This window comes from Takifugu rubripes, unplaced genomic scaffold, assembly GCF_901000725.2.
Source record: "Takifugu rubripes unplaced genomic scaffold, fTakRub1.2, whole genome shotgun sequence".
In the NCBI taxonomy this organism is placed as follows: Eukaryota; Metazoa; Chordata; class Actinopteri; order Tetraodontiformes; family Tetraodontidae; genus Takifugu; species Takifugu rubripes.
In genome coordinates, this window is record NW_021821581.1 from 1 (window position 1) to 55,156 (window position 55,156).

General features: G+C 44.2%; 1 protein-coding gene and 1 pseudogene across 1 annotated transcript; one reads left to right on the top strand and one right to left on the bottom strand.

Moving 5' to 3' along the window:
* Positions 1–10,070: 10,070 nt before the first annotated feature.
* LOC115248133 (poly(A) RNA polymerase, mitochondrial-like) lies at positions 10,071–16,688 on the bottom strand. Its single transcript, XM_029831758.1, is given in 9 exon segments — positions 10,071–10,768; positions 12,305–12,378; positions 12,473–12,565; positions 13,402–13,628; positions 15,707–15,755; positions 15,758–15,917; positions 16,364–16,452; positions 16,455–16,584; positions 16,654–16,688. Coding segments are annotated over 8 exon segments (1,155 nt in total). The 5' UTR covers positions 16,654–16,688; the 3' UTR covers positions 10,071–10,435.
* A 2,767-nt stretch (positions 16,689–19,455) lies between these two features.
* On the top strand, positions 19,456–28,217 carry LOC115248135 (mitogen-activated protein kinase kinase kinase 8-like; annotated as a pseudogene).
* Positions 28,218–55,156: the final 26,939 nt, after the last annotated feature.

Consider the following 55,156-nt stretch of genomic DNA (forward strand, 5'->3'; position numbering starts at 1 on the left):
AAGAGAAAAAGGCAGTTTGCCTGTTCTGCAGGTGTTTTCTCAATCCTTAGTGTGAGAGAATCTGTGAGACCTGTCTAGGACTGACTCTGACTTATGCTGATTAGGACAGAGTGGTGGGTAATATTATGGGCATTTTAAAGAGTGTATTTAAAAAAAAAAGGAATACTTACTGCAGATTCAGACAAAACTGTGAAGGACAGCAAGGTTTTTCATGGAAAATGTATTTCTGGACAGATAGAGGGAGACCCAAAACTCCTCCTAGCTCAACAAACTGACCATGAACTTTTCCAAGCAGCTGATTCAGCTTGCATCTGTCCACTTAGTTTGGAATTCACCACAATCTACAAAAAACACACAAAGGCCCAGAGACGACACACACTGTTTGGAAGCACTGAAGAGATTACAATGACATTTAAACCAAAAAATCAGTTTGCTAACTATCACATGTCACAATTAAGATTTATTCATTCATTCATCTTCTGTTATTACAAATAATTGGGTGCACTTGGAGCCTATTCCAGTAGTCACCAAGCAACAGGCAGGGATTCATGAGTGCATATATATTTATCTGTAGACAGCTATAATAGTTCCCTTAAATATTTAAAGATAGGTTTTCCCAACAGATACATGCAGTCAGATCAAAATGGTTTAGTCTTACTTGTCTCAAAACTTGGCTCATCATCCAACTGGATTATTTTGTATGAAGCTTAAGTCTGGATCACTTTGTCAACTAACTGGCTTCGTCAGTCGGAGGTCACCAAAATTAACTTGGAGTCGGTGTGTAACTACGCAAAAACGATGTCGGACTCCGTAGCATTCTCTGGTCCCCTCCCCAATCTGGCCAGCGATTCGTCGCTGGCTGTCACGGTGGTGCCCCGAAAACGAGGTAGCCTTTATAGACAATTGGAGCACCTTTTGGGGAAAACCTGGTCTGATTAGGAGAGACGGTGTCCATCCCACAAGAGATGGTGCTTCTCTCATTTCTAGTAATCTGGCTAATTTTATTAGACCCAAAGTGACCTGACAATCCTGGGTCCAGACCAGGATGCAGAGTTGTAGTTACACACCTCTCTGCTGCTTCCTTAGAACCCTCATCCACCAACAATAACATATTTAACACTATAGAGATAGTCTCTGTTCCACGGTTAAAAGTTCACCAAGCACAGAGCAGGGGAGCGGTCAATCACCAAAATCTTATTAAAATTAATACTGAAGCACAAGTTGGAGAAACTAATATCACAATTAAGTGTGGACTGTTAAATATTAGATCTCTTTTGTGTAAATCCCTGTTAGTACACGACCTGATAGCAGATCATCACATTGATTTATTTTGTCTTACTGAGACCTGGCTTCAGGAGGAGGAGTATGTGAGCTTAAATGAATCTACTCCTCCTACCCATCTTAATTATCATATTCCACGGGTTACTGGTCGAGGAGGGGAGTGGCAGCAATCTATCACTCCAAGTTATTAATTAATCCCAGACCAAAACATGGCTTCAGTTCATTTGAAAGCCTGACTCTTGGCATCACTCATCTGAACTGGAGGACAGAAAAGCCACTTCTGTTTGTAGTTGTATATCGGCCCCCTGCTGGCCACATTCAGAGTTCCTGTCTGAGTTCTCTGATTTCTTATCTGACTTGGTCCTTAGAACGGACAAAGTCATTATCATTGGAGACTTTAATATCCATATGGACGTTATAAATGACAGCTTTAGAAATGGCTTCATTTCATTACTTGAGTCAGTTGGTTTCCTCCAGCAGATAAACCAACCAACTCATAGCTTTAACCACACCCTAGATCTAGTCTGACTTATGGTGTTGAGGTAGAACATGTGTCAGTGTTCCCTCAGAACCCAGTCCTGTCAGACCATTCTTTGATCACTTTTACATTTATGATTAAGGATTCTTCTATGCTCAGAACAAAGTCTTACTATAGCAGATGTCTTTCAGATAATGCTGTAGCTAAGTTTAAGGAAGTGATCCCTGTGCTGATCCCAGGACCACTGTGCGTTTCCCCAGGGATCAATCATATAATCTTAGCCCTGCTGAGGTTGACTCTATTGCTGAAGGTGCAGCAACCTCACTGAGAATCACTTGATTCTGTTGCCCCCCTGAAAAAGAAAATAGTAAATCAGAGGAGGTGTGCCCCCTGGTATAATTCACATATCAGGACCCTCAAGCAGAAAGTGCGAAGACTGGAAAGGAAGTGGCATTCTTGTAAAATAGACAGCTATCATGTAGCCTGGAAAGACTGTCTATTAGTTTACAAAAAGGCCCTTCGCAAGGCTAGAACAGCTTATTTTTCTTCTTTGATTGAGGAAAATAAGAGCAACCCCAGGTTTCTTTTCAGCACTGTGGCCAAATTAACTAAGATCACAGTGTTTGTTTTAGATCCATGAGCTTCTTCACTGATAAAGTTCTAGCTATCAGAGAGAAAGCTAACCAGGCCATCCCAACAACTGGACCATCACCAGATGTGCCGACTGTGGGAACATACAGGTCTCCAACGAGCCCTTAACTCCTTCAGCCCTATATATTTTTCTGAGGCGTCATCGCTAATTCAGAAATCCAAGACCACCACGTGTCTTTTAGATCCCATCCCAACACACCTGTTGAAGGATGTTCTACCACTGATAGGCAGTTCTATCCTGGACCAGATCAATGGTTCTTTAGTGTCAGGTTATGTACCCCGGTCCTACAAGGTGGCAGTGATTAAGCCGTTGCTTAAAAAACCATCACTGGATCCTGATGTCTTAGCAAATTATAGGCCAATATCCAACCTTCCTTTTATCTCTAAAGTTCTAGAGAAGGTGGTGGTGACTCAGTTACTGGAGCACCTGCAGAGGAACAGCCTGTTTGAGATGTTTCAGTCAGGCTTTAGAGCTCACCACAGCACAGAAACAGCACTTCTTAAAGTCACTAATGATCTTCTCATAGCTTCCGATCATGGACTGGTCTCTATGCTGGTTCTGCTGGACCTCAGTGCTGCTTTTGATACAGTTGATCACAGCATCCTGTTACAGAGACTGGAACATGTGATTGGGATTAAAGGGACAGCACTAGACTGGTTTAGATCATACTTATCTGATAGATACCAGTTTGCATGTCCATGGTGTTCTCCTCATACAGTAGGGTTAGCCATGGAGTTCCTCAAGGTTCTGTACTCGGACCAATCCTCTTCACATTGTACATGCTTCCCTTAGGGAACATTATTCGGCAGCATGGGATACATTTTCATTGTTATGCTGATGACACTCAGCTCTATTTATCCATGAAACCCGAGGAGACAGAGAAGTTAGTGAAGCTCCAGACCTGTCTTAAAGACATAAAGTCCTGGATGTCTTCAAATTTCCTCCTCCTTAACCCAGGAAAAACTGAGGTCATGGTGTTTGGTCCTGAACCTCTGGGATAGATTAGATCACATGATCACTCTAGATGGTATCTCATTAACATCTAGTCTCTCTGTGAGGAATCTAGGAGTAACTTTTGATCAAAATCTCTCCTTCAACTCACACATTAAATTAGTCTCTAGAAGTGCCTTTTTTCACTTGAGGAACATCACAAAGATCGGAAGCTGCTGACGCGGCATGATGCTGAAAAGTTAGTCCATGCATTTGTTACTTCCAGGCTGGACTACTGTAACTCTTTATTATCAGGGTGTCCAAACAACTCTTTAAGAAGCCTCCAGTTGATCCAAAATGCTGCAGCCAGAGTTCTGACAGGTATTGACAAAAGAGATCACATAACTCCTGTACTGGCGTCGCTTCATTGGCTGCCCGTTAAATTTAGAATAATTTTTAAAACCCTTCTTTTGACCTAAAGAGAGGCCTAGCTCCATCCTACCTGGAGGAGCTAGTGATACCTTATCAGCCCAATAGACCGCTCCGCTCTCAGAATGCTGGTCTACTTGTGGTTCCCAGAGTTTCTAGGAGTAAATGGGGGGCCGAGCATTTAGCTACCAGGCCCCCTGCTATGGAACCAGCTCCCTGTCCAGGTACAGGCTGACTCCATCGCTACTTTTAAGATCAGACTCAAAACCTACCTCTTTGAAAAAGCTTATTGTTACTAATTCAGTAGTTCCAGTTACTATCATAGACAGACAAATTATCATACTTAGGGGGTCGTCTAATCGTTAGGTCACAGTTAGCAAGGCTGCCGGGGTCCGGAAACATGATCACCTGACAGGCCTCTGTCACTCCACTGGGTCATGGTTTCCTCTTCTCCTCTCCTTTCCTCTCCTCATCAAGCAGACTAGTTCTTGTGTAGTTTTTCTGCTTCTACCCCCCCCTCTATTTATTTACAGGTATCGCCCTCGGAGCTGCATAATGACCTCCGGCCCCGCTGAAGATTGTTATCATATTTTTTGTGTGTGTTTCTGTGTTCTGTGCCTCTCCCTCCTTCTCCTCTCCTTTCCTCTCTCTCCCTTCTCTCTCTTTCCCCTCTCCTCTTTCCTCTCTCCCTCCCCTTCACTCTACTTTCCTCTCCTCTACCCCTCCCCCCTCTCCTCTCCTACCTATCCTATCTTCTACCTGTCCTCCCCCTTCTCCTCTCCCTCTACTCAGCCGGCCATCAGCAGGAGGGTCCCCCTACATGAGCTTGGTCCTGCTCAAGGTTTCTTCCTGTTAAAGGGAAGTTTTTCCTTGCCACTGTTGCTTGTCTGGGGTCAGGCCCTGGGATTCTGGAAAGCGCCTTGAAACAATTTTGATTGTAAAAGACGCTATGGAAATAAAGATTGATTTGATTTGATTTTGATTTAAATAAGATTTACATAATGCAGTTGTCTGTCATCTGTTCAGGTATCTTTTGTTAGAAGCCTAACTCTAAATATAATGTCTGTGTAAATTCTCAGTCATCCAGGTCATTGTATCCAAGGTAGTTTTCTCTGTCAACTGGACTGGGTTTCTTCTCTGAAGACGTTTCACCTTCTATCCAGAAGGCTTCTTCAGTTCTGAAATCGCTGGGGAGAGAGCTTGAAAATATAAGCCCCTGTGGACCATTTGCATGCTAATGATCTGGGTGGTCACCTGAGAGTCGTTAGCAAGGTCGATGACACCTGGGTCAAATTCAAATACAAGAATTGGAAGCGTTCTCCGATCACCTCAAAAAACAGACGAGCATGTAAAATTCACCCGGGAAGAGGTAAAGGAAACAGTCTGGCCTTTCTGGACTGCGCAGTCAAGATCACTGAGGACAGAAATCTCACCATCGAAGTCTACAGAAAACCTACACACACCGACCAGTACCTCCAGTTTGACTCTCACCACCCACTGGAACACAAGTTGGGAGTGATCAGAACTCTCCAACACCGGGCCAGAGAAATACCCACCACATCCCAAGGCAGAAAGAAGGAACAGGACCACATTAAGACAGCTCTCAAAACATGTGGCTACCCAGACTGGGCCTTCACCAAAACCTCAAGAAAGCAAGACCTCAGCAAAGGAGAGGAGGAGAGAAACAAACGCCGCAGCGTTTCCATCCCCTACCTGTCTGGAGTCTCGGAGAAGTTTAGGAGGATCCTCCAGAAACACGACATACCGGTTCATTTCAAACCCAGCAACACTCTCAGACAGAGGTTAGTACACCCAAAGGACAAGACACCAAGACCCAAACAAAGTAATGTTGTTTATGCTGTACAGTGCCAGGAAGAATGCAAGGAACTGTACATTGGGGAAACCAAACAACCTCTACACAGAAGAATGGCACAACACAGACGTGCCACCTCTTCGGGTCAGGATTCAGCAGTCCACTTACACTTAAAGGAGAGTGGGCACTCCTTCGAGGACAGCCAAGTACGGATACTGGCCAGAGAAGACCGCTGGTTCGAAAGGGGGGTCAAGGAAGCTATCCATGTTAAATTGGAGAAAACCATCCTTAAACAGAGGTGGTGGCCTGAGGCACTTCCTATCACCCACATACAATGCAGTCCTCCACTCCTTCCAACAGCAAACAAACATTCACACCATTCCAAGAGACCCAGTGACTCATCACCATGTGACCCAGCAGACAAAGGGGAGACATCTCAACAGAAACTAGGTGAACGACCCGACCACCGACCCTGCTAACGCTCTCAGGTGACCACCCAGATCATTAGCATGCAAATGGTCCACAGGGGCTATATATTTTCAAGCTCTCTCCCCAGCGATTTCAGAACTGAAGAAGCCTTCTGGATAGAAGGCGAAACGTCTTCAAGAGAAGAAACCCAGTCCAGTTGACAGAGAAAACTACCTTGTCTAAATATAATGAACACACAATAAGCACTTATTTTATCATGAAACTAATTCAGTGAAGTAAATTTCCTTAACATTCCTCATACCTTTCCTGTCAACCCCAGGAGGAGGGTCAAATTAAATATAAAGTTATGCAAGATAACAATTATCATTTTCTACTTACAGACTTCAGTTTTGTTGTCCACATCAACACATTATTGTACATTTATCTTGATGAGGACACTCATAGACATAATACATTTGCAGATACCTTTAATCCTCTTAATCCTCATACACATCTTTGATGTCATGATGACTCAACAAAATGAAGTGAAATGAAATGCAAATTTTTATCCTCAATGCATGCATAGGCACATCCCAATCAAGATTAACTAATTCAAGCACCTTCTTCAAAACCCTGCTATTAGTAATAAAGGTTATGGGGATGAGGTTATTCCAGCAGACATAATACCTGATAGGAATAAAGAGGGGATTTTTTTTCTAGGATTTCTAGGATTCAAAATCATGCTCTGGCCAATCAGCCACATTTATGCCTCATCGACAACAGATCAAGCTGGTCAGTGAAAAGAGAAAAACATTTTTTAATCATGAAAAATCTCATATATATCAAGAGCAGCAACGGGATCATCTTGAGGAACTATTGCTAACATTACTGTAGCGTCATGTGCAATAATTAGAGCTGATGTTTCTGCTGCTGAAGCCATCAAACTTTTTGCTGAGTGGACTAACTGAAACACTGTTGCTGTGTGAATGTGAACTAGCCTCGTAGGGTGAATGAGAAGAGAATCGAGGACGAGCTGACATGCAGGCTCTCATAGCTGATAAGGCCTCTCTGGCTGTGGTGCAGACTGTAGATTAAGCTAAGGGAGGTAAAATCTGGCTCATGAGGATGAGAGAAGAAGCAAGGATGTTGGTGATCAAATACCTCAATTCTGTAAGAACAGTCAGCCAGAATATTTAGGATGCCATTTTATTATTGATCGGATGCATTATGTATTTAGTTAGCTAATTATCACCAACATGTACTCTCATGTACTGTATATGTGGCATCCTATGCTCATTAACCCCCCCCCCCCCCCCCCCCCCCCTAAAAACACCAAATTAGCATCAATGGCTGTCTGTGCGCCATTATGGAAGATGTCTGTGTAAATTCTCAGTCATCCAGGTCATTGTATCCAAGGTAGTTTTCTCTGTCAACTGGACTGGGTTTCTTCTCTTGAAGACGTTTCGCCTTCTATCCAGAAGGCTTCTTCAGTTCTGAAATCGCTGGGGAGAGAGCTTGAAAATATATAGCCCCTGTGGACCATTTGCATGCTAATGATCTGTGGTGGTCACCTGAGAGTCGTTAGCAGGGTCGTTGGCCGGGTCGTTCACCTAGTTTCTGTTGAGGTGTCTCCCCTTTGTCTGCTGGGTCACATGGTGATGAGTCACTGGGTCTCCTGGAATGGTGTGAATGTTTGTTTTGCTGTTGGAAGGAGTGGAGGACTGCATTGTATGTGGGTGATAGGAAGTGCCTCAGGCCACCACCTCTGTTTAAGGATGGTTTCTCCAATTTAACATGGATAGCTTCCTTGACCCCCCTTTCAAACCAGCGGTCTTCTCTGGCCAGTACCCTTACTTGGCTGTCCTCGAAGGAGTGCCCACTCTCCTTTAAGTGTAAGTGGACTGCTGAATCCTGACCCGAAGAGGTGGCACGTCTGTGTTGTGCCATTCTTCTGTGGAGAGGTTGTTTGGTTTCCCCAATGTACAGTTCCTTGCATTTCTCCTGGCACTGTACAGCATAGACAACATTACTTTGTTTGGGTCTTGGTGTCTTGTCCTTTGGGTGTACTAACCTCTGTCTGAGAGTGTTGCTGGGTTTGAAATGAACCGGTATGTCGTGTGACATTATGGAAGATGTATTATTACTATCAGAAAAATGTGCAGCCTTCCACGATGGCCGACACGCTGATGATTTGGTTGCTGGCAAGTCTGTGGCAGACTAATTGAACATACAGTCACGTAGTCTCCATAGAAACAATGCTGCTGGGGGGAACAATGAGTCCCAGCCATTCCCATGTACACACAGCTTTCATCAACAGAGCAGTTGTAAACCGTTGACCTCGTGTTTTCACCATATATCAAGTCAGAGACTTGAAGTGCTCGCAGCCAAGTTTGACATTTTCCAGCCATGGACACACAATGAGATAATATCAGTACCCTTGCATGGTGACACGCATTCCAGCCTCCCATGTTCTTTCTCAACGCAGCTCTGAAGGGCTGCTGTAGTGTCAAAGAGAGGAAAACAGAAGGGATGTAAGGCCCTGTTGATGTCTGTTCCTTAACCATAGAAAACACTGTAATGGCTTTTCACATGTTGTCGGGACATAGGTGGAACTGCAGGGGGAAGTATTTTAAGATTATGTTACTTCACACTGCTTTCACATCTTTGTAGTTAAAGAAGGTAAGTGCAAGGGGTTACGTGATGTTAAGACTGCTTGAAAAAGGTTAATTCTGAAAGTGCTCCAATTGATGTGACTTCCACATCACGTTTTTCAGGAGCTAAAACCTCTTTTCAATCCCCTAACAAGACTTCTCCTGACCATTTATGGAGGAAATGAACCTGGAATTCACAGAAAGATCTTTTTAATTATGTATTTTTTTTCCCCTTTTACTTTTGCAATGTATTTTCTCAAATTCCCCAAACTTGGGTTTTGCATTCTTCCCTCCAAAGGCCGATTAGGAGCCAGGAAAAGGCAGCAGCATAAACTCTGACCAGAGTCTCACTTTATTTATAGGGAAAATCAATCGTGGGGCTTTCATTAGTTTTCCAAATAAATCAGTGTTTTCAGTGGGTAGCTTTTAAATGCCCTGGACGGTCAAAGTGGAACTGGTTAAACAAACACTATCCTGATTCCTTTGGAGATTTTATTTTTGTTCAGGGAGAGAGATTGAGTGAAACTATTCTGACATTGTAATTTCAAGATGAGGTATAGTGACATTGTCCAGAACTTCCCAAACTATCAATCAGGTTCCTTGAATCATTCACCTAAATATTGATAAACCCTGCAAATACCACCAAACATATTTCATCTAACTCTCTCAAGGTGCTGATTTTTCCATGACTTGCATGCTTCAAAACTCCAATGTTGTAAATAAACAATCCTCAAATAACGCTGCCACTCTGACAGGAAAGCGATGGCGGCGATAGAGGGGTGGGGGAAGGTTCGGGGGCACGCTGAACTTGAAAGCAACGCATAAGGCTGGAAGCGAAGAGGCAAGGAGAGTTAAGTGAAGTTCAAAAACAGGGTGAGGTGAGGTGGTGTGAGGCTTTCCTCCCATCAGTGTGGTGCCCCGGTGGCAAGGAGGGGTGGGGGGGAGTAGTTAAAAGCTTATCGTCTCACCTCCTGACCTCCCACGGCAATGAATGGAAAAACAGCTGTGGGCTCCACACTTCCACCTCTAACAGCTTCCCATGGGCCTGATTCTCCTGTCTGCAAACTCAAGCAGGCTGTCATATTGAATCTGTAGATGCACTCAGGCAACATGCGACCTAACATACCTACTTGTTTTTAATACATTCATCATACTTGCATATACTTGTTGAAAAAAAATTCTACCTGGTGTATGTTAATATGAGAGATTCTGTTTTGAGCAAGAATCCCCCATTATCTTGTAACCTAAAAATGTAACCTTTTCCAGACTGGTTAGTGTGTTTTTCATTAAGTGAACCAGCTATATAGATACATTTATTTAATTTAAATGAAAAATGTTATTTTAATCAGTGAACAACTAATTAGGATAACACGTAGCCGTTTTTTGCTTTGACATACAAATTTTAAAAAACAACCCGGACACTCTTGACACCCTCTGTGTGATTTTAATCTTTCCCCAGTTCTGTTTTGGAGAAGTGATCTTAACACAGCATTTGTGATAAAACTCTGCATGACACTTTTGTTGATATTGATATCAACACTACAAAAAACAGATGGAGATGCAGATGGATAACATTGGTTATTTAAGAAAAAACCATTTAAAAAATCATTGGGGAAAAAGTTCCAAATAAATAAATGCATCCAGGCTGAGCTCTCCAGTTCATGTGTCCATAATAGGAACTACAGCTCAGTGCACATTGCTCCTCACTGGACAGCCTAAAGAAAATCAGCAAAAGGTATACATCCTAAAAAAAAGATGCAGGAAGAGACACAGCCGCAGATATAAAAGCCTCTTTAATTTTTTGTTGACTTGGTATTCTTTAAAGATTCCAGTAAACTCTTGATCCTCTCGCTGGCTGGCTCCCGTCGTTTCTTGCGACTTTTCACCGCTACTACTTGTGAAGGCAGCAGGAGGCTAGCCAGCCCCCATGGGGTTGGATTGTCGCCTTGGTCACCAGCTCTGGGAATCATGGTTTCACTTTGCTGCAGCAGCCACGACGTCTCCTGGCATAAAGCAATGAAGCGGTCTAACTGTGAGTTGTTGACATTCTTGCTGATGTTCAGAGAGGATTCAAATGGATTCTGGATGTGCAATGGAGCCACTTCTGGTTTGTGCTGCTCTTTGCCCTGGAGGAGGGGGACACAAAGGAGAGAAACTAAGCCTAAAGAAATAGTGAGGCTCTGCAAGTATGGCGTATATTATGCCATCTATCACATTGATGGGCGATTTTCTCAATCAGAGACACTTGGATCCGACTGAAGAGCTCTACACTGGAGGGTGGAGGCACGGGTATGGTTCTCAAAGACTGTTTAACTTGTGCGAAATGAGAATGAAATGGGAACAAAAAAGCAATGATTAATGGGAAAAGCCTTTGAGCATACCAAATGTGTTTGCAACGGTTGCATGACTGTTTATAGCCAAGGCCATCCCACAAACTATCTATATGCCAGGTCAAAAAAAAGTCAAGAGCCTCCTGCTGTACAGTGCATGAGGTGCAGTGAAGGGTATATGGAGATGAAGATGGCAAAATAAAGCTATCAGTCAGAGCGAAGAGAACTGCAGAGTTGCAGCACAGTAAAGGTGATTTATGATTGTTGCTCCTCTGGTGAAAGCCTGTAGCTATGGGTCACGGCCACAGTCAGTCTATCTGCACACCTCTGCCGCTGTGTCCAACTGATACCAGTCTCATATAGCAGGTTGCAGTGTCTACCTTTTAATAGGCTTCATTGCATTAAAAGTCAGGGGAACAGTCGAGGAACATTGAAACACTGACCTAATGATTAATGTCATAAAAGCTCAGAGGTGGGTTTCAGTCAGCCAATCCAACTGAGTCCATCGTACAGACAACACAGCGGACAAAAATGTCCGGCTCCTTTTTCTTCTCCACTGAAAGATGTATGAAATAAGAATTTGTTTACTCTCAGCCCAATGAAGCTTCTAATAGGATATTTACTGGAGGACATTGGGCTGTGCAAGCTGGACATCAATTTCATGTGACAAGGACAGATGTTACAGTGCTGCAGACACCATTTACACACCATCTTTTTATTGGCAGCAGGATTTTTTGTTCAGTTCAGAGGCTGAAAGGACATAAAACATTGTGAATGGAAGATATACCGTAATAGTCTTTTTAGACTGCATTTGTTTTACCTATGCAGGTTGACTGGAGGATTGTTTTGATCGAGGCATCTCAATCCTTCATTACTATGCAAATAGCATCACTATTTGGCCAGGAAAGATTTGTTTTTTAACTAGGAAAATGCAACTTTTTATTCAGTATAAAGTATCTGGAATAATCATAGGATTTCAATATGTACTTTTATGAAAGGTGTCTGCAACTTCTATAAGTCCAATAACATCATAGCATGTAGAAGCTAATGAAATATGTTTCTCTCAAATAAAGATTCTGTCATAGTCACTGTTTTTTTAATACCATTTCTAACAGGTATCATCAGGTTCTGTATTTTGTCTTGACAGACTGACTCTTAACTCAATAACATCTGTGAAACATTTGGAAGCTGGTTTCAAATTTTGAGTTTGAGACATGATGTGTCAACTGTACTCTGAGCTGAAGGTCCTGATTTCTTTTTCACACCAGGATGCATCTTCATTCCAAGAAGTTACTGTACTGGTTCAAATGCCTGGGAATGAGTCACACTTACTGTTCTGATATTGATGGACATATTACTAAAAGGAAAGGTGGCATAGAAGTCGAAGAACTCTCGTAACAAATCCTCTGAAAAGACAGAAATCACATCAGACAGTTATTAGTGGGTTGCAACACGATTCTACATTATAATAAACACAAAGGCCATTTCATGGTTTCTGACCAAGCGTGTTGGAGTTTTTCTGCAGCAGAACTTTGCTGAAGTCCCTGACAAATGTGCAGTCGTTTCCCTCGACTACGCTCCTGTCTGCAGGGCCTAGGTAAGTGAGAAGAGAAGAACAGCCCTGTGAGCACTGTAAACAAGACAAAGACAGATGACAGCAATGTGTATGTGTGCGAATGTTCAATAAAACCTAGCATAGATCAGGTCCTTGCTTGGCTGGTGAAATTCTGCAGCAATGTCCTTATTTCTGCCTCCTTCACCACTGTGAAGTGGTGAAGGAGGCAGTGGTGTGTGTGTGCATGTGTGTAAGGCAGAAAGGCCCCATAAAGAGGTGAAGTCATCAACCTTCCTACACTGATGGATCATTTATTGTCCTGTGAGCACTGGTACTACTGTGTGTTATGGCACCTACGCTAACAGAGAGGAAGAAGAGGAAAAGGAGTCAAATATCACCATAGAAAACAATTAGTTTGACAAATTCTGCTAAGAGAAACATAAAGTTCAGATCCGAGTTCAACTGTCATAGAGCATAAATTGGGAAAACACAAGAGGAGTGTTTGCTTAAAAACATGCAGATCATTATTTAAGAATCACAAACATTTCAATCAGAATACCTCAATTTCCAGGCCTTAAATATATTTTGAAACCCTAATTGTTGTGCAATAGTTTTAGATTCACATTCTGCAGCCACCTCTTATTGGTCTTCTGTCGTGTTCCATGACATTATACAATAATGTATCCACGGACATGCGTATTAATCATTTGTAATGTTGGAGATAAATTTGTTTTATTTTTCACTCAATTGATAATCTCCTTCATGTTCACAGATACCATATCAGTTTATGCATCATACTGAAAAAGGAGGGTGATTTTTCTGATGGGAGAGAAATAAAAAGTACCTATTTGGCAGGAAGAAGTAAAAGTATTACCTGCAAGCTTTTTTAGATGGTCCAGGGTGGGAATAATGGGTGGGTTCCTCTTCTGCAGGAAGAACAGCACCATTACAGTGAGGGAAAAGTTGGTGATCCAGGCTCCAGGGATGTTACTGGTGATGTTGTGAACTCGGGCCCAGCAGCGCACTGTGAACACCAGGAAACGCACACGCGGGTCCAGCTCTCCATACAGGTACAGCAGTTCTGTGCTCTTCACTGCCACCCTGTGGGCATCAAGCGGAACTGTTGCTAATGTTTAAGTGTCACAAATTTTTTTTTTCTGTTTTTTCTATCTTCACTTTCGGTGAATCATTATTAATAAAACAACCCAAGGATCTACAGCTGGGATTTATAAACTACTTAATGATAAGTAAGTAATAAAACTATTGGAACTGAACTGATTTAAAGAATTTCCAACATTAGAATAAGCATTAAAATTTAGTTACCTGTAGCTTTGCTCTTGTGTCTATAAACCATTAGCGAGACATAGATACAACCTGGCACTTTGAGTATACAGGGAGTGCAGAATTTTTAGGCAAATTGTATTTTTGAGGATTAATTTTATTATTGAACAACCACCATGTTCTTAATGAACCCAAAAGACTCATTAATATCAAAGCTGAATATTTTTGGGAGTGGGGCTTTTTTAGTTTTAGCTATTTTAGGAGGATATCTGTGTGCAGGTGACTATTACTTTGTGCATAATTTTTAGGCAACTTAAAATATATACCCATTTCAATTATTTATTTTCACCAGGGAAACCAGTATAACAGCTCAACGTTCACAATTATACATTTCTGACATTCAAAACACTCAAAAGCCTGCCATCCATGGATTCTGTCAGTGTTTTGATCTGTTCATGATCAACATTGCCTGCAGCAGCAACCACAGCCTCCCAGACACTGTTTAGAGAGGTGTGCTGTTTTCTCTCCTTGTAAATCTCACATTTGATGAGGGACCACAGGTTCTCTATGGGGTTCAGATCAGGTGAACAAGGAGGCATGTCATTAGTTTTTCTTCTTTTAGGCCGTTTCTTGCCAGCCAGGCTGTGGAGTACTTGGATGCGTGTGATGGAGCATTGTCCTGCATGAAAATCATGTTTTTCTTGAAGGATGCAGACTTCTTCCTGTGCCACTGCTTGAAGAAATTCTCTTCCAGAAACTGGCAGTATGACTGGGAGTTGAGCTTGACTCCATCCTCAACCTGAAAAGGCCCCACAAGCTCATCTTTGATGATACCAGCCCATACCAGTACCCCACCTCCACCTTGCTGAGTCGGACTGGAGCTCTCTGCCCTTTACCAATCCAGTCACGGCCCATCGAGACTCACTCTCATTTCATCAGTCCATAAAACCTTAAAAAAAAAAATCAGTCTTGAGATATTTCTTGGCCCAGTCTTGACATTTCAGCTTGCGTCTTGTTCAGTGGTGGTCGTTTTTCAGCCTTTCTTACCTTGGCCATGTCTCTGAGTATTGCACACCTTGTGCTTTTGGGCACTCCAGTGATGTTGCAGCTCTGAAATATCACAAAACTGGTGGCAAGTGGCATCTTGGCAGCTGCACGCTTGACTTTTCTCAGTTCATGGGCAGTTATTTTGCACCTTGGTTTTTTCCACACGCTTCTTGCGACCCTGCTGACTATTTTTAATGAAACACTTGATTGTTCGATGATCACGCTTCAGAAGCTTGGCAATTTTAATAGTGCTGCATCCCTCTGCAAGATATCTCACTATTTCTGACTTTTCGGAGGCTGTCAAGTCCCTCTTCTGACCCATTTTGCCAAACGAAAGGAAGTTGCCTAATAATTATGCACACCCGATATAGGGTGTTGATGTCATTAGACCACACCCCTTTTCATTACAGAGATGCACATCACCTGATATGCTTAATTGGTAGTGGGCTTTCGAGCCTATACAGCTTGGAGTAAGACAATGTGCATAAAGAGGATGATGTGGTCAAAATACTCATTTGCCTAGTAATTCTGCACTCCCTGTAGAGTTAAATGAAAGATAAAAGTGCAGTTACAGCACCAGAGGGCAGCAGTCATGTCTCTAAGACTCAGCTGAGGGTATGATTCGAAAAGGAAGAACTGAAACTCAGACATACTGCTCAGTTTCTCTGAACTGATTTGCTTTCTGGTTTTACAGGAAGATAAGATGAAGTTTACAGCCTAAATCAGTTTCTATTAGGAAACAGCCTTTGAGCAACGCTGTGACATTTGAATCCACATTTCAACAGCATCTATTTCAGAGTTCCAACAGAAAAAGCCACGGTTTTGACAAGGGGGCCAGACGTTACATGTACCTGTTGTTGGCTGTGAGGTCACACTGGAAGCCCGAGGGCTGGTGGGCAAGCGCAGCAGGGGACATCTGGCATTTAGAATCTTCTGGATGCCAACACATCCAGGCGCAAACCGGTCCAGACTCTCTCCTATGACTGACAGCATACTCTGAGTGACGACCCGCTCGGATGAGACCCGCTTCAGCTGGAACTCCATAGACAAACCAGACTTTGGCTGCAAATGCAAAGAGGGCAGATGATCCCTTTTTAACTTATATTGCCAAACACAGAAATGAATCAAGAACATTCCATTGTTTCTGCATTTAAAGAAAAACTGTTATTCGATGGGATGAAATAAACTCATGGATTTGAAGGATTATTTTCATTTTTAATGCCACAAGGTGAATTAAAAATATTGAGTGGTGCATTTGTATTGACCTCAATTATTGTGTACACTGAATGTTCTAGATCTTGTGCTGACCTTTAAGTACTAGGTGCTACTTTAAATGCCCCCTAATGATCACCGTTTGCCCACCAATTACAAATGCTCCCATATCATGTGTAATATGATAAATAAATAGAGAATATTAGAAGTTGATGGTTGTTGCAAATATTTCAGTTGATTTACTCAAATACAAATAATGTGTTAGTTCCTCTGATACCAAACTTTCATTCTTCTACCTTTACTTTACTGATACTGGTGCCATCTATGTCCAGGATCATATCCAGGTCACAACCCAGCTTTCCAAAGCCATTTACCGAAGAACCAATGGCTTAATGGTGCATTCTGGGAAATATGTTGAAGCAAGGTCCCTGATTAGCGAGCAGACTAGGAAACGCAGTCGGCTGTTCTCCTCTGTTAGCTGATATGCTTCTGTAAGAGAGATGAGCTGCTGCTCCATCTGATGGAAAAAAGAGGTGGGTCAAAATTGCCTGCAGAATATTTCAAACGGCACTAATGGTTCACTTACCGTTTTCTCTTTTGCCAGTCTTTTTATAAGCTGGTTAATGGCATGCTGGTTTGTGGTTGGAACTGTTGGTTTAACTGCAAGTTAAGGTGGTCAGCAGAGTCAAGATTCTTCACTGAGAGCAGCCTGGATTTAAATGGCACAGTGGCTTCATGGTTGCAAGTTGGGATGACTGCCTCATCGAGTAAGGATGCAACACTTTCCCTGTTAGTGAATTCCACCAAAGCATATACTCCCTGCATGGCATAAACACACCCACACCATTAGCTTACTGCTTCCAATATGACAAATCCCTCTATCAGAGATATTCTGTGGGTTACATACATAGCTTTCATAGAAAAAGTACTTTTTGATGTCACCATGTCTTGATAAATTCTTGAGGAACGTCTGTTCATTGATTCTGGAATGGTAGCCAATGAGAACAGACCTTTCAGCCTGTTGAAATCTCTCTTCCTGGAGAGCACTTAATGATCTGTGACCACCTGTTGAGGAGCAATAATTGGTTAATTTATGGCAATGGCTCAGCTTGTGCGCGTGGCTGCCGCTTGTATCTTCACAGGTAAATGATCTCAAAAGGAGAGAAGACTACCAGTAAGTAAATAAGTCAAAATATTCTTTAGTAAAATAAGAGGGGCAAGTATGTGTCATAACATGTGCTTTTGTAAGTGCTAAATTGTGCTGTTATAGCAGCTTTTTGATGAGTTTTGACTTGATAACTGAGTTATGTAGCTAACATTAGCTGCTGCTTGTATATGTCAGTCATTTTTAGACAAGAGAAAGTCCAAAGACATCTCTTCTTAATCAAGAATATTAGAAGAGGGAAAAAGACGACAGAGGAGCAACAGAGGCTTAGTGAGGAGGGGAGGAGGAAGGAGTAGAGGAAAAGACAGAGCAGGATACACAGCCAGCATCAATAAAAGAGCAGAAGCCGGGCAGGACTCAACAAAAGCAGCTGTTCGACCTACCCCTGGACCATCAGGTGAAATTATGACTGGCCTTAATAATGAAATTGATGGCTAGCCTAGATAGGAATGTCATCTGAAGAAATGTATGTTTGTTGAGTGTATTTCCATTAAATTTCAAATCATTACATAATCATTTAAAGCGTTTTGATTTATGTTTATTGGTAGTTGAGTTTCATTTGTCTAAATAGAAACTTTACAGGCTATTATTAGAGCTAATTGATTACTATGGAGAGGGGCAAAATATTATTATTACCGCTATTACTATTTTAATGTCAGAATAAGTGATTTTGCCTCTGGTTTATCATAGATATCCCCCAGTCAAGAGCAGAGAACACCAAGCAGCCACAGCTAAAAATCTTCCCTCAAACCTATCAAGGGTCAGAACATGTTCCTTCTCAAAAGACTGGTAAAACACACATAAATGGCTGGAATCCTCTCAGAGTAAAGACTCTGCCTACTGTTACGCCTACTGGCACTTCAGTTTCCTCTCCTCAGTGAAACAGTATTTACACCTAAAGAGGGGTTCAAAATTTGAAAAAAGGCAGCCTTCAAAGATGAGGAGCTTTTAGGCCATACCAAATCTGGAGCACATACTAATGCAATGTTAGCAGCGAGCAGAGCAGAGTATGAAGAATATTGTATAGCCTGGTAATCAGAATCAGCCTATTGATTCCTGCTGGGGAATTCCTGTTACATAAAGCAACTATGACTGTTTCTGTTCTTGTTTTTATGTGCCAGGACCTGCTTTTCCCCAGTAGTTACAATAAATGTACACCTTATACCTTATATATTCACTACACAATAAAACAGAATTGTTGTGGAACTCAAAATGTTAACTGTATTGTTATTAGCCTATGCATTAGAACAGCATAATGATATCCTGAAATTATGGCTTTTACTTTGGTGTGCCAAAGATTTAAGTGTTCCCATCTGACCCCTATGAAATATTTCTGGAAGTGCCACTGGCTAGGAAGCGAAAGAGCTGTTTTCAAGAGCTTTTCAATAATGTTATAATAATGGTTTGAAATTTATCAATAAAATAAACGTTAATGAGTGCACTTGAATGATAATATCCACAGAAATGACCATAAAATGGTTGAGTTAACTTTAGGTAGCACTGTAGGAAATGACTCGCCTACTCCAACACCACAGCTTTTGATCACTATGAAGATTAGCTGAAAAGGTGCGATTAAATGCCGAATTCATTTTGATTCGAGATGCAAGGCCACACTAAAAGCGGGACATGTACTCTATGGATAGTTATACATGCAATAATTCAACTAAAAGAAAAAAATACAAAAGCTCACCCGCATGAAATACTTCACTTTTTGCTGATGCTACGGTTCGTACAGTTCTACAGAGAAACCTGTCGACTTTCTGAGGGTTCTTCAGCAGGGTGCCCCTCATATGGAACTTAGTAAACGCACAGGAGGTCGCCATTACTGCCCACAAGGGAAGCAAAGAGCGCGTGCGTAATGCTTAGTGTATGGAAGCCGACAGAAACCAAACGGTACTTTTATCGAAGTAATATAAACGTTGTATATATTGTCTGTCTGGGGATAAGCACTAAAACTATTTACAGTCCGTCTTGATTTGTCCTAATGGTATAATTTCCATGTATAAGTTATTTGTAAACCTAGGTGATTATAAAAACAAAACTGTTGATTATGCGCCGGGGAACACCCAGGGTTTAGTCGAAAGTTCTCTCCTATATTTTCCGCTATCAAACGAAATTATATTCCGACGCCATAAAACAAAAGGAAAACGATACTATATGATATGGGACGCCAACTCACACCCAACCTCCGCATCCCCCCCGACCCACACGGTGCCGGACCTCACTTCCTGTGTATACTTCCGCCTTGTCACCGTCAGCGCGTGGAAACCCTCGTCACAGTCTGTGAGCAACGGTCGGAAACATCTCATTGCGCACCAAGTCAGTCAGTTCGCTCGATGGAGAACGTTACATTTTAACATGATGGTAAGACTTCTTTGATCGTTTGTACTTTACGATATGAATGGGGATTCTTGTTAGGTGTTTTGGACATTTATTTTAGAGACTGTATTTGATACTGTGGTTTGTCAAGGCCGCGCTTGTTTTGGTGTGCAAGATAAAGTAGCCTGCATTTTACAAAATATTCGCATGGCATAGCCTAAAAAAGCTAATTAAGATTAGAAGAATTTGGGAATCAAAAAACGTGTCACCGATAATCTTTTTAGATTCCTTATGTCGTGAAAAGTGTTGCCATTTACGTCTGTAAATAATCACGCCATGGGGCTTCCCACCTTGATAAAGGAACTTCCTCACTTGCTTGGAAAAACAGTTTTAGCTCCTCCTTCTACTTTTAAAGAGCTGCAAGCAGCTAAGCCAGCTCTTTCATGCTCAGCATATGTACTTTGACTGACTGATCAGCAAATAAGTGACCTGTAGATGATTGGTTCCAGAGCGAGCAGCTCACACCGAGCATCATCATGAACAACAGGTTTGGCCACGGAGTAGAACTGCTGCTGGCTCACATGAACATAGAAGACATCATAACAGCTACAGAGAGGCTGTATCAGTTGGAGGACGAGCAGGAGGAGGAGGGAGGGCTATCATTTGAAGAGGAAGGCCTTTCCCAGGAGGAGATGGACGACAATGAAGAATTGGGGGATTCAGAGGGTTCAGGGAGCGAGCCAAATGAATAGTAAAGGCTGCTGATGGTATTCAGTACGGATCTGTGACAGACCTTTTGTCCTTCGTCAACCGTGTGTCTAATATGCAGTCGGCCGCCCTGAAGCACACATCTGAGGAGGTGGGAGTGCTGCTTAACAAGGTGAGAATACCCAAAACAGCATTATTGAAGGTGTTCACTGTGACCTGATTGGCCCAACTGAATGAGTTGAGGGGTGATAGTGCGTGTGTGATTGGTGTTTTAATGCAAGAGAATGATGATGTTATAGTTATTTCCGAAATATTGATTATGTGTTGGCAGAAGTACATGATCATGAAAAATGGCCGCTACCAGATAAACATGGATGTACTGCTATTTCCATGGAAACTGACATACAAGAATCGTGGGTCTGGTCTCATTCCAAAGGGCTCATTTGGAAAAGTGCACTTGGCTCAGGATGCAGTGAGCAGGAAGAGAATGGCCTGCAAGCTGGTGAGTCCGACAGCAAAGGCTGGAATCCTGTCTGTGCCAAGGGAATTCCAATTCCGCCTCAGGGCAATGGTTATTACCATACACCTGACAGGTTCTGTTTATTCACACATCTACACCTTTGAACAATACATTTTGATGAAAGTAATGTCAAACCAACATTGGTAGTGCTTTTGTGCAACAATAGGTAGCTGAACACCAGTGTTAGAATGAAAAACTGAGTTGTTTAAACACAAAAACAGGAATTTGCTGTTACTTCTCACATCTCATATGTGCTCATTTAAAATGGGCATGTGACACATTTCATGAGAAAAATCATGAGTTTACCTATTTGCACCAAAGGAACAACTAAAATAAATAGATCTGCATTGAAGGGGACAAATAAGTTGGAATATTGTACATACAAACCAGTTTATATCAGGTGTGTTCATTTTCATTTAAAAGTGTAATAATAATTTTAGGACTAGAAATGTATTTGATGTTTTTTTTTTAATAAATTAGTGGTGCAGGTTATTGCATTCATTTTATATAAGAGATTTTTTTTTCTATATATATATCTTCCTCACCCTCCTGGGTGGTGCCTCCTTCCTTCAGACTTGGGTCCTCTACCAGAGGACTGGGAGTCTGACGGTTCTGCGCAGGATCTTAGCTGTTCCTAGGACTGCGCTCTTCTGAACGGAGATCTCTGATGTGGTTCCTGTATCTGTTGGAGCCATCTACTCAGGTTGGGTGTTACTGCCCCTAGTGTCCCAATCACTACTGGGACCACTGTTGCCTCTCCATCTCCTCCTTCAGCCCTGGTACTTCTCCAGCTTCTCGTGTTCCTTCTTCCTGATGTTTGCTATCACTTGGGATTGCTACATCTATCACCACCACTGTCTTCCGGCGTTTACCCACCACCACTATGTCAGGTTGGTTGGCCACCACCAGGAGACTGACTTCTCTCCGTGTTGCCATGATTTTGCCTCTAGCCTTCTACTCGTGGGCCATTTGCACCGTATGGCTATTCGTGCTCTTCATGTATCTGTGGGCAGATGATATCTAGAAGGGCAAAGGTGATCGCAACTGATGGGGTTGAACTACCTGAAGGGAACATCACAGTTGTGCAGGACAGCTACAAGTACCTGGGGATCCCGCAGGCAAATGGTAACCATGAGGAGGCAGCTAGGAGGTCAGCCACAGCCAAATACCTGCAGAGGTTAAGACAGGTCCTGAAAGTCAGCTGAATGGTAAGCATGAGATCCAGGCCATAAACACCTACGCCCTGCCAGTAATCAGATACCCTGCTGGCATAATACCCTGGCCACTGGAAGAGATTACACGCCAGTGACATCGAGACAAGGAAGCTCCTCACCATGCACGGAGGGTTTCACCCTAAGTCGAGTGTCCTGAGGCTGTACACAAAGCGAAAGTAAGGGGGCCGAGGACTAGTACGTGTCCGAACTACTGTCCAGGAGGAAACAACAGCCTCCAAGAGTACGTCAAGAAGATGGCCCCCACTGACCCACTGCTGAGTGAATGATCAGGCAACAAAAGCCCAGCAAGGAGGAGGAACCTGAGGGCTATCATGGAAGGACAAGCCCATGCATGGAATGTACCACCGACAAATTGAGGAAGTGGCTGATATTGAGAAAACATACCAGTGGCTGACAAAGGCCGGACTGAAAGACAGCACAGAGGCTCTACTCATGGCTGCACAAAAACAGACCCTGAGCACCAGAGCAATAGAGGCCAGGGTCTACCATACCAGACAAGACCCAGGTGCAGACTGAGTGGAGATGCCCCTGCCCCTGAGCCTCCTTCCCCCGAAGTGTGTTTACTCTTGCTCGCATGAACAATATTGAGGAATAGTGAAGGGTTTCCCTGCTTTTTGTCATCATCAGTGTGTTGACACAGTGAGTTGTGGAGATACACAGTCCAAAACCAAATTATTCTTTCCAGAGAGAGGGATGAGAGCAACATTAACAGATTCTATTTCAGCTATAGCTACCAAACAATATGACCTATAACAACAGTTGTTGCTAGAATAAAACATCTATGGTGTCTTTGATGTGTTAGCATTAAAATCTGTTGCTGCCATTTTCTTTTACAGTATTTTTGCATAAAAAGTGGCTAGCTTTGAAGGTTCAAGCTGAACGAGAAATGACTCACTTTTGTGTCTAATATTATCAGAAGTTGTTATCTTATTCATCAATAAAATAAACTGGTTTCCCTGTAATGCTCGTTCAAATATAAGCTTGTATGCAAAGTCCCCTCACATTTACAACCTGTCATCATCCTCACAGATTTCCATGGAAAATTTTTAATGCAGCTGATGTGGAATTCCAAGCCCGGTTCCACCACGAGACATCGCAGAACTCTATGGTGTATTGCTGTATGACCATAGCATCCACCTGTTCATGGAAGCAGGTGAGGGTGGCTCAGTACTGGAGAAGCTGGAGAGCTGCGGACCCATGAGGGAGTTCGAGATCATCTGGGTGACCAAGCAAGTCCTGCGGGGCTGGAGTACCTGCACCACACAACAATCCACCACGACATCAAACGTAATATATTTATTTGATAGCCAGATAGCATATGTTTTCTCCACCCACCGAAATGGTCTTGGTCACTGACAAAAGCCAGTTTTAATTTCTGTTGAGAAATACTGCTTATGATCTAAGGAAATATCTCACAGTTCTGGCCGTGGTTCACACTCTTCATGAGCATTCTATGTTTCCTGAAAGCTTAAGGTAATCAGGTCAGAATGTAGTTGTATGTGCAGGCGGTGGTCACTGTGGAACATTGACATAGGCAGGTTAGCTGACAGGCATGTTGCAGGGATAAAAGCATTACTGAACTGGTCTGATGGCCCAAGGCTGACGACTTCCTGGAATTATTAGACTTCACAGGCTAAATAAAATCCCCAGTGAAGAAAACCACTTTTGACAAAGATCAGCCTTGACCTCAGACAGTGGTGCAACAGGCCTTTTGTTTAAAAGCTTATCTACCTTTGACTGTGGAATTCATTTCCTGAGGCTAAAGCCACTAAATTGAAAAACTTCAACAAAACCCTGAAACCTGTCTAATATTTGTGAATTCTAACAACCCTTTCCTGTTTTTTTTGTAGCCAGCAACATTGTCTTGATGTCTGACAAGGTGTGTTAGTGGATTTTGGACTGTCCGTGCAGATGACAGAGGAAATATACATTCCCAGGGACCTAAGAGGAACAGAGGTGAGAGAAGAGAGAAATTGAAAGGGTGCAGAAAAAAGTGGCTTTTATTTGTCTTCGTGCCTTGCCTGGAGTGTGTGTTTTAGAGGCAGGGCCTTTATGACTCACAGCCCAGACTTCCCCAGGGACTAAAGAACGGAAACATTTAGATCTTGATTTGTTTGCTGAACCTTTTCTTATTTAAAGAATGATTGTCTGCTATCAGGGTAGTCCTTGCATTTCTAACCAGCAACTTCGATCGAGTTAAGACAAGATTTCCCATGAAACCTTTGCCCCATCGCATGTCTCCTGCGTTAAATTTTGACTCTATCCTGGATCACTTGTGGTTTCAGTTTTTGGAAAGTCCCAGCAGTAAAGGTGAAAGAACTACTGAATGCACTGTTACCTAGGCTGACATTACAGCAGGAAAGCAGCTGGAATTTCCAGTAAGACTTGCCCACTGCTGGCCTTACTTTTCATACTACTGCTTGCAGTGCCCTCAGGCCACAATGACTGTTTTTTTTTTTTTTAAGTAATCTATTAAACTGCAAATGTTGCTTCCTGTAACAAAAAATCTTAACCCAAAACCCTAAAATATGAGGAAGAAGTATTACTTGGTTGGAGGTTTATTCTCTAATTCTGCGCATTAAATGTGGGTCTTGTTCTGTCTTTTAGATGTATATGAGTCCGGAACTGGTCCTGTGTCGAGGGCACAACACCAAGGCAGACATCTACAGCCTGGGTTCCACCATCATCCACATGCAGACTGGCAGCCCTCCTTGGGTCCGGAGATACCCACGGACTGCATACCCCTCTTACCTCTACATTGTAATTACTTTTGGTCATATTCTTCAGAACTCAGATCACTCTTTTGGTCACGTGCACAGCTAATTAGGCCAAAGGTATCTCAGTCTGGACCAAATTGACAAGAATGTTTATGTTATTCTCAATGCCAGCCTAGATTTGCCTTGTAATGTTTATTGTTCTTGTGAGAATAGTTACCTCTATGGTTTTAGCGTCACATAGCTTCCTTGCCTGTGTATGGTAATGGTGATAATGAAGATTGCACGGGCACAGGAGCAAAGTCCTCCAATGATTTGTCCAGGATAAATGAAATTATTAGAGTCTTTGCTTTTAAACAGAAGATGATACCGTACTACCATATTTCTGGACTATACGTCGCTCCGGAGTTTAAGCGACTAGCCCAAAAATGCATAATAAAGAAGAAAAATAGATATAATGTCGCACTGGACTATAAGTCGCATTTTGGGGGAAAATTTATTTGATAAATCCGAGACCAAGAACATACATTTAATCTTGAAAGGCAATTAGCATGGATTAGCAATAGGGTTATGTATGCTAACGTAACAAAATCAGCTACATGACCCAAAACGAAACTGAGTACGTGTCTGCTTTGTTAACGTAACATATTAACAGTTATTCAGATAACTATAGCATAAAGAACATCCGAGCAAGTTTACCAAACAATCAAGTCTAACTCCATAGACGAAGCACTGCTTCTTCTTCTGCGTCGCAAAAGGAACTCGTTCCTCAGGTACACATGCCTAGAGCGCCCTCTTGTGGTTGTCAGTGTGAAAAAACATGTGAATTCCGTAATACCGTATTTCACAACCATAAGGCGCACCGTATTATAAGGCGCACCTTCAGTTAACGACATATTTTAGAACTATTTTCATACACAGGGCGCACCGTGTTATAAGGCGCATAGCATAGAAACTGCGTAGTGCCTGTGGTTTCATGAGGCATTCCCTAGATCGAGCTGCGCTAAAAGGAATGTCAATAAAACAGTCAGATAAGTCAGTCAAACTTTATTAATAGAATACATTAATAGATACATTCTCACAACTCCATTCACTCCCAAAATGAAATAAACAGCTGTTTTATTTTTTTCCCGAGTGACGTAGTGTTTTCGCGTAACACAGTTCGTTTAATAACAGCGAGTTATAACAGGCAGTGCAACATTTTTATCACAAGTGGATAGTGGAGTTTAATAAATCTTCGATTTACCGCAACATTTTTATCACGTAGTACCGGTGCGGTAAATCAAACGTTAGTGCAAACACAATATACGGTAACTCGAATCTCGAAGTAGTGCAAAGCAATAGCAATATAACAATAGCAATATAACAACGTTGCTCAAACGGTAATGTCCATATTCACAGTATGACCAGCCTTGTTAAGTTGAAACACACAAAAGAAACAGGGTAAAGCTCACTTTGTCAGTTCATTCCTCATCCAGGAATCCCTCGAATCTTCTTCGGTGTCCGAATTGAACAGTTGTGCGAATACGGCGTCCAACATGGCCGGCTCCGTCTCGTCAAAGTCGTCATCAGGGTCAGTGTCGCTGGTGTTGTCTGGCATTTCAGTGACAATCCCTGCCTTCCTGAAAGCTCGGACCACGGTCGATCGGACTGATATATCAGCCCAGGCATTTACGATCCACTGGCAGATAGTGCGTATGTGCTCGGCGCTGTCCCACATCTTGGTGAACGTGTGTTCGCCTTCCGTCATCCAGCGCTCCCACGCAGTTCGCAGTCTGCTTTGAATGCCCTGTTGACACCAATATCTAGTGGCTGGAGTTCCTTTGTTAATCCATTCTTGCTTTGTTTCCTCGGAAGCTCCGTTGAGTCTTCTTTACCTGGCGCAGGTCGTCTTGTTGCTTCCTCCACTTCCGCACCATTGATTCGTTCACGTTAAATTCTCTTGCCGCTGCTCTATTTCCGTGTTCAACTGCGTGATTGATAGCTTCAGTTTGAACTCTGCGTCGTAAGTCTCTTGCAAGGAGCCATTTGGGGTCTTTACAGACAGAAATGGTTTGGGACTGAATTCCTATTTATCGCTCTTACTGCTGTTACTTCGGCCACGTACTGACTACGGTAGCCGCGATTAACCAATATTACCGTAATCCATACAAACGCGCACCGGGTTAAAAGGCGCACCGTCGATTTTTTTAGAAAATTCTAGGCTTTTGGGTGCGCCTTATAGTCGTGAAAATACGGTAATGTATTATTTAGGTCGCTCCGGAGTACAAGTCGCACCCCCTGACTAACAATTAAAAAGGTGCGACTTATAGTCCAAAATACGGTTAGATATTTTCTTTATTCTGATTTGGACAATAATTGTGATTACCATAAGCTATATGGTGGAATAAAAGTAAGTAAATTAATCTCCATGCCCTTATAGTGTGATAGTTACATTTGTTACGGTTTCACACAATCACATACAAGATAACAGCTTGTCTACTAGCATAGCTCATATGACACCCAGGTGCTGGGAGGTCAAACCTACTATTTAACCTTGCTAAATTTAAAAATTGTAACACACTTTGAGTGGGTTTGTTTCAGATTGTATGGATTGTAAAGATGCTAACCTTGATTACCTAACAGTAATAGCTGTCAAAGCTAAATCCAGGATTTTACTGAGTCTGCTTCCGATTATTTCTGATTTGACTTTCCATGGAAGGGGCTCTCTTTTTTCAGAAGTCCTTTTTCTGTTTTATGAAATGATCATCAGCTCCACTGTTACTCACTTCCTCGTGAAACTGTGTTATACAGAAGCAACGTTGAGCTTCCCTTTTCTTCAGCTGACCCTGTTTACAAGAGTATCCTCAGACTGATACTAAGTGGCTACACATTTTTGGATTTGTTAAAGCCTTGTTTAATTTAGATCCATCATCCCTGTCTTGACAGATCCACAAGCAGGCTCCCCCTCTGGAGGACATAGCTGAGGACTGCAGCCTCACAATGTTCCTTCCTGAAGCGAGCTATGGAGAGGAATCCAGCTCAACGCAGCTCAGCATCTGAGCTACTCAAAGAGGAGGCCATCAACCCACCCAGGGAGGATCAGCCTCGCTGCTGGAGCCTGGACTCAGCACTGGAGGAGGGTCACGCTCACTCTGCTCCGACAACAGAGCGAGAACCATGACACCACGCAAGGTATGCAGCTCGTACGGCCTCACTAATGATCAGAGCCATTTCCTTGTTTAAACAGTTCCCTTGGTGTTCTGCTGCAGAGTCGTCGCTGTGTTCTGAGAACTCTGGCCACATAAAGAGGAAGGGTTCTCTATACATCGACCTGGGAGCTTTGTCAGGCGTCTGCAAACTGACAGTGACAGGCCCCCCTTCTCAGAATATGGCTAGTACTAGCCTAACCGGTATCAGATGAAACCATCAGACAAAGTTAAATAGGTGTATTGTTCAGATAGTTGCAGACTCACTGATGAATTGTGAATTACATCGGCGCTCCCTCAATGCTGAAGGGAGCTGTTCAACTGCAGCCAGTGGTCAGAAGAGATGCATTGTGGAAAATAGGTATTAGGCATTAATTACCATAGTTTCTGGTTCTGTTATGTCATAGCATCCTTTGGGGTACTGGACCTGTTATTTTATGGTAACTTTATGGTAACGTGAAACAATAATTGGCTTTTTTCTTTTCTAGTGGAAACAAACAATATACTTTCAATATGGTATTTATCACTCAAGGTATCTAAGCTGATGTGTGCTCAATGCAAATTTGTAGTTCTATAAGGACTTCTGTTGATTCCTGGGAATAGTAAGAGCATTCATAATGCTGGCAAAGGATGCTTCTGGAAGGCCTGTTCTAATTGCTTTATGTTTGTTAAAACTTAAGGGCAGGGCTTTTTTACTTAAAAATATCTTGTTTCAGTTTCTTTAGAATTTCCACCAAATTTGAAAATGTGCTGGTCATTATGCAATAAAAACAGTAATATTTAAATCATTTTCTGTCTCTTTCCTCTGCTGGATTTAGCATTTGAACACGGGGATTTTGTAATCAAGGGTGAATTCAACAGAATATTGTGGCAATCTTAGGTTCTTTTGCAGTGCAGTAGTAATCAGACATAGACTGATTCTGAATTCCTAACCACTCCTGTTCCTCATACACTGCTCAACTACTGGAGGATGCCAGATATTAACACCAGAACACACAAAAATGAAGGGATGTCAACAACTAAACATGCAGCTATACTAAAGATGTACAGTCTCCACACAGGAACTGTAAAACACAGAACGTATAGCGTATGGAACAGCACCACTTTATATCAAGGCTTGCTGTGATCTTTTAACAGAATAAACTTATGAAAACACATTGTTCCAAGCATGCTGGGAACTCATCTCCCCTCTGCTCCAACATGCTACTATATACATCATGTGGGCGACTGAAGCTTGCATGACCTTTATACACAAATCTACACAAAAAAGTTAATCCTGAGGCTGCATCTTTGCTCTATAAATGCCCATCATTGGACTGAGTCCTTTCTATTTCGGGCAGTGCAGTGTTATTAAACATTAGGATTTAATTGATTCCCCTGCTTCCTCTCTTTAGTCGTAAATGCAGCCATTCATTTTCAGTCTTCAGGCTCTGCAGAGAGACATAAAGTAGAACCGGTCAGCTGATGTGGGTGTTGACGTCACATGGTGTCACCTTTTTTGTGGTCTTTCATTGGCGATTGCAAACAAGGACATGACGTCATCTGATCAGGAATATATTCAGGAACAGATGTCACTGCTGTTCCGACAACAGTGGGAAGATGTTATCCCTGCAGGTGTAGCCAACAAGGCCAAATGACTCTAACATATGGCAAATATAATTTTAACGTCTGTGATGACCCAGCAGACTGCAGTTTGGAATGAAGAAACCAAAGAAATGTATGAATCCATATTTACTTTGGTGCAATTACTTTAACATATTTGTAGGACAACTCATTTAGCCAATATTTTGTGCTTATGCCTTAACACTGTATCGTTCCTTGTCTGCTTCTGTAAAGGTAAAAAAAGTTAGAAGTCAACAAAAATTTTAGTAGCTAGGATATGTCCACAATGTAATAAAATTACATGGTTCTTATTTGTCTGTACCAATTTGAGGTAGTCAAAGTGAACTACAGATAATATTACTTTCAAAGGAATGACAACAGGAAATAAAAAATAAGTGAGGGAGAAAAAAAAACAGTGAGCAGGTAGATTAAAGTGCCACAGCGCTTTGTTTCTTTTGTAGTTACTGATTGTTATCAGTTCACACATCTGCATAAGAAGAAACCCACTGTTTGAGCCCCTGACTCTTCTTGAAAAGACAGAGCGGGGGGTGTAACCAGGGGCTCCGCTGTTTAGTAACTTTCACAGGGTGTAATCAGAAAGCTTTATGAGCGTTTCACCTGTACAGAAAACAAACACATCACCTGCTGGTGGATTCCAGTAACATATTGCGTCACTTCCTGTCTTCTCAATCGTTCGTTGGTTGCACTGTGCACGGTGTGTTGGATCTCCCTCTCCTCTGCCTCCCTCTCCTCTCCCTCTCCCTCTTCTCCTCTCCTCTCCTCCCTCTCCTCTCCTCTCCTCTCCTCTCTCTCTCTTTACCCAGCCGGCCATCAGCAGGAGGGTCCCCCTACATGAGCCTGGTCCTGTTTAAGGTTTCTTCCTGTTAAAGGGGAGTTTTTCCTTGCCACTGTTGCTTGTCTGGGGTTAGGCCCTGGGATTCTGGAAAGCGCCTTGAAACAATTTTGATTGTAAAGACGCTATATAAATAAAGATTGAGATTGATTTGGATTCACTTGTGTGTGTTGGATTTACTTACTTACTTCACTTTACTTAAAATTGAATTCTTGGGAGATTCTAGTCACCTGATAATAACAGTGAGAAATAACCCATATTAAAAATGTAGGGCTGTGCCGATTATTAGCATTAGCATGGCCTCACCGTCTGTTTCACCCGGTGTCTGTCTGTTCAGCGTCTGCTGAAATGTTTAGTTACTCCTCTACCTCCTTTAGTGAAGGAATAGTGCAGAAAGTATAGTTATTAACCACTATGGAGGCGAGACTTAGTGCGCTTGAGATGCGGTTCCGCAGCTTGGAGTTGCGTCAGGTAGCCAGGAGAAGCTAGCTGTTGCGGAGCTGCCTAGCGTAGCTACAGCTAGCGGTTCCCCGGCAGCAGCCGGCTAGCCAGGCTGCTGGGTGACGGTTCGCAGGAAGCGTAGCCCAAACCAAAGGCCCACGGTGCACCACCACCCGCTTCCCGTGGCTAATCATTTTTCCCCACTCGGCGACACACCCGCTGAGAAACCGACCCTGGTAATTGGCGACTCTGTTTTGCGCTACGTGAAGCCGACTCCACCGACCGACATAGTTAAGTGCATTCCAGCGGCCAGAGCGGGCGACATAGAAGCCAATCTAAAGCTGCTGGCGAGAAGTAAACGTAAATTTGGTAAAGTTGTTATTCACGTCGGAGCAAATGACACGGCTTCGTCAGTCGGAGGTCACCAAAATTAAACTTGGAGTCGGTGTGCAACAACGCAAAAACGATGTTGGACTCCGTAGCATTCTCTGGTCCCCTCCCCAATCTGGCCAGCGATTTAAATGTTTAGTCGCATATCATCGCTTTTCGCTGGCTGTCACGGTGGTTGCCCCAAAAAACCGGATGGCCTTTGTAGACAATTGGAGCACTTTTGGGAAAAACCTAGCCTGATTATGAGAGACGGTGTCCATCCCACCAGGATGGTGCCTCCCTCAGTTTAGTTGCTTGGCCAATTTTATTAGACCCAAAATGACCTGACAAACCAGGGTCCAGACCAGGATGCAGAGTTGTAGTCTTACACACCTCTCTGCTGCTTCCTTAGAACCCTCATCCAGCAAAAATAACATATTCGCCTTTGGAGCTGCATAATGACCTCCGGCCCCGCTGAAGTGATTGTATATCGTCCAAGGTAGTTTTCTCTGTCAACTGGACTGGGTTTCTTCTCTTGAAGACGTTTCGCCTTCTATCCAGAAGGCTTCTTCAGTTCTGAAATCGCTGGGGAGAGAGCTTGAAAATATATAGCCCCTGTGGACCATTTGTATGCTAATGATCTGGGTGGTCACCTGAGAGTCGTTAGCAGGGTCGTTGGTCGGGTCGTTCACCTAGTTTCTGTTGAGGTGTCTCCCCTTTGTCTGCTGGATCACATGGTGATGAGTCAGGGTCTCCTGGAATGGTGTGAATGTTTGTTTTGCTCTTGGAAGGAGTGGAGGACTGCATTGTATGTGGGTGATAGGAAGTGCCTCAGGCCACCACCTCTGTTAGGGATGGTTTTTCCAATTTAACATGGATAGCTTCCTTGACACCCCTTTCAAACCAGCGGTCTTCTCTGGCCAGTATCCTTACTTGGCTGTCCTCGAAGGAGTGCCCACTGTCCTTTAAGTGTAAGTGGACTGCTGAATCTTGACCCGAAGAGGTGGGCGGTCTGTGTTGTGCCATTCTTCTGTGGAGGGGTTGTTTGGTTTCCCCAATGTACAGTTCCTTGCATTTCTCCTGGCACTGTACAGCATAAACAACATTACTTTGTTTGGGTCTTGGTGTCTTGTCCTAGGTAGGGTGTACTAACCTCTGTCTGAGAGTGTTGCTGGGTTTAAATGGACCGGTATGTCGTGTTTCTGGAGGATCCTCCTAAACTTCTCCGAGACTCCAGACAGGTAGGGGATGGAAACGCTGCGGCATTTGTTTCTTGTATATCGTATTTTGTGTGTTTCTGTACTCTGTGCCTCTCTCTATCCTCTCCTCTCTTCTTCTATCCTCTCCTCTTTCCCTCCTCCTTCCTCTCCCTCCTCTCCTCTCCTCTCCTCTCCTCCTCTCCTCTCCTACCTATTCTTCCTCTACCTGTCCTCCCCCTTCTCCTCTCTCTTTACCCAGCCGGCCATCAGCAGGAGGGTCCCCTACATGAGTCTGGTCCTGCTCAAGGTTTCTTCCTGTTAAAGGGGAGTTTTCCTTGCCACTGTTGCTTGTCTGGGGTCAGGCCCTGGGATTCTGGAAAGCGCCTTGAAACTATTTTGATTGTATAAGACACTATTTGATTTGATTTGATATTCAACACTATAGAGGTAGTCTCTGTTCCACGGTTAAAAGTTCACCAAGCACAGAGCAGGGGAGCGGTCAATCACCATAATCTTATTAAAATTAATACCAAAGCACAAGTTGAGAGAAACTAATATCACAATTAAATGGGACTGTTAAATATTAGACCTCTTTTGTGTAAATCCCTGTTAGTGCACGACCTGATGGCAGATCATCACATTGATTTATTTTGTCTTACTGAGACCTGGCTTCAGGAGGAGGAGTATTTTAGCTTAAATGAATCTACTCCTCCTACCCATCCTAATTATCATATTCCTCGTGTTACTGGTTGAGGAGGGGGAGTGGCAGCAATCTGTCACTCCAAGTTATTAGTTAATCCTAGACCAAAACATATGTCCAGTTGTGTGAGTTTCCAGAGTGTCAGTTTCAATTCAGTTCAAATTCAAAGGAAGGATGTTGTATAGTTGTTGTTATGCGCCTATCTTAAAAACTGTGCACAGCTTGCTCATACCTTGGGTTTCGATGGTTGAAGGTGTTCAAGATGGAGGCAAGCAGGTGAGTAGGCCACAAGCAGGTAAGTAGCATGTAGGCAGAGGGAGAGAGGCAATGGCAGGCAGGCAGGCAAGCAAGCAAGCAGAGGGGGAAAATGGCAGGCAGGCAAGCAGGTGGCACGCAGTGGTATAAATCCAAATTGTTTGGTACTCCAAATTAAGGCTAAATAATCCAAATAAAATAGCTCAACAAAAAAGGTCCGAATAAGTAAACGAAAGTGTTCGTTTCCTAAGTTCAAAGGCTGACTGCCAAGGGAGGGGCAGCCATCTTTAGTTGGTCATGTGACCAAAGCCTGTGTCAAAAAAAGTACGTGGCCTGATGCCAAGAAATCTTAACCCAAGTAAACATCTAAAACTAAGGAAACTAAATTGGCTCTAACATATCTGGCCCTAAAAACTAAAAAAACAATAAATGTTCAATCTCTAAATTCTAAGTTCAATTCCAGTTTTACATTAATGTGTGCAAGTATCAGTGTATGAATGTAGTACAAAGGGAAGCACGTGCGCACGTCATGAGTCTTTGTTCAGCATTCACAGTTGGCTTTACCAACAAGTAGATCTTGCTGATTGGCCTTAGGAGCTGATTGGTTCTAGTTTGCAATCTCACAGAGTGAACAAGGCCCTTAGAGTCTGCTATGGCTTCGATGACTCTCCCAAGCACCCATGAGCCTTGTGGCGCTGCGGCATCAGCGATCACTACTACGTCTCTCACAGATAAGTTCGGCCGGATGCGGGACCATTTGGATCGTTCTTGCATGAGTGGAACAAATTCTTGTATCCATCGTGTCCAGAAAAGATCTGCGATACTAGTATCTGTTGCCATCGCCTTCTGGCATACACATCTTCCTGTTTGAATATTCCTGGTGGAAGCAAGGGTTGGACCTTAAGCTGCAGTAGGTTGATTAGGTGTCAGTGGTTCCAAGTCATTGGGGTCACGAGAAACGGTTGTCAAGGGACGGCTGTTTAGGATGGATTCAACCTCACACATCACTGTGACTAGACCTTCATCATCCAAAGACTGCTGGTTTGTGATTGAGGACAAGACCCTTTTCACCATTCTTATTATGCGCTCCCAGATGCCTCCATGGTGGACACCAGCTGGAGGATTGAACGTCCACTTCACACTTTCTGAATGAGATGCTCTCAATTTGGTCCATGTTCCAATGTTTCAGTGCCTCACGTCGCTCCTTTTCAGTGGAGATCAAATTAGTTCCATTTTCTGACCTCAACTCACTGACTTGGCCTCTTCTGGATATGAAGCGCCTGAACGCATTCACACAGGAATCAGTATCCATCGATTGTGCTACTTCCAAATGAACTGCTCTAGTAGTCAGGCAAGTAAATAGCACACCATACGCTTTGCCATGCCATGCCCTCTTCTCACTTCTATTGGTCCAAAGTAATCCACTCCAACGTATGAGAATGGAGGGAGGTCAGGAGTCAAACGATCAATCGGCAGATTGGACATCTTTTGTTCACCTGCACGTGCATAGTTTCACCTGCAGGGGACACAATTGTTCACAATATCCCTTGCAAAGGAATTTGCACAAGGAATCCAATATTTTTGCCTTAAGCTTGCCAAAATGTGATTTCTGCCACAATGCCCAACCTGCTGATGAATGTGCCGAAGCAGGAGCTCTGAGATGAAATGCCTCTTAGGCAAGATAGCTGGATGTTTCTGCTCCTCTGGCATAGCCATCCTGCTCAGGCGACTACCAACTCTTAATATGCCACGGTCAAGGAATTAATCCAGTTTGAAGATGGTGCTTTTCCGGCTGACGTTCCTTCCATTGCGAAGACTTGCCATCTCCTGCGAGAATCCTTGATTTTGGCAGAACTTCACAATGGCTTTTCTGCCTCCCAGGTCTTGAACAGAGTGTCATGGGGCCAGCCGTGACTGCCTTTAAGGTCCCCTTTCTCTTGAGAGCGCATTGGGTGAGCAAACTCTTCAGCTTTAGGAACCATGCAACAGATCTTCTGAGCTTATTCCAGGTGGAAAAGTAGTTCAGCAACACATTAGTTGGATCATGGTGGCTGACAACAGTGGCATGGACTTCAAGCACTTCTCTCCTCAACTTTGAGTCATGGAGGAATCGCGAGGTCAACAGGTGAGTTGGGCCAGTTTTTGGGCAAATCTTTCAGGAACATGGGACCATTGATCCAGTTGCTGCCTTTCAGGAAGTCTGCTGCATTTAATCCATGTGACGCACAGTCAGCAGGATTCAGTTTCCCAGGATTTCCACTGCGATACATCAGACATGCCTCAGATTGCGTTTACTCGATTTGCAACAAAGGTGTGAAATCGTCTGCTGTCACTCCTTATGTACTTCAAGACAGTTGCACTGTCTGTCCAAAACACGGATGGTTCCAGGTCCAGTTTCAACTCATCCATGAGCATCCGATCCATTCGAACTACCAGGACTGCAGCAGTTAGCTCAAGACGTGGGATTGTCATCAACTTCAACGGCGCCACTCTTGATTTCCCATCACAAATTTCACATGGACTTGCGCCTGACTATTGACTAACCTTGGGTAGGTCTATGCCATATCCGACTTCACTTGCATCGCAGAAGTGGTGCAATTGTGCATGTTCAACCTTTCCAAATTTCTTTGGTTTGAAACTGCGATGTTGAAGTTTGTGAGAGCCTCAAGGCCCTGCAGCCAACATTCCAGGACTGTGCATGGGTGTTGGGTATGTCTTCGTCCTAACTAAGATTCAGCCTGCAAAGTTCCTGCAGTAGGTGTTTGCTCGAAAGGTCACTGGGGCAAGAAATCCTAGCGGGTCATACATTGAACTAACCATAGACAGAATGCCTCGTCTGGTGCATGGTTGTTTTGAGTGTCACATGGAACTTGAAGACATCATCTTCTGCGGTCCAGTGCACACCAATGGCCCTTTCCAGTGCAGGTCTTCCAAGTCCAAGTCCTTCCTTTGCCATTTCCATCCATCCATCCATCCATCCATTCTCTACCGCTTATCCGGGTCGGGTCGCGGGGGCAGCAGCCTAAGGAGAGAAGCCCAGACTTCCCTTCCCCAGCTACCTCCTCCAGCTCATCCGGAGGGATCCCCAGGCGTTCCCAGGCCAGCCGAGAGACATAGTCTCTCCAACGTGTCCTGGGTCTCCCGGGGGTCTCCTACCGGAGGGACATGCCCTGAACACCTCACCAGGGAGGCGTCCAGGGGGCATCCTGACTAGATGCCCAAGCCACCCCATCTGGCTCCTCTCAACGCGGAGGAGCAGCGACTCTACTCCGAGCTCCTCCCGGATGGCAGAGCTTCTCACCCTATCTCTAAGGGAGAGCCCAGCCACCCTACGGAGGAAGCTCATTTCAGCCGCTTGTACCCGTGATCTTGTTCTTTCGGTCATTACCCAAAGCTCATGACCATAGGTGAGGGTAGGAACGAAGATCGACCGGTAAATCGAGAGCTTCGCCTTTCGGCTCAGCTCTCTCTTCACCACAACGGACCGGTGCAGAGTCCGCATTACTGTGGACGCCGCACCGATCCGCCTGTCGATCTCCCGCTCCATTCTTCCCTCACTCGTGAACAAGACCCCGAGGTACTTAAACTCCTCCACTTGGGGCAGGATCTCCTCCTTTACCCGGAGAAGGCACTCCACCTTTTTCCGGTGAGAACCATGGCCTCGGATTTGGAGGTGCTGATTCTCATCCCAGCCGCTTCACATGCGGCGGCGAACCGATCCAGTGATAGTTGGAGGTCACGGGCCGATGAAGCCAACAGGACCACATCATCCGCAAAAAGCAGAGACGCGATCCTGAGGTCACCAAACCGGATCCCCTCAACACCATGACTGCACCTAGAAATTCTGTCCATAAAAATTATGAACAGAATCGGTGACAAAGGGCAGCCCTGGCGGAGGCCAACCCTCACCGGAAACGAGTTCGACTTACTGCCAGCAATTCGGACCAAACTCTGGCACCGATCGTACAGGGAGCGGACAGCCCGTATCAGCGGGCCCGACACCCCATACTCTCGGAGGACCCCCCACAGGACCCCCCGAGGGACAGGTCGAATGCCTTCTCCAAGTCCACAAAACACATGTGGACTGGTTGGGCAAACTCCCATGCACCCTCGAAGACCCTGCGTGAGGGTGTAGAGCTGGTCCACTGTTCCACGCCCAGGACGAAAACCACATTGCTCCTCCTGAATCCGAGGTTCGACTATCCGGCGGACCCTCCTCTCCAGTACCCCTGAATAGACCTTACCAGGGAGGCTGAGGAGTGTGATCCCCCTATAGTTGGAACACACCCTCCGGTCCCCCTTCTTAAAAAGAGGGACTACCACCCCGGTCTGCCAATCCAGCGGCACTGCCCCCGATGTCCACGCGATGTTGCAGAGTCGAGTCAACCACGACAGCCCTACAACATCCAGAGCCTTAAGGGACTCTGGGCGGATCTCATCCACCCCCGGGGCCTTGCCACCGAGGAGTTTTTTAACTACCTCGGCAACTTCAGCCCCGGAGATACGAGAGCCCATCTCCAGGTCCCCAGGCCCTACTTCCTCACTGGAAGGCGTGTTGGTGGGATTGAGGAGGTCCTCGAAGTATTCCTTCCACCGATCCACAACATCCCGAGTTGAGGTCAGCAGCACACCATCACCACTATACACAGTGTTGACAGTGCACTGCTTCCCCTCCTCAGACGCCGGATGGTGGTCCAGAACCTTTTCGAGGCCGTCCGAAAGTCGTTCTCCATGGCCTCACCGAACTCTTCCCATGCCCGAGTCTTTGCCTCGGCAACCGCCGTAGCTGCACTCCGCTTGGCACGCCGGTACCCATCTGCTGCCTCAGGAGTCCCACAGGCCAGTAAGGCCCGATACGACTCCTTCTTCAGCTTGACGGCATCCCTCACCGCTGGTGTCCACCAGCGGGTTCGGGCATTGCCGCCACGACAGGCACCAACCACCTTGCGGCCACAGCACCGGTCAGCTGCCTCAACAATGGAGGCACGGAACACGGTCCACTCGGACTCAATGTCCCCCGCCTCCCCCGGGACATGGTCAAAGCTCTCCCGGAGGCGTGAGTTGAAGCTCCTTCTGACAGGGGACTCTGCCAGGCGTTCCCAGCAGACCCTCACAACACGTTTGGGCCTGCCAGGTCTGTCCGGCATCCTTCCCCACCATCGGAGCCAACTCACCACCAGGTGGTGATCAGTTGACAGCTCCGCCCCTCTCTTCACCCGAGTGTCCAGAACATGCGGCCGCAAATCCGATGACACAACCACAAAGTCGATCATCGATCTGCGGCCTAAGGCGTCCTGGTGCCAAGTGCACATGTGGACGCCTTTATGTCTGAACAAGGTGTTCGTTATGGACAATCTGAGACGAGCACAGAAGTCCAATAACAAAACACCACTCGGGTTCAGATCAGGGGGGCCGTTCTTCCCAATCACACCTCTCCAGGTCACACTGTCATTGCCAACGTGAGCATTGAAGTCACCCAGGAGGACGAGGGAGCCCCCAGAAGGGGCACTCTCCAGCACTCCCTCTAAGGACTCCAAAAAGGGTGGATACGCTGAACTGCTGTTTGGACCATAGGCACAAACAACAGTCAGGATCCGTCCCCCACCCGAAGGCGAAGGGAGGCTACCCTCTCATCCACCGGGGTAAACTCCAATACACAGGCACTGAGCTGGGGAGCAACCAGAATTGCCACCCCTGCTCGTCGCCTCTCACCATCGGCAACTCCAGAGTGGTAGAGAGTCCAACCCCTCTCAAGAAGACTGGTTCCAGAGCCCTTGCCGTGCGTCGAGGTGAGGCCAACTATATCTAGTCGGAACTTCTCAACCTCGCGCACCAACTCAGGCTCCTTTCCCACCAGAGAGGTGACATTCCATGTCCCTAGAGCCAGTTTGTGCAGCCGGGAATCAGACCGCCAAGGTCCCTGCCTCCGGCTGCTACCCAAAACACAATGCACCCGACCCCCTTGGCCCCTCCTGCAGGTGGTGAGCCCACGGGAAGGGGTCCCATGTTGCCTCTTCGGGCTGCGCCCGGCCGGACTCTATGGGCAGAGGTCCGGCCACCAGGCGCTCGCCAACGTGCCCCACCCCCAGGCCTGGCTCCAGGAGGGGGCCCCGGTGACCCGCATCCGGGCAAGGGAAACTTGGCACCAAAGTTGTTCAGCATCATTAGGGGGTCCTGGGCTACGCTTTGTCTGGTCCCTCACCTAGGACCTGTTTGCCATGGGTGGCCCTACCAGGGGCATATAGCCCCAGACAACGGAGCTCCTAGGATCATTGGGACACGCAAACCCCTCCACCACGATAAGGTGGCAGCCCAGGGAGGGGGGCTTTGCCATTTCACCTTCAGGAATGTGGGCTAGGACAGCTCTGCTGTTACTGGACCACTTGGTGAGATTGAAACTTCCTGCTGCGCACAGAGCCTTCAATTCCTTGTACAGTTGAATGGCATTGGTCTCTGTATCCATGGACTTCAGCAAATCATCAACAAAAAGGTTGTTCACTGCATCCGCTGAGAAGCTGCCTTTGTGGTCTTCAGCAGTCCTCCTCAAGGCATAACTGGCACAACTTGCTGATGATGTTGCTCCAAGGATGTAAACGGTCATCCTGTATTCCTTAAGAGGCTGAGATGTGTTTCCATCTTCCCACCATAAGAAACGCAAAAAGTCAACATGATCTGGTGGTATCTTCACCTGGTAATACATCTTCTCAACATCAGCCAGTATAGCCACATTCCCATGACAGAAACGCAACAGGACACCAATCAAGGAGTTTGTGAGATTTGGGCCCTTCAGGAGTTCGCTGTTGAGAGATGTGCCCTGGTAAGATGCAGAGCAGTCAAAAACCACTCTCAAGCCTCCTTTTTTGGGGTGACATACTCCATGGTGGGGTATGTACCATCCAATGCCAGCTGTATTTCTGTTCCTCTTTGGGCACAGTTCAGCATGCCCACATTTCAACATGGCGTTCATGAACAGCGTGTACTCTTCTTTGAAGATGGTGTTTCTCCCAAACTTTCGCTTCAAAGACTCTGCTCTTTGCTCTGCCATCAGGCGGTTGTTGGGCATTTTGGGATCTCCATTAAATGGCAGAGGCAACTGATAGTGACTATCTTGTACTTTGACATAGGTGTTCATTCTGTCCAGAAATCTCAGATCCTCTTGAGACATTTCTTCCTACTCGTAGGCACTCTCAGGGAAGTCATGGTTGTATTGCTGCACCAGAAGGTCATGTACCGTTTCCACAGAAATCCGGTGGCTGTAAACAGGTTTGCCTTGCTTATTGGAACATGTGTGCTCATCATGGGGGAGACCACTGACAACCCAGCCCAACAGGGTTTTGGTTGCAAAAGGGCCATTGTCATTGCTATTTATCACCTTCATGGCTCCATAAGTTTAGGCACATTTGTACCAATCAAGAGATCAATGTCAACATCAATGCTTGGCAGACATACATCCTTCAAATGTGGCCATCTCTCCAAATCCTTCTGCTTTGGTATATGGTCTTTGCTGACTGGAATTTCTTTCTGTGAATAAACATCAGGCAATCCATAGAAGTTTCCTCCTTCCAAACTGTTTACTTCTAAGCCATTGATGATGATGCAGTCAGTGGGTTTCTTTTGACTCATGGTTCGCAAAACAATCCTATGACGTTTCAGACAAACGAACAGACAAAGTCATTATCATTGGAGACTTTATTACCCATGTAAACGTTATAAATGACAGCTTTAGAAATTGCTTCATTTCATTACTGAATCAGTTGGTTTCCTTCAACAGATAAACCAACCAACTCATAGCTTCAACCACACCCTAGATCCGGCGTGGCCAACCAGTCAGAGCCTCGGAGCCACATTTTTTACTGTGTTACCGCAACGAGCCACATCATACACATGGGCACACAGGTACATCACCTCATCCCTTCCTCACACACACAGACCTCTGCTTAGCCAGATTTATTGTAAATGTCACACACCAACATGATAATGACAGAATTTGACTTATACAGACCACGGGCCAGTCATTTTCAACAATGAACATTGTGTGCACTGTCTCACACACACAAACTCTCAGTTCAACTAAGTCCACAAACAAAAAATATAATTAAAATATCTTTTTTCTCTTACTATGCATGTTGCTTAGTGGGACTTATGGCATTCGTTGCTTTGAACAATCCTCTTTAAATCTGGCTTGTATTCAGTTGTTGCCACGCGAAGCAATTCTTTCACATGGGTGTCAGTCAGAACAGATCGATGCTTTGATTTCACGTGTTTTAGGGTAGATAACACAGACTCGCAACGTATGTTGACCCAAATATTGACAGTATCTTAAGCGCAGCCCGTTTGACATTGGGGTATTTTTCCATTGGCACACTTTCCAGAACTCAATGGCCCCTTCCCTTAAAGCAGGTTTCAGTTGGTCCTCCTCACGAAGATCGATAATCTCCAACTCAGCTGCAGCCTCATCTGTGACTAGCGGGGCTTTCAAACAGTGTGGCTCATTAAATGGGTCAGCGAGGAATGCAATTTGTGGCCTTTTCAGTTGTAGATCACAGAACCAGGTCACGAAGCTTTCGTGCAGGTTTTCTCGTTTGGCTGTGCATTTTTTTCCCTTCCATTTTGAGGGCGAACTTGACACTAATTGCTTACTCAAAAGATCTTGTCCCTACTGAGAAACTTTGCGGTATTTTCATCTAACGCGCATGCGCGTTTGGCGAAGGTACCGTATTGAACTCAAGCGAAGTGAACACGCACATTAAAAAAACCCAAACCCAAACTTCGATATGAACGTTAGAGCCGCATGAAACCAGGCAAAGAGCCGCATGCGGCTCGGGAGCTGCGGGTTGGCCAGGCCTGCCCTAGATCTAGTCCTGACTTATGGTGTTGAGGTAGAACATGTGTCAGTGTTCCCTCAGAACCCACTCCTGTCAGATCATTCTTTGATCACTTTTACATTTATGATTAAGAATTCTTCTATGCTCAGAGCTCAGTCTTACTATAGCAGATGTCTTTCAGATAATGCTGCAGCTAAGTTTAAGGAAGTGATCCCTGTGTTGATCCCAGGACCACTGTGTGTTTCCCCAGGGATCAATCATTATAATCTTAGCCCTGCTGAGGTTGACTCTATTGCTGAAGATGCAGTAACCTCACTGAGAATCACACTTGATTCTGTTGCCCCACAAATAAAAAAAATAGTAAATTAGAGGGGCGTGTTCCCTGGTATAATTCATACATTAGGACCCTCAAGCAGAAAGTGCGAAGACTAGAAAGGAAGTGGTATTCCTGTAAAATAGATAGCTACCATTTAGCCTGGAAAGACTGTCTATTAGTTTACAAAAAGGCCCCCCGTAAGGCTAGAACAGCTTATTTTCCTTCTTTAATTGAAGAAAACAAGAACAACCCCAGGTTTCTTTTCAGCACTGTGGCCAAATTAACCAAAAGTCACAGTGTTTTAGATCCACGTATCCCTTCTTCCCTTAGTGGTGAAGACTTCATGAGCTTCTTCACTGATAAAGTTCTAGCTATCAGAGAAAAGCTAACCAGGCCATCCCTACAACTGGACCATCACCAGACATGCTGACTGTGGGAACATACAGGTTCTCCAATGAGCCCTTAAACTCCTTCAGCCCTATATTTTTCTGAGGCGTCTTCGTAATTCAGAAATCCAAGTCCACCACGTGTCTTTTAGATCCCATCCCAACACATGTTGAAGGATGTTTTACCATTGATAGGCAGTTCTATCCTGGACCAGATCAATGGCTCTTTAGTGACAGGTTATGTACCCCGGTCCTACAAGGTGGCAGTGATTAAGCCGTTGCTTAAAAAAACATCACTGGATCCTGATGTCTTAGCAAATTATTGGCCAAGATCCAAACTTCCTTTTATCTCTAAAGTTCTTGAGAAGGTGGTGGTGACTCAGTTACGGAGCACCTGCAGAGAGAAACAGCCTGTTTGAGATGTTTCAGTCAGGCTTTAGAGCTCATCACAGCACAGAAACAGCACTTATTAAAGTTCCTATGATCTTCTTATAGCTTCAGATCATGGAGTGGTTCTATGCTGGTTCTGCTGGACCTCAGTGCTGCTTTTGATACAGTTGATCACAGCATCCTGTTACATAGACTGGAACATGTGATTGGGATTAAGGGACAGCACTAGACTGGTTTAGATCATTTACTGATAGATACAGTTTGCTTATGTCCATGGCGTTCCCTCTTCATACAGTGGGGTTATCCATGGAGTTCCACAAAGTTCTGTACTTGGACCAATCCTTCACCTTGTACATGCTCCCTAGGGAACATTATTCGGCACATGGGATAAATTTTCATTGTTATGCTGATGACACTGAGCTTTATTTATCCATGAAACCAGAGGAGACAGAGAAGTTAGTGAAGCTTCAGACCTGTCTTAAAGACATAAAGTCGTGGATGTCTTCAAATTTCCTCCTCCTTAACTCAGGAAAAACTGAGGTCATGGTGTTTGGTCCTGAACCTCTCAAGGATAGATTAGATCACATGATCACTCTAGATGGTATCTCATTAACATCTAGTCTCTCTGTGAGGAATCTAGGAGTAACTTTTGATCAAAATCTCTCCTTCAACTCACACATTAAATTAGTCTCTAGAAGTGCCTTTTTTCATGAGGAACATCACAAAGATCAGGAAGCTGCTGACGCGGCATGATGCTGAAAAGTTAGTCCATGCATTTGTTACTTCCAGGCTGGACTACTGTAACTCTTTATTATCAGGGTGTCCAAACAACTCTTTAAGAAGCCTCCAGGTGATCCAAAATGCTGCAGCCAGAGTTCTGACAGGTATTGACATAAGAGATCACATAAATCCTGTACTGGTGTCTCTTCATTGGCTGCCCATTAAATTTAGAATAATTTTTAAAACCCTTCTTTTGACCTGTCAGGTCCTCAGAGGCCTAGCTCCATCCTACCTGGTGGAGCTAGTGAACCTTACCAGCCCAATAGACTGCTCCGCTCTCAGAATGCTGGATATAAGTGTGTCGTTCCCAGAGTTCTAGGAGTAGAATGGGGGCCGAGCATTTAGCTCTCAAGCACCCTGCTATGGAACCAGCTCCCTGTCCAGGTACGGGAGGAGAACTTCATCTACTTTTTAGATTAGACTTAAAACCTCTTTGGAAAAGTTTATTGTTACTAATTCTGTAGTTGCAGTTATTATCATAGACAGACAAATTATCATACTTAAGGGGTCGTCTAATCATTAGGTTAACATCTTAGCTATGCTGGTATAGGCCGAGGCTGCCGGGCCCAGAAACATGATCACCTGACAGGCCTCTGTCACCCCACTGGGTCATGGTTTCCTCTCCTCCTCTGCTCCTCTCCCTCCTACCTATTCTATTCTCTACCTGTCCTCCCCCCTTCTCCTCTCTCTCTACCCAGCCGGCCATCAGCAGGAGGGTCCCCCACACGGGACTGGTCCTGCTCAAGGTTTCTTCCTGTTAAAGGGGAGTTTTTCCTTGCCACTGCTGCTTGTCTGGGGTCAGGCCCTGGGATTCTGGAAAGCGCCTAGAAACAATTTTAATTGTAAAAGACGCTATATAAATAAAGATTGATTGATTGAAATTGGACAATAGAGGTCAAGAAAAAGAAAACACATCAATCTTCAGGACATATGATAGGAAAATACATCTGTCTAATTCTTTGTAAATGATGATGAAGAGGAGTCTTGTAGTGAATTTTGCCACACAAGGAGGGTTGTGAGTGTGATAAAAAAAGTTAGAACTCCGTCCCGTCCAAGTCCAACCCCCCCAAAACTAAACAAAGAAACTCCCCAAAATAAGCAACAAACAAAAATACCATACTAAGCAAAATTAATCATTATTACAAATCGAAATTCACCTGAAGAAATACATTTGATCATTAAAATGTATCATTCTGTTAATATTTTTTTTATTTCAGAATCTTGTCTTTTTATTCAAATAAAAAAATCAAAATAATGAACGTCAAAAGGTATAAATGTCGAATAATGAATGTCGATAGGTAGCAAATTTATTTATTTATTAAAGTTTTGTCACAAAGAGGTATAAAAGCAAACATCTGTCTGTACATGAGCCTTTCTCAATATGACCCATTGAATTTCACTTGAATTTTGAATTAATGCATCACTTTTCTACATTTTATTTTGTCTGTCTTAGTTGTAATGACTATTTTATCCAGTAGAGGGTAGTGGCAACAGCACCAGAAAGAATAGAAAAAGATTCAGTGCCCAAAAACAGCTAGAAAGACAAAATGCTTTTGGTTGAAAACTCTCCCAGGAAAACTGTTGCTTCCTAACATAACAGGGGACTCATTTTTGCTCCTGGCTACACCGGCATTGCCTTCAAAGGGCTGGTTATAACCATGCATCAGTGTAACTACATCACAAAACTGTCTGTGCAAATTATTATTTATTCAAGTGTGGAAATATTTTAAATGCATTTGCATAAATGTAAAAATAACACATAAGATAACATAAACACATGCTGTTTATTTTTTTCTCGCCATTCTCACGAATATTTGTTACATTTCCTATCATGAAAATGCCTTCACTATTTTTTTTCTCTGACTTTTTTATATACTCTTTTCCATCTCCATCCCTTGTTAGAATACTGCTTTAGATGAACACCAATGCTAAAACACTGCAAGCTCGTGGTAGGATGCCATTTCCCCTTCCTCCTGTTTTGCAGGAGATTTAGTTGATTGCTGCTGTAAACATGTGTTTATCTTAGGAAAGTCACCTGTCATTTAAACTACCATGGAACCTTAAGTTGATTTTAAAAGCTGCTTAATATTAAAAGCTGAAAAATGTCTTCATTTATTATTTGCAAATTATGAATTTGCTGATGATGCCTTTATAAATATGCAAGCTGCACACAGCATACATACCTTTGCAACACTATACCAGCTGCAGCTCTGACACTGTTAGGAGTTCTCTCTAGTGTGTTCCCCGTTCCTTCTGTTTCTTGTCTGGTTTTCACCCTTGTCTGTTTATTTCCAGGCTGGGCGGGGCTGCTCTTCAGTTTCACTCAACTCCCAGTCTCCACACCTGACGCTCATATCCAGTCAATCAACTCATCTGCCTTCTGCCATAAAAGCTTGGTTCACATTCCCATCATAACCAATTTATTGTTCAACTTCATGTGTTACAGCCTGGCCCAAACCTTCTGGATTACATGTATGCTTTTTGGATTCTTGTTTCAAGCTCCAAAATCACTGTGTGTTTGTTCTGCAGATCATATGTTTGTGCTGCCCAGCCTGCCCGGCCGTGTTTCCTTAGTTTCTCCACCTGAGGTTGTCTGTAGATTGATAACTGCTAAACTTTCAGTAAAGCTTCCTTTTGATCATCTTTGACTGTTGTGTGTGTGTCTCTGCGTTTTGGGGTTCAGTTCGTGTATGCCTTTCCTTACAGTCATGTTGGACACAGTGTCAAAAAGAAATTCAGATTGAGCTTTTTGCATGATAGAACTCGAACTTTCATTTCTGCTTTGAACTACAAACTTTTCAGATTGAGACTCCTGAGGCCATGCAGCGACTTCCAGTAGTGATGCCTGTGAGGATCATGTTTTTTGATTTCCCCAGTGCATTCAACACCATCCAGCCCAGGCTGCTGGGGGACAAGCTGCAGGTAGCTGGGATGGATCACCACCTCAAAACATGGATTTTGGACTACCTCACACAAAGACCCCAGTTTGTGAGGGTGAAGGGCTCCGAGTCAGATCTGCTTCTCTGCAGCACTGGTGTCCCGCAGGGAACAGTTCTGGCTCCTTTCCTGTTCATCCTCTACACGCGGACTTTTCACACAGTACGTCATCATGTCACCTCCAGAAGTTCTCTGACGACTCTGCTGCTGTTGGCCTCATCGCTGATGGGGACGATACAGAGTACAGAGGACTTATTCAGGACTTTGTGGACTGGAGCCTGCGGAACAACCTCCAGATCAACGCTAGCAAAACCAAGGAGCTGGTAGTGGATCTCCGCAGGTGTAACAACCCCCCACCTGCACCAGTGAACATCCTGGGAACGGATGTTGATGTGGTGGAGTCCTACAAGTACCTGGGTGTTCACTTAAACAATAACCTGGACTGGACACACAAAAAATATGCCCTTGTCAAGAAGGGCAATAGCAGACTGTTCCTGCTCAGGAGGCTGAGGTCTTTTGGAGTGCAGGGACCACTCCTGAGGACTTTCTATGACTCAGTGGTGGGCTCAGCCATCTTTTATGGAATAGTCTGCTGGTCCAGTACCATCACGGACAGGAAGAGGATGGACAGACTGGTAAGGAGGGCCAGCTCTGTCCTGGGATGTCCCCTGGACTCGGTGGAGGTGGCGAGAAATGGAAGGATGAGGGCTAAGCTGTCATCCATGTTGAACAACACGTGCCACCCTCTACAGGACACTCTGACAGCACTGGGCAGCTTCTTCAGTGAGCGGCTGCTCCACCCTCGCTGTGTAAAGGAGAGGTATTGCCGATCTTTCCTGCTGGCTGCTGTCAGACTGCACAACAAACATAATGCCCGATAGCATACACTGAATATTATATATTCTGATATGTATATTGTATTCACCCTCTGTACTATGTACAGGTATACAAGGGCTGAGTATCCATTTACCTGGATTATTGTATATACATCCTCTTTGTATATTCCCAATTTTATTCTATTTTATTTTTTCTCTGCGTGCTCTTGCTGTTGTTGCGCTGTAAATTTCCCCGTGTGGGACAAATAAAGGACCTGAATCTGAATCTGAATCTAATGTCGTGCCATCTTGATGGTAGCAAGTACCAGCTCCCCTTACAAACAGTAATAAGGTCATACATGTCCAGACTTGCATAGATAGCTTCACAGTCACAACAAGTGAGACCCAGAAGAACCTCATTCACTTACAAGAATGACACATGCACATACTCATACAGAGATACAAACGTATACAAATATAAACTACACAAACAGATGTGCACCAAGAAACCTATACTTCCAGTCATATCTCAGAGTTGACTAGGTCAATAAAGCTTGTCACTTGGAATGTACATGTGAAATTGGCTCACATGGAAAGAGATTAAAAATGATGAATCACCTGGGTGCAGATATCACCCTATGTCAGGAGATTATGACCAGGGAAAATATGCTCATTTCACCACAGTTTCCCCACATACTTAGCCTGTTAGAATTCTAAACAAAGAGGTGTTGCTATTATGATAAACAGGAATGTACATTTTCACCTAGTAGTGAATTATAGACCCAGAGGGTAGATACATAATAGTATATCAGTTCAAAGTTCTAACCTGTGCAATGCCAGCATCTACGGTCCAAACATTGACAACCCCGTCTTCTTTCATGGTTTTTTCACGGCACTCACCCTATCATTATCAGTGATCACGCACCAGTCACAATCACCTTGGGAAACATAATAATAAAGCACCAGCTGTTTTCCAGCTGAATTTTATAAAGACTTATGAATCCTGCTAGCCCCATTATTTTTCAGAATGGTAAACAAATAAAAGAAAATCACTTATCCCCTTACTTAAACACTGCAAACATTAGCTTGCTCAAACCAGGTAAAGACCCAACTGTGCCATCTAGCGACCGTGCCATATCACTTAAAAATGTTGCTATAAAAATTATATGTAAAACCCTGGCAAAGAGATTATTCAGTTATTCCTGTTATTTCAGTTCTGAAATCGCTGGGGAGAGAGCTTGAAAATATATAGCCCCTGTGGACCATTTGCATACTAATGATCTGGGTGGTCACCTGAGAGTCATTAGCAGGGTCGTTGGTCGGGTCGTTCACCTAGTTTCTGTTGAGGTGTCTCCCCTTTGTCTGCTGGATCACATGGTGGTGAGTCACTGGGTCTCCTGGAATGGTGGTAATGTTTGTTTTGCTGTTGGAAGGAGTGGAGGACTGCATTGCATGTGGGTGATAGGAAGTGCCTCAGGCCACCACCTCTGTTTAAGGATGGTTTTTCCAATTTGACATGGATAGCTTCCTTGACACCCCTTTCAAACCAGCGGTCTTCTCTGGCCAGTATCTTTACTTGGCTGTCCTCGAAGGAGTGCCCACTCTCCTTTAAGTGTAAGTGGACTGCTGAATCCTGACCCGAAGAGGTGGAGCGTCTGTGTTGTGCCATTCTTCTGTGGAGAGGTTGTTTGGTTTCCCCAATGTACAGTTCCTTGCATTTCTCCTGGCACTTTATAGCATAAACAACATTACTTTGTTTGGGTCTTGGTGTCTTGTCCTTTGGGTGTACTAACCTCTGTCTGAGAGTGTTGCTGGGTTTGAAATGAACCGGTATGTCGTGTTTTTGGAGGATCCTCCTAAACTTCTCAGAGACTCCGGACAGGTAGGGGATCGACACGCTGTGGCATTTGTTTCTTCCTCCTCTCCTTTGCTGGGGTCTCGCTTTCTTGATGTTTTGGTGAAGGCCCAGTCTGGGTAGCCGCAAGTTTTGAGAGCTGTCTTAATATGGTCCTTTTCCTTCTTTCTGCCTTGGGATGTGGTGGGTATTTCTCTGGCCCGGTGTTGGAGAGTTCTGATCACACCCAACTTGTGTTCCAGTGGGTGGTGAGAGTCAAACTGAAGGTACTGGTCGGTATGTGTAGGCTTTCTGTAGACTTCAATGGTGAGATTTCTGTCCTCAGTGATCTTGACTGCGCAGTCCAGAAGGGCCAGGCTGTTTCCTTTTACATCTTCCCGGGTGAATTTTACATGCTGGTCTGTTTTGTTGAGGTGATCGGAGAACGCTTCCAATTCTTGTGTTTGAATTTTGACCCAGGTGTCGTCCACATACCTGAACCAGTGGCTTGGCGCAGTTCCTGTGAAGGATGTCAGGGCCTGGGATTCCACCTTCTCCATGTATAGATTGGCAACTATATGGGGGATACTGGTGAGCCCATGGCACAGCCATGTTTCTGCCTGTAGAAACCTTCTCTGTATTGGAAATAGGTGGTGTTCAAACACAGGTCCAGCATGGTGCAGATTTGGTCCGGTGTTAAGGTTGTCCTTTCTGGAAGATTCTTGTCCAATAAAAGGTGCTTGTGGATGGTGTCTATGGCGCTGGCGGTGGGGATGCACGTGAAGAGTGACGTGACATCATAAGATACCATAGTCTCTTCTGGAAGTAGTGTGAGTCCACTGACCTTTTGAGCAAAGTCTTGGGAGTTTTTGATGTGGTGTGGGTGTTGCCAACCATGGGAGACAAGATGGAGGCCAAGTATTTGGAAATGTTGTATGTTACAGAATTGATGCTACTTACTATGGGTCTGAGAGGGGTCCCTGGTTTGTGGATCTTGGGCAATCCATATATGCAAGGGATGGTTTCTCCTGAATATAGACGGTAGTATTGTGGTCTGTCGATGGCTTTATCCTTTCCCAGTTTCTGTAGTAAGTCTACCACCTTCTTCTTGTATGAGCTGGTGGGGTCTCGCTTGAGTTTCTCATATGTAGCGGTGTCTGTCAGGAGACTGATTTTTTGGTGTCATAGTCAGTGGTATTGAGTAAGACCGTGCACCTACCTTTGTCAGCTGGTAAGATGGTGATGTTCTTGTCCTTGGCTAAGGATGCAATGGCTTTTTTCCTCATTAGTGATATTGGAGGTTGGAGGTTTTGCACTAGCTAAAGCGGCTGTTACCTTAAGTCTAATCTGTTCTGCTTCTGCTTCCGGGAGTTTGTTGTTTCTGATGACTTTCTCAGTGGCTGTGATGAGTTCGATACTCTTCAGGGGTGACTGAAAAATTCAGACCTTTGGAAAGCACTTTCTCTTTGGTTTGTGTAAGCTCCCTGTCTGATAGGTTTTTTACCCATTCTCCCGTTGTGAGTCAGACAAGGATGTGTCCTGTTTTCCTGTCATGGAGAAGGGGTTAGTTCCACTGGGGTTGTGTTTTGCCAGTAGGGTGGTGAATTTTCGGATCTGACTTTCCTTGGTCCTGGTGTGTGGGTGTACTGAGTCCTGGAAACAGATTTGGCTATTTCTTCCATTACTTCAGAGGGGAGCAGTAGGTGTAGTTCCTCCTTTCTTTCGTCTAGCTTGGCTTCCAGGGTATTTATGGTAAAATGGATTTGTCTGATCTTTTCATTGAGTAAACGTTTTTCCGTCATGTGAAGAATTAACTGGGCTCTGTGTCCTTTTACCGTTGATCTGATGCGTAGACAGGTGGGAGTCATCTTCTGCTGTCGACATCTGAGGTTGAAGCGGAGGTGGTTCTTAAAGTCCGCTAACTTCTTGGCTGTTTTCTCAAGCTCTCGCACCAAACGAAGGGTATCTTTCCCAAAATGTGATGCAAGATGTCTGTGTAGATTCTCAATCATCCAGGTCATTGTATCCAAGGTAGTTTTCTATGTCAACTGGACTGGGTTCTTCTCTTGAAGACGTTTTGCCTTCTATCCAGAAGGAAAAAGGAAACAGCCTGGCCTTTCTGGACTGCACAGTCAAGATCACTGAGGACGAAATCTCACCATCGAAGTCTACACAAAACCTACACTTACCGACCAGTACCTTCAGTTTGACTCTCCCCACCCACTGGAACACAAGTTGGGAGTGATCAGAACTCTCCAACACCGGGCCAGAGAAATACCCACCACATCCCAAGGCAGAAAGAAGGAACAGGACCACATTAAGACAGCTCTCAAAACTTGCGGCTACCCAGACTGGGCCTTCACCAAAACCTCAAGAAAGCGAGACCCCAGCAAAGAGGAGGAGGAGAGAACCAAACACCGCAGCGTTTCGATCCCCTACCTGTCCGGAGTCTCTGAGAAGTTTAGGATCCTCCAAAAACACGACATACCGGTTCATTTCAAACCCAGCAACTCTCAGACAGAGGTTAGTACACCCAAAGGACAAGACACCAAGACCCAAACAAAGTAATGTTGTTTATGCTATACAGTGCCAGGAGAAATGCAAGGAACTGTACATTGGGGAAACCAAACAACCTCTCCACAGAAGAATGGCACAACACAGACGCTCCACCTCTTCGGGTCAGGATTCAGCAGTCCACTTACACTTAAAGGAGAGTGGGCACTCCTTCGAGGACAGCCAAGTAAAGATACTGGCCAGAGAAGACCGCTGGTTTGAAAGGGGTGTCAAGGAAGCTATCCATATCAAATTGGAAAAACCATCCTTAAACAGAGGTGGTGGCCTGAGGCACTTCCTATCACCCACATACAATGCAGTCCTCCACTCCTTCCAACAGCAAAACAAACATTACCACCATTCCAGGAGACCCAGTGACTCACCACCATGTGATCCAGCAGACAAAGGGGAGACACCTCAACAGAAACTAGGTGAACGACCCGACCAACGACCCTGCTAATGACTCTCAGGTGACCACCCAGATCATTAGTATGCAAATGGTCCACAGGGGCTATATATTTCAAGCTCTCTCCCCAGCAGAACTGAAGAAGCCTTCTGGATTGAAGGCGAAACGTCTTCAAGAGAAGAAACCCAGTCCAGTTGACATAGAAAACTACCTTGGAAACAGTGAGATAGTGATCAATTCTCACCAAATTTTAATCTGCACAGAGGCACTTGTCGAGGGTGCCCTCGATCTCCTTCACTGTTTGCAATCTTCTTTGAACCATTAGCAGCAATATCTGACAAAAAAGACATAGAAGGACTCCAAACAAAAAACATAAAGCACAGAGTAGTCTTAATGCAGATGATGTATACTTTTTCTTCAGAATTTACAGGCCTCACATTCTAAGGTAGTGGCACTCATAAAGGGATTCTCTTCCAACTCGGCTTACTCAGTTAACTGGTCTAAATCCTTAATTTTACCAATTAACTGCAGGTTCCAACCCTTATTGTCTATATCACTTCAGCTAGGAAACATTAAATACCCTCACTTGCTGGAAAGGATTCTTAGGAGTCTTCGATGCTCAGAACACAGTCTTACTATAACAGATGTCTTTCAGATAATGCTGTATCTAAATTTAAGGAAGTGATCCCTGTGCTGATCCCAGGACCACCATGTGCTCCAGGGATCAGTCATTATAATCTTAGCCCTGCAGAGGTTGACTCTTTTGCTGAAGGTGCAGCAACCTCACTGAGAATCACGCTTTATTCTGTTGCCCCCCTGAAAAAGAAAATAGCAAATCAGAGGTGTGCCCCCTGGTATAATTCACACATTAGGACCCTCAAGCAGAAAGTGAAAGACTAGAAAGGAAGTGTATTCTTGTAAAATAGATAGCTACCATTTAGCCTGGAAAGACTGTCTGGTAGTTTACAAAAAGGCCCTCCGTGAGGCTAGAACATCTTATTTGTTCTTTAATTGAAGAAAACCAGAATAATCCCAGATTTCTTTTCAGCACTGTGGGCAAATGAACCAAGAATCGCAGTGTTTTAGAGGCACGTATCTTTTCTTCCTTAATGGTGAAGACTTTATTAGTTTCTTCACTGATAAAGTTCTAGCTATCAGAGAAAAAGCTGACCAGGCCATCCCAACAACTGGACCATCACCAGATGTGGACTGTGGGAACCTACAGGGTCTCCAATGAGCCTGTAGTGTCTTAGGAAATGCGCAGCTAAACTGCCAGCAAAGAACCAGGGAGATGTATTTTGCAGAAATTTCCTTTACTGGAAGCGGTGAAAACTGTGAAGCACATTACATATGCTGTCAGTACAAGTCAGATGTTCGTACAGTACATTGCACTCATTTATAAACATTTTCGCATATAATCACAAAATATTGCATAAAACATACAGGTAAGTATATAACATAAACTTACGCATTGCCTTGTTAACAGATCAATGTGGATGGCAAAGTTTTACAATGGATTTGGATCCGATATTCCATGCTAAATCAGCTCATGGCCTCTGTTTACTGTCGCGAAGCGGGGCCGGAAGTGACAAACTGAAACCGGAAGTTGCTCTATTCGGAAGTATTACAAAACAATGAATTACAATTATAAACAACTTCGAATGTATTTCTTAACCTATTAACATTTTTAACACATATGAATTGACATATTTATTATATATAACTTATCTATCAAAAGTGCCTAAAGGTGGAAAAGCGTTCAAAACGATTGCAGGTAAGTACTTGGAGGTAAGTAGCATATGTCTTAACTTGCAGCCTTATTTCACAGTCCTTGTCTGGTTCAACTTAGTCAAACATTCCTCTCAAAGTTTTGTTCTCAACAGGCGGATGGTAGATGAAGGGTCCAGTAAGCCAGGTTGACTTTGCTAGTTGAGACGGTGTCAGCGACCTGGAGGCATGATCCGCAGGGTTTTCTTCTGTCCACACATAGTGCCACTGTGTTGGCTTTGATGACTGGCGAATGCGTTGCACTCTATTGTGGACATACGTGTAGAATCTCTTAGACTCGTTGTAAATGTAGCCTAGGACTACTTTACTGTCCGTGTAGAAGTGAACTGTGTCTAGCTGCTGGTCTAACTCGTCCTCGATTAGATCTGCCATCTCAACAGCCATGATGGCTGTGCAAAGTTCGAGCCTAGGTATAGTGGGCTCTGACTGGGGTGCTAGTCTAGCTTTGCCCATCAAGAATCCTACTTCAACTGTGTTGTCTGGTTGAGTGGCTCTCAAGTAGGCTACACTGCCTATTGCCTTAGTTGAAGCATCAGAGAATAGAAGTAGTTCCTTGGTCTTTGCTAGACTGAGTGAGGTAGCTGGTAGGTTGGGACATGAAGATCTTTCAGATCTGCAAGGGAATGTCTCCATTTGCCTTTCTTGCCTCTGGAAGTGGTATGTCCCATCTGAGCATTCTGAGGTAAGCTCTCTGAGTAAGGCTCGTCCTTGGAGTAACTGGGTGCCAGGGCCTAGAGGGTCAAAACACTATTGACTGATGACAGAACACCGCGCCGAGTAAATGGCTTGTC